We start from the raw sequence: 72,089 nt of genomic DNA on the forward strand, positions 1-72,089 counted from the left end.
TGTAATGTGGATTGCTCCATTCACCGCACTATCTGCACCATCCTCATAATCTGTTCCATTCATGCTTTTGCCTCCAGAAGACCACCAAAATAGAGGTTAACCTTTTCAATTCCTACATAAGTCTACAAAATGATACACATGGATTTGGATCTCGCATAACATTCTGCCAACAATGAATGAATTATTCGATTATCGAGAGCACATCCATATCAACTCTGTGGAAGTCCCAAAGAAGTAGTATACGACCATGATGAAACATATCAAAATTATAAACATGCTTCATACTTGAAAATCACGTATGCATAATAGGACCAAGAAAATTGCCATCCAATTTCATCTCCAATAATGTCATCACTTGAATATCTTTTTGTTTGAGGAGGTGGTGCACGCCCCCATGTTTTAGGGACTTGTGAAAGCCCCTAGTGTTCCATGCGGCTACCTTCATTTGACACGTCCCAATCGGACTGCTCGGACCCGTAGTTGTCATCCATTTTGTAGGGTCGCGGTACTTCCAATCACTTCCTTGTCCTTCCCTCTATTGTTCCTTGTCTTTCTGTGTTCGGTGCCTCTTCATGATGTACATGTTGCTGTTGGTTGCTACTCGGAAAACCTAATGGTTCCACTGTATAAAAATTTTGTACAAAGGTATGAACCTTTTCCTAGCTACCATGTGTTCTTTTAAATTAAACTTGGATCGCCTGCGGAACTTAACACGTTTGATCCAAAGTTTAATCTATTTGTTCTTTTAGGTTCCACTGTACAAAAATTTTGTACAAAAGTCTGAACCTTTTCCTAGCTACCATGTGTTCTTTTAAATTAAATTTTGGATCGCCTGCGGAACTTAACACGTTTGATCCAAAACTTAATCTATTTGTTCTTTTAGGTTTAGACTTGGATCTCCTGCGGAATTTAACACATTTGATCCAAATCACCTAAGTTATTAATTCCATTAAATATTAATTTCCATAATTGGTTCCCAGTACTGACGTTGCGAGGCACATGGCCTTCTTGGATATGGGAACAACCACCACCGACTAAACAAAACCTTTTATGGAAAGCTAATATTTAATTTTCTAAAATAACTTTAGGTCAACCAAAAGGAACAATCAAATCACAAGGAAAAGAAAAACAAAAGAACACTATATCGAAAACAAATTCGAAACACTAGAATCGTATGCCTCTTGTATTTAGTATTATTTCCAAAAATAACTAGTATGATGCGGAAAGAAAAAATTACTAGTTATACCTTTTAGAAAAACCTCTTGATCTTCTACCGTATTCCTCTTCTAACCTCGAACGTTGTGTGAGCAACGATCTTCCGAGATGAGAACCACCAAGCACCTTCTTCTTCCTTGCAAGTTTCGGCCATCAAAACTTCTTCTAGGATGAAGAGGTTCGGCCACCACCACCATGCTCCAAGGGATACTAGAAACGAGGCTTGCTTTCTCTCCTTCTTCTCCTTCCTTGATCCGGCCACAAACAAAAGCTCCACCAAGAGATAAGTTTCGGCCAACAAGAGGAGAGGAGAGTAATAGGGCCGGCCACCAAAACCAAAGAGGAGAGGAAAGAAAAGAATAGAGATCATTAATTATGAAGCCTTCTCTACCCCCTCTTTTATAATCCTTGGTCTTGGCAAATAAGGAAAATTTAATAAAAATTTCCTTAATTCTTTTTCCATTGAAAAGGAAAAATTTTTTAATTAAAAATAATTTTCTTTTTCAAATACAATGGCCGGCCACCTCAAGCCCCAAATCAAGGAAAGTTTTAATTAAAACAAGAATTAGAACTTCCTAATTTGTTTCCGAAAATTTATAAAATTTCACCAATAATTTAATCCCTTCATGATTGGTTTATAAAAATGAAATTTAATAAATTAAAATCTTTCTTTTAAACATGTGGATAAAAATAAAGTTATCTCTTAAAAATTAAAATCTTTTTTAATCTACAAATAAGGAAAGATATCAAATCTTTTCTTAATCTCTTGTAGAAACTTATAAAAGAGAATATTTAATTTTTAAATTTTCTTTTAAATCATGAACATGGTTAAAAAGGAAAGTTTTTCTTAAAATTTAAAATCCTCCTTGAATCAGCAAATAAGGAAAGCTTTCAAATTTTAAACTTTCTTTTAAACATGTAGATGATTTACAAATAAGGAAAGTTTTTACCAAAAATTAAAACCATCCTTTTAAACTACAAATAAGGAAAGAGATTAATCTCTTCTCTTAATCTTTTGTAGAAAGCTATAAAAGGAAATTTTTAATTTTTAAACTCTCTTTTAAAATCATGATATCCACATAAGAAATAATTTTAATAAAAATCTTTTTTAATATTCTAGTGGCCGGCCACCTAAGCTTGGGACCCATGCTTTGGCCGGCCACCTACATGACTCATCCCATTGGTCTTGGCCGGCCCTAGCTTGGGTTCCAAGCTAGCTTGGCCGGCCCCATTGGATGGGTAAGAAGGTGGGTATGTGGTGGGTATAAATCTTTATATACAAGAGGTTACGATAGGGACCGAGAGGAGGAATTGATTTTGGTCTCCCGATAAAATTAAGCATCCCGTGTTCGCCCCGAACACACAACTTAATTTTATCAATAATAATTCATTCCACTAGAGAACTATTATTGAACTACCACACCAATCCCAAATTACATTTTTGAGCTCCTTCTTATTATGAGTGTGTTAGTCTCCCTGTGTTTAAGATGTCGAATGTCCACTAATTAAGTGAGTTACTGACAACTCATTTAATTAATATCTTAGTCCAAGAGTAGTACCACTTAACCTTATCGTCATGTCGGACTAAGTCCACCTACAGGGTTTAACATGACAATCCTTATGAGCTCCTCTTGGGGACATTCTCAACCTAGATTACTAGGACACAGTTTCCTTCTATAATCAACAACACACACTATAAGTGATATCATTTCCCAACTTATCGGACTTATTGATTTATCGAACTAAATCTCACCCATTGATAAATTAAAGAAATAAATATCAAATATATGTGCTTGTTATTATATTAGAATTAAGAGCACACACTTCCATAATAACTGAGGTCTTTGTTCCTTTATAAAGTCAGTATAAAAGAAACGACCTCTAATGGTCCTACTCAATACACTCTAAGTGTACTAGTGTAATTATATAGTTAAGATAAACTAATACCTAATTACACTACGACCTTCCAATGGTTTGTTCCTTTCCATCTTGGTCGTGAGCTACTGTTTATAATTTATAAGGTACTGATAACATGATCTTCTGTGTGTGACACCACACACCATGTTATCTATAATATAAATTAATTGAACAACTACATTTATCATAAATGTAAACATTTGACCAATGTGATTCTTATTTCTAGATAAATGTTTATACCAAAAGCTAGGCTTTTAGTATACACTCTAACACTTAACACGTTCGATCCAAATCACCTAGGTTATTAATTCCATTAAATATTAATTTCTAAAATTGGCTTCCAGTACTGACGTGGCAAGGCACATGGCCTTCTTGGATATGGGAGCAACCACCACCGACTAGACAAAGCCTTTTAAGGAAAGCTAATATTTAATTTCCTAAAATAACTTTAGGTCAACCGAAAAGAACAATCAAATCACAAGGAAAAGAAATAAAATAAAGAACACAATATCGAAAACAAATTCGAAATACTAGAATCGCATGCCTCTTGTATTTGGTATTATTTCCAAAAATAACTAGTATGATGCGGAAAGGAAAAATACTAGTTATACCTTTTAGAAAGACCTCTAGATCTTCTACCGTATTCCTCTTCTAACCTCGGACGTTGTGTGGGCAACGATCTTCCAAGATGAGGACCACCTAGCACCTTCTTCTTCTTCCTTCAAGTTTCGGCCAAGCACCAAAATCCAAGGATGAAGAACTTTTTCCACCAACTAAGCTCCAAGGGATACAAGCTTTCTATCCTTCTTCTTCTTCTTCTCCAAGTAGTATCCGGCCACCACAAAAGCTCCAAGCAAGGAAGAGTTTCCGCCACCACAAAGAGGAAGAGAGGAAGAGATGATGGCCGGCCACAACACCAAGGAAAAGAGGGAGAGAATAATAGAGGTTGTTTCTCATGAAGGCACCCCAACCCCCTCTTTTATATTCCTTAGCTTTGGTAAATAAGGAAATTTAATTACAATAAAATTTCCTTAACTTTCCTTGACATGAATTAATTAAGAAAAATTAAACAAAATTTCTTAAAACTCCATGTCTTGGCCGGCCACATCAACAAGACCAAACAAATCAATTTCAATCAACAATTAAAATTCCTTATTTGTCTTCGGAAATTTAAAAAAATAAAATTTCCTTTTAAAATCCCTTCATGGTTGATAAAAAGACATTTCTATAATTTTAATTATTCTACATGTGAATAATTTATAAAGAAGAAAAATAAAATATCTTTCCAATCTACAAATAAGGAAAGAGATCTAATCTCTTTCTTTAATCTTTTGTAGATCCTTTTAAAAGAGATATTTTAATTTTTAATCTCTCCAATAAATTATATCTTTCACATAATAAATATTTAAAATTAAAATTCCTTTTAATTTAATGGGGGCCGGCCACCTAAGCTTGGGTTCAAGCTAGGGCCGGCCACCCATGAATCAAGGCTTGGCCGGCCCTAGCTTGATCCACAAGCTAGCTTGGCCGACCCCTTTATCATGGGTATGAAGGTGTGTATAGGTGGGTATAGTACTCTATAAATAAGAGGCTACGATAGGGACCGAGAGGAGGAATTGATTTTGGTCTCCCGATAAAATTAAGCACCCCGTGTTCGCCCCGAACACACAACTTAATTTTATCAATAATAATTCATTCCACTAGAAAACTATTATTGAACTACCGCACCAATCCCAAATTATATTTTTGGGCTCCTTCTTATTATGAGTGTGTTAGTCTCCCTGTGTTTAAGATGTCAAATGTCCACTAATTAAGTGAGTTACTGACAACTCATTTAATTAATATCTTAATCCAAGAATAGTACCACTCAACCTTATCGTCATGTTGGACTAAGTCCACCTGCAGGGTTTAACATGACAACCCTTATGAGCTCTTCTTGGGGACATTATCAACCTATATTACTAGGACACAGTTTCCTTCTATAATCAACAACACACACTATAAGTGATATCATTTCCCAACTTATCGGGCTTATTGATTTATCGAACTAAATCTCACCCATTGATAAATTAAAGAAATAAATATCAAATATATGTGTTTGTTATTATATTAGGATTAAGAGCACACACTTCCATAATAACTGAGATCTTTGTTCCTTTATAAAGTCAGTATAAAAGAAAACGACCTCTGATGGTCCTATTCAATACACTCTAAGTGTACTAGTGTAATTATATAGTTAAGATAAACTAATACCTAATTACACTATGACCTTCCAATGGTTTGTTCCTTTCCATCTTGGTCGTGAGCTACTATTTATAATTTATAAGATACTGATAACATCATCTTCTGTATGTGGCACCACATACTATGTTATCTACAATATAAATTAATTGAACAACTACAACTAAATGCAGACAATTTGACCAAATGTGATTCTTTATTCAAAATAAATGTTTACAAAAGCTTAGGCTTTCAGTATACACTCTAACAGTTGCACACCCACCTCTTCATGATCTAGGGGAGGTTCAACTGCCACAATCGTAGGACTATGGATCACCACAATTGCTAATCCATTCTGTGCCATCAGATCCTCCACATTTAATGGTTGTTGATTGGTTTACCTTGCCTGACTTCTATATCTCGATCTCGATCTCGATCTCCTTCTCCCCTAGTGACCCGCTGACTTGGACCTTGACCTTCCTGCGTGAGGCACATTTATATTTGATTGTGATGCACCACCACAATCTTCTTTCTGATTACCAAACTTCTTACAAAATATTTGGGCACCATTTCATAAATAATTTTGAGATCAATCTACACTCCAGTAGGTAATGTGATTGGTACCTCATAAACTCTATCCTTAATGATCTAAACCTCCACTAAAAGACGAGTGGTGTCAACCTTTCTGCATGTCACAAGGCACCCCAAATTGATAAAGATTGAAACTCACATAAACTAAAATAACCCGTGTAGTAAGGAGTCCCAAGTCGTATTTTTCCAAGGTTAACTAGTGAGTTGTGTGAATACTCTAGATTCGATTCAAATTAAATTCTTACATTGAATTATACCTCTAATGCATCATTGATCCAAATGATTTAATCCCTATCTCTTCAATTCATAATACAGTAACCATTACATTCAAAATCTCATCACAATTTCAAGAACCGAGCCTAACATTTTATCACCATCACAATCAAGTTCCAACCTAAACTCAATCACTACATCTTCTATTCTCAATTACAATCAACAATCAATCTCAAAAGCTCAAACACAATAATATTGAACAGAAACAACACTCAATTCAAAATTGCAGTCAACTTAAACAATCAATCTCAAACAACATAATGCTTAATAGAGATAACAATCGAAAACTCAAGTAGGCATTTAAAATTCAAGCGAGATAACAGTCACAAGATTGATTGTATTAAGCAAGGAATTTATAAACCTAAATATCGAACTAACAAGTTAGCAGTAACTAAACTATAAATCCAAAGTGAACATAGATTGCAAACTATTAAGTGTATGCAACAATATTGGGATTGTAAAAACTAAAATGAAATTGAAACTATAAAAGGAAGTATTAGATATGAAGATCTAAGCAAATTCAAGCACAATTCAAAGACAACATCAAAGACAAAATCAAAGAAAACTAAACCTAAATGGCATTCCACAACCAAACCCGAGCTCCAATTGCTCCTCTCTGTCAAAACACAAATCTGCCTCTGGGAACGTCCTTCCGGCAATCACCGGCTAACCACTGAATCCCTAACACATTCAGGAGAAGTCCAAAGCTACAGAGAACGCCCTACTTAGCTCGGATTCACCTGAAATCACCAACCGCCGAAGAACAGAGCACATCTTGCTGAATCCGGAGACGCGAGGTGCAAATGAAGATGGATGGCACTCTGAAGAACCAGGGAACGCCCTCAAATCCTCCAGTGAGCATGGCAGCAGCTCAGATCGGGGAACACCCACAAATCTTAGTCGGGATGAAGCTCGCGGACAGCAAGACAACGATCGGGGAACGCCCACAAATCGCTGCTCTGCCCCTTGATTTGCTGGTGGCCGGATCGTAGATTGCTCCCCGACGACGAGGGAGCTTGAATCTTGGCTCTGGATATGGAATGGGAGACTGCGGCGGACACGAAGAAGAAGGATGAATAGTGTGTTTGTCGCGAGAATCGCCGAGCTCAAAAATGCACTGTAGCTTCTCAAAGCCTTTATACCCTTTTCAAATCTGATCGGGCGGTCAGAGCATTTCTGGGATTGATCAATGGCTGGATGAACTCAGATCTACATCAAAAGTTTCAAACCTTCATCAATGGCTCAGATCTGCTCCTCATTAGGTCGGATGGACTAGATTCTTGTCAGATGACTTATATCTCTTCAATCTTCAATGGACTGTCCGAATCGATCCAAAGCTTGATCGCCTCATTTAGCCCTAGATTTGAGCCCAAATGTGGTCTGATCTGATCGGGTCCATGACCATTTTGATGCCTACAAAATAATAAATAAATATTAGCATCAAATACCATGAAAACAGGCTAATTTGCAATTAGGTTTAAGATCACATGCAATTTATGAAATGTAGAATAAACATGAGTTTAAGCTATGAAAAGACCATTAAAGATATACATTATGAATCAAAATAATGTAGTAAAATTATGGTTATCAATGAGCATACTCCAGCCGCTCCCTTGATCTTGTCAAGTTGTCCGTGTATAAAGGTTTCCCAACCTCCGAACAAATCATACTCAATACTTTCTGTGACCAACAATTTGGTGGTAAAGCATGGATTTGGATCCAAGATGGGACTAGTCGACCATCCTCATGGAAGAGACAATACCTTGGCATAATTTTAAGAAAAAATGGGAACTCCAAAAGCAACATAGGGCCCTCCTTGTAATACTCCATCTCAGTTCTCTTTTGTATCAAAACGATAGACCACCCACCCATTTTTGTACATGAAAAATTTGTAGTGAACCTTCCATTGATTGACTATGGCATAGACTCTATTTCTTCATGGATGTTGGCCCATGAAATAGCCTACAGGACAAAAACCGAAGGTATCTTTGATGTCATCAATATCATCAAAATCAAAAGATAGTCTCTCGCCTTTAGCTTCATATTATTCCAAAGACATGCCTGAAGTTGGCTTCTGGTTGTTCTTGAAGAAGCTTGCCCATGTCTTCTTTTGTGTTGGGTAGGATGGTTAGCAACTCGTGCAGCGTCATTGGCTTCCAATGGATTAGCTTTCTCCCTTTATTGTACTACCTCCAGCACGGTTTCTCCTTCCTTTAGTGGTGCCACTGCCTTCATATGTATCATCAACGTGAGGAGTGACACCATCATCTAGATCCACATCGTCGCACTATTCCCCACCATAGGCTTCATTAAAGTCAATTGCTGCCAATTTTACCGCATCTTGCATTTGGCCAAATTTGTATTCTTCAAATGAATCCTTGGTTTGACTCAAAGATGAATACTTGAGCCCTTTTTTCTTTTCCCCATTAGGTATAGGAGCCCACGTGGTTAAATCAAGGAGTCTTCAATTGAATGCCCACAAAATTAAGAAATGCCGAGCACCAATTCAGAATTGCTGAATGTGAACTTCCAACACAAACGTGTGTGTGGTCCCTTCCAGCCAAGTACCAATTCAAATTTGCCAACTAGCTTTCCAAAAACTGCACCACTTCAATTAATGCTAGAATCCGGTGCAATTACTGACCATTAAAGCCGATTAAATTGTTGATAAATTTCCTTTTCTACAATAGGTTGGCCGGAGATGCAGTTCGTCGAAAAATCTTCAACAGAACACGTTGCAACGGGAATTTGACCAGCCAAGAACCTTCTTTTGAGCACCAAAATAGGGAGAGAAAGGGGAAGACAAAGAAAACCAAGGAGAGGAAACCGAGAAAAACACGAAGAAGAAGGGGAGGGGAGGAACAGGTGTACTAAATAGATGAACGGTATCACCAGTGAGAAGACACCCCTATGCTGAAGAAAAACACTCCGATATAGCTAATGAGATATCTCTGGACACCCTCTGAATCCACCCAAGAATCACCGGAGAGAGACCGTCCACCATGAGCGAACAACAACCGCCAAGAGGAAAATTAAACTAGGGAAGACCCTTCCAAAGTCACCAGAGAAAAAGCCTAGGAGTCACTCACCTCACCATGTGGAAGATGTCTGAAAATCCTAGAGAGAAGTTGGAGCTTCTGACTTTAGAAAATGGACACCCATCGAGAGCTGACTGACTGACTAATACTAGTAATCACTTACATACGTTACATGTGTAATACATATAAATTAGTGTCCCAGACCCATAAATTGGACTTGGTATAGGTGTATAAGACACATGTAGTAATACAACACAAGGGCGACGCTCGAAAACTCCGACAGTAAGTTACTATAATGGATTCTACCTGGTAAAAAAAATTAATTTTTTATATTAGATATTAAACTGATAAGAACAGAAACTACACTTAATCTTAGCCAAAATACCAAGAAATGTATGCATTCTAACGTCGCTGGGGTCAATGTATTTATAAAAGCTTCTCCGCTCGCGGTGTTATAAATTCTAAGATGTGAGACTAAAGAGAACCATGACAATGTATATTTTTTATTAAAAAATAACCAGAAAAATTATTGATAAGTCTTAAAATTATTTTTATAATTGTGAAAAGAAAAAAGGACATTAACATAATTTAATTTTAGATTTCATCAAAATTAATTATTAAAAAGTCCAGATTCTTAATTAAATAGTAAAATATTTAAAATCATATCGCTCCATAATAATGGTATAGTAGCAGAGTTCTTTCTTAGTTTCCTAAGCATCTAAAGATCTTTGATGAATTAATGAATACATTTTTCTTAATGGATAATTGAGATAAGAACGTTGGACTGATGAACCGTCTGGTGTGAGCGCTTCTCGATTTATCTTAGCGATTGGTGAAAAAATTTTATGGGGTCAAATCGGTCATCCCAGAATTAGTTGGATCTTATTTAGAGTTGTCTTGGGCTTCGATCTAATTCATTTTTTATTGCTTATGTACAAATTTTACTTATTTTAGTAATTATTTTATATTGATTTATATATTATTTATGATTGAATAAATGTTGTTTCCTGATAAATTTGGTATCACATGTTATAATTTCTTGTAACCATAGTCATTTTTACTCATTACTTTTAATGATTTGACATTATTATATGTTAGGATGGAGCAAGATCAAAGAGTTTGAGGATGTGGGATAAATAAATACTTCTGGATAAATGAACCATGGTCCATTTAGATATACGGAGTAAGAAGTCGTGGTAATGCAATCTCTAATTCATCCATAATATTATTTGAGAAATCCAAAAACCAACAAGGGGCATTATTAGAAACTCTCAATCAACTATATCAAACACCTTCTGAAAGTCCACCTTAAGCATATACTTCGGTGAGATTCTTTTCCTTGCATATTTTCATAGTAACTCCTGGGTGAGATTAACATTATTCCTAAAATAGTCTACCCTTGAACAAAAGCCACTTGGGCGGGGTCCAATAAATATCCCAACATCAATGATAGACGTCTGGCCAATGCTTTAGCAATCATCTTTTAGAACACGTTACAACAAGAGAAGAGTCTATAATTCGCAACTTCAGGAGCATAATCCATTTTTGGCACTAGGGAGATTAAAGAATAATTCCACTATTTAACCAATCACCCTTCTTGAAAGAACTCTTGGGCAATAGTAATAAAATCTAGACCAATACTATCCCAAGTAAAGATAAAGAACTTCGCCCCAAAACCATTTGAGCTCGACACCTTATCATGCCCTATGTCGTGTAGTGCTCCTTTGAGTTCCTCCACCCCCACTGGCTGGATCAAGTCTCTAACTTAGATACCCATTAGCCTCCATCAGTGAAGTCATTGTTGTCCATAGGGGTACATGCCACCGTTTGTCTAAATAAATCATGAAAATAGTCCACAAACTCATCCGCCACTTCACCCATGCTTGTTGTTTAGTCTTCATTACATTTAGTGAGCATAATGATGACATTCCTCTTGTTATTCCTCTTCATCACTTCATAGAAAAATTTGGTACACTTATTCACACTCCTCGGATAGACATGCTTAGCCCTTTGTTGATAGAATTACTTCTGTGCCTTCGCTAAAAGCGTTGTCTTCTTCCTTATTTCTTTATAATATGAAGGGATGACTCATCCTGCTAGAATACCATGTTGCAATTCTTCTAACTCAAATTTTGTCCTTCTTGCTTTTTCAGAAATGTGACCAAATTGCTCTTTGTTCAACTCTCTCAACCTATCCTTCAAACACCATAATTATCTTCATTAGCATAAATTGAGCATTAGCATTCCCCATAACTGGTGCCACCCAGGACTCCTCCACCACTTTCTTAAAGTCCTTATGCAATGACCACATATTAAGAAACTTGAACGACCGATTGAGTGTATGATCCTTTGGTAGAGTATGCACTATACCACATGAGTGATCTAATAAACTTCTGGGCGCCGTGAACTCCACACAAGTATTAAAATCTATCATCAACCAAAAATAATTCACCATAGCTCTATCCAATTTATAGGACACCGTACCGTTGGACCCACTAACTTTAAACACCGTACCGTATTCCACAATCGTATACTTGGGTAAAAATTTGAAGATCCCTCATTTCATAGTTAGTGTTTGGTGACCCTATGTCTGTCCTGAGTTGATATAATAGAATTGAAATCCCCCATAATTATCCACGGTTCAGAGATAATCCCACCAAGCTCCGTAAGTGCCCCCCATAATGACCTTTGAGCAATAATGGAATTAAGCCTATAAACAAACGTCATCCGACACCAAACACTAGGGATGACAATGGGTAGGATTTGAGTAGGATTTCATATCCTCCGTACCCATCCCCATTTATTATATCTATACCCATACCCATCCTCATACGGATATTTAACTTTCATACCCATCCCCATACCCGTCGGAGTTTCGGGTATCCATATCCTACCCATCATCCTATTATTCCCTACCATTCTTATTTAAAAATAATATTTTAATGTAATTGCCAACTCTTCCTCGTCTCACGCTCCTTCGATTGGGTGAACATTTCTCGTGGAAAAGAAGATGAGATGCGTGTTGATAACAGGATAAAGAGACAAACTAAGTTTTTTTTCTAAGACGAAAAATGGGCTAAAGTTTTTTCTTTCCCAATAAAAAATGAGGCTTATAAATAAATAAATAAATATATCGGGTATCGGGTAGGGTATGGGTAGGATTTTACCACATCCGTCTCCATACCCATACCCGAAATACCCATACTCGAATACCCATTTATTATAATCGGGTATAAAAATTCCCTCCATATCCTCCTCCATTTGGGTCGGATGTCGGATTATCCATCGGATTCGAGTGAAATTGTCATCCCTACCGAACACGACAATAGATGAATTGTTTAGTTGTCATGATAACCTCTATATCAACCCTCTATAAATTCTAAAGGAGCAATATACGACCATGGTTAGACATATTAAAATGATGAACATGCCCCATACCTGAAACCAATCGTTACATAGTTGTGCAAGAGAATTCCCCACTAGCTTCGTCTCCAATAATGTCATCACCTGAATATCCTTTTGCTCGAGGAGGTGTTGCACCCTCCATGTTTTAGGGACTTATGAAAGTCCTAATGTTCCACGTGGCTACCTTCATTTGACACATCCTAGTTGGGTTGTTCAAACCCATAATTGTCTATGACTTTGTAAGGTTGTAGGACCTCCATTCATTTTTATGTCCACCTCTCCATTACTCACATATTCGGTGAAAGAAGAAGAAGAAATAGAGTCTAAGGTTACTGATATGGCTAAAGAAGATGACGTTGAAGACTTGGATGATGCTGATGATGATGTCTAAGCACCTGAGCTATCTATGACCTCCGGAATAGTGGACAACCCCTAATCAATCAGCGCTTCTTTTTGTGGTACTTATTGTGGAGGCGTCTCCGCTGCCCTCTGACTTTCTCCATCACAATCTAGAGGAGGTTCTACCACTACAGAAGTAGGATTGTGCACCACCACAATTGTCATGTCATTCTGCACATCCGTAGCCTCTACATTGTGTGAATGTTGATATTGTTGTCTCGCATGACTTCGATTCTTGTTCTCCTTCTATGACCATCTGCTGATTGAGACCTCAGACTCCTAGGTTGGGGGAGCATTTGGATCAGTTTGGGCACCTCCAGTGCAAGTTTTTTTACGATGACCAATCTTCTTACAAACCTCATAATATTTAGACACCATTTCATAAATAATTTTGACATCAATCTGCACTCCAGTAGGCAACGTGATTGGTACCTCATAAACCCCTATCCCTGATGATCAGAACCTCCACCAAGAGACGAGCATACTCCAGCTGATCCTTTGATCTTGTCAAGTTATCTGTGTATAAAAGTTTTCCTACCTTTAAATCAATCATACTCAGTACTTTCTGTGACCAACAATTCGACGATAAACCATGAATTTGGATCCAAGATGGGACTAGTCAACCATCCTCGTGGAAGAGAGAACATCTTGACATAATCTTTTTTTTAAAAAATAGGATCTCCAAAAGCAAAATAAGGTCCTCCTTGTAAGACTCCATCTCAATCATCTTTCGTATCAAAACGGTAGACCATCCATCCACTTTTGTGCATGAAGAATCTGTAAGGAAGTTTCCATTGATTGGCTATCGTATAGACTTCATTTTTTCCAGGATGTTGGCCCATGAAACAATCAACAAAACAAAAAAAACTCAAAGTGTCTTCAATGTCATCAATATCATCAAAAATCGAAAGATAGTCTCTTGCCTTTAGCTTCGTACTGTTCTAAAGACATGGCTAGTGTTGACTTTCAGTTGTTCCTGAATAAACTTGCCCAAGACTTCTTTTGTATCGGTTGGGTAGGATTGGTATCAACCCCTGCAACGTCATTGGCCTTCAATGGATTAGCTTTCTCCCCCGGTTGCACTACCTCTAACATGGTGTCATCCACATTCAGTGATGAAGTTGCATTAACAGTAGCTACACCTTAGCGAAGAGGCTTAGATGCCTTTGAAGCCAAGTAATGTGCCACCAAACCACTAACCACATCTTCAACCGTAGCAGCAACTTGAAAGGCCATCTCATCAACCGAAACCACTCCATCACACGTGTCCTTCATACATCCTTCATTAAACACATTTACCATCAAGCTAGCCACCACATCTTCTATGTTACCAAATTTGCATTCTCCAAATGATTCCTTTTTTTAACTCAAAGGGGAATATTTTAATCCCTTTCCTTTCCCCCAATTTGATGTCCATGTGGTAATTCAATAATTGGTAATGACAACTCAATTCAAATGAAGAAGCAACGTGCAATTGCCAATTTGAAATCATCGTGTAAACAAAACAAGTGGTTACTGCTAATTATCAAATCAAAAAAGCCACCCGAGACTTCCAATTAAGAAAGAATTAATGCCAATTAATGTTGAATATTATTTCAAAAGTTTCCTTCCAAGCAACGTGTTGGCCGGAAATCACAGGCTTTCTTCTCCGACGTGACCTTCGTCAATGCATGTGGTAGTAGATGTTTGACCTATCAAAATTTCTCCTTTGGGAACCAGGACAGAAGGGAAAGCAGAAGATTAAGAAAAGTCAAGGAGAAAATTGAGGGAAAAAAAAAAAGAAGAAGAAGAGAGGAGAGAAAGAGTTTTCCGAAAAGATGAATGGTATCATCAGTGAGAAGACAACCCTTATGTCGGTGAAGAACACTCCGATAGAGCCACAGTGTCTTTCAACTCCACCCAAGAATCACCAGAGAGAGGTTGCCCAACATGGGAGGGTGACCACCACCAAAAAGGTGCTCCTTGAGATGCTAATAGAGAAGAAAGACTCACCCAAGTCCACCTAAGAAGGAGTCGGGCACCCTTACCAACTTCTGACCATCCTCTCTCTAGAAATTCTAGAGAGAAGGGAGAGTTTCCCTCTCTAGACTGGAAGGGAAAGACATGACTAATTAAGAGCTCTTTCACAATAATACTAGTAATCACATAAATAGGTAAATGTATTATAAAATGTTCAAGCCTTTACAATCTCGAATATACAATCAAAAGCACACATAATATGCTAGAACATAAGCTAGCATCCTCTAGACACGAGGTGTCAAACATTGACAAGTCCATGACTTTTGTTGTCTCACGTACAAACCCAAAAGACAAATGCAATGCCATGCAACATAAATCCATCAAACCAATCTGCATATGCCACCAACGTTAAAAGTTGCCCAAGCCATGCATGTGCCACCAACACATCAAATCAACTCAAGCCTCACTTGTGCCTCGAACGTAAAATCTGCTCAAGCAACAACATGAAATCAACATCAAATTGAACAACAATGCGGACAACTCCATTTGTCGATGAAATCAACGTTAAATGGTATAGGAACGCGGACTGCTCCATTCGCCGCACTATCTGCACCATCCGCACAATTTGTTTCGTCCATGCTTTTGCCTCCAGAAGAATACCCAAACAAAGGTTAATTATTTCAATTTCTACATAAGTCCACAAAATGATATACATGAATTTAGATCTTGCGTAATATTCTGTCAACATTAAGAACCATCCCCTTATAATGACATCTGTTGCGGGCTTCCCACAAGACATATATCATACTAGAAACTCCAAGATGTCAAACCTTCATTCACCAGCTTGTACCTTTGTAGTGTTGTCCAAAAATGTAAAGAAGCTCCACAACTGAGTTAGCTTCATAATTTATCTTTAACCATGTCCTCACCTTATTCCAAAGGGCACATATAATAGAGTACTCAAAGAACAAATGGTTAGTCGACTCATCTTGACATCGCAAAGCATATATTTGTTCTCCATATACGACATTCTATCAGTTGTTTGTAACTTCCCATAGGCAAGTCACCATAGAATGAACCGATGCTTCAACATAATTTTCGGCCTCCAAATCAATGATGCCCACGTCACCTCAGGACCTCTCAGCATGAAGAAATCATATGCATTTGCAGTTCCACTTTTTCCCTTTGCAAACCACTCATCCATCAACAATTTTGCCTCCCCACTTCCTGTTAGAGTGTATACTGAAACCTAAGCTTTTGTAAACATTTATTTTGAATAAAGAATCACATTTGGTCAAATTGTCTACATTTAGTTGTAGTTGTTCAATTAATTTATATTGTAGATAACATAGTATGTGGTGCCACATACAGAAGATGATGTTATCAGTACCTTATAAATTATAAATAGTAGCTCACGACCAAAATGGAAAGGAACAAACCATTGGAAGATCGTAGTGTAATTAGGAATTAGTTTATCTTGACTATATAATTACACTAGTACACTTAGAGTGTATTGAGTAGGACCATTAGAGGTCATTTTTTTTATACTGACTTTATAAAGGAACAAATACCTCAGTTATTATGAAAGTGTGTGCTCTTAATTCTAATATAATAACAAGCACATATATTTGATATATATTTCTTTAATTTATCAATGGGTGAGATTTAGTTCGATAAATCAATAAGCCCGTAAGTTGAGAAATGATATCACTTATAGTGTGTGTTGTTGATTATAGAAGGAAACTGTGTCCTAGTAATCTAGGTTGATAATGTCCCCAAGATGAGCTCATAAAGATTGTCATGTTAAACCCTGCAGGTGGACTTAGTCCGACATGACGATAAGGTTGAGTGGTACTATTCTTGGATTAAGATATTAATTAAATGAGTTGTCAGTAACTCACTTAATTAGTGGACATTCGACATCTTAAACACAGGGAGACTAACACACTCATAATAAGAAGGAGCCCAAAAATGTAATTTGGGATTGGTGCGGTAGTTCAATAATAGTTCTCTAGTGGAATAAATTATTATTGATAAAATTAAGTTGTGTGAACACTGGATGCTTAATTTTATCGGGAGACCAAAACCAATTCCTCCTCTCGGTCCCTATCGTAGCCTCTTATTTATAGAGTACTATACCCACCTATACCCACCTTCATACCCATGATAAGGGGGCCGGCCAAGCTAGCTTGTGGATCAAGCTAGGGCCGGCCAAGCCTTGGGTGGCCCTAGCTTGAACCCAAGCTTAGGTGGCCGGCCCCCATTAAATTTAAAAGAATTTTAATTTTAAATTTTCTTATGTGGAAGATATAATTTATTGGAGAGAATTAAAATTAAAATATCTCTTCTACAAAAGATTAAGAAAAGAGATTAGATCTCTTTCCTTATTTGTAGATAGGAAAGATATTTTATTTTTTTTCTTTGTAAATTATTCACATGTTGAAAAATTAAAATTATAAAAATTTCTTTTTATCAACCATGAAGGGATTTTAAAGGGAAATTTTATTTTTTAAAATTTCCGAAGACAAATAAGGAATTTTTAATTGTTGATTAAAGATTGTCTTGTTTGCTCTCCATGAGGTGGCCGACCTTTACATAATTGATTAGGAAATTTTATTTAATTTTTCTTAATTAATTGATGTCAAGGAAAATTAAGAAAATTTTATTGTAATTAAATTTCTTTATTTACCAAAGCTAAGGAATATAAAAGAGGGGGTTGGGGTGCCTTCATGAGACACAACTCTATTATTCTCTCCGTCTTTTCCTTGGTGTTGTGGCCGACCATCTTCTCTCCCTCTCTTCCTCTTTGTGGTGGCCGAAACTCTTCCTTGCTTGGAGCTTTTGTGGTGGCCGGATACTACTTGGAGAAGAAGAAGAAGAAGGAGAGAAAGCTTGCATCCCTTGGAGCTTAGTTGGTGGAAAAGGTTCTTCATCCTTGGATTTTGGTGCTTGGCCGAAACTTGAAGGAAGAAAAAGAAGGTGCTAGGTGGTCCTCATCTTGGAAGATCGTTGCCCACACAACGTCCGAGGTTAGAAGAGGAATACGGTAGAAGATCAAGAGGTCTTTCTAAAAGGTATAACTAGTATTTTTTCTTTCCGCATCATACTAGTTATTTTTGGAAATAATACCAAATACAAGAGGCATGCGATTCTAGTATTTCGAATTTATTTTCGATGTTGTATTTTTTTTAGTTTTTCTTTTCCTTGTGATTTGATTGTTCTTTTCGGTTGACCTAAAGTTATTTAAGGAAATTAAATATTAGTTTTCCTTAAAAGGCTTTGTCTAGTCGGTGGTAGTTGGTCCCATATCCAAGAAGGCCATGTGCCTCGCCACGTCAGTATTGGAAGCCAATTTTGAAAATTAATATTTAATAGAATTAATAACTTAGGTGATTTGGATCGAAAGTGTTAAGTTCCGCAGGAGATCCAAGTCTAAACCTAAAAGAACAAATAGATTAAACTTTGGATCAAACGTGTTAAATTCCGCAGGCGATCCAAGTTTAATTTTAAAGAACACATGGTAGCTAAGAAAATGTTCAGACCTTTGTACAAAATTTTTGTACAGTGGAACCATTAGGTTTTCCGAGTAGCAACCAACAATTGGTATCAGAGCTAGGGTTTTGCCTTTGTGTATTTGGTATTAGTTTAATTATGCACATGTCATACATAATTTAGGCAGGTTAATAGTAGGATGTGCTAACTTTGTGAATGCAGGATCCAACTATTATGGCTTATAATTTTTTATGTGTGTGATTGGACCCTTGGACATGTCAAGGGCATTTATATGTGTGTGCATGATTGTATTATAAAATACAGCAGGAGCTGTATTTAGTTTTATTAGGATTTTATTTTTGATCTAGTTACATGTACATTCCTTTTATGGAATATAGGATCGATGGATGTAAATTTTTATTTTATGTTCGATCTAGTTTACATGTACATTCCTTCGAGGAATATAGGATCGAAAAATATAAAATTCTATTTGTGTCGCGGATCGAATCTTGCAAGGCGTGGAACCTTTTGAGGACCAGAGGCGCAGCGGAACAAGGAGCAAGATGGATGCGACAGCTAGACCCGGTGGCGGTGGCCAAATATGGCAGCAGCATGGGATGACAACACACGAAGGACAACCATAGATAAAAGCCATAATAGTTGAAAATTAGATTTTCTATTTATTGCTTTTATATTGTGCTGTGTGTGCATGTTAGTATACATGTTTAGTAGGCTAGCATAGTTAAAATTCCTCATTTATAAATAACTAAGTGGGAGAGAGATTTTAAATAAATTCCACGGTCTCCATTACTGGTTTGTAAGTGATGCAAACAAGCTTGCGCATTGGCTCTGAGTGTCTTCCTCCATATCGGATGAGCTTGTTTGTGGATCACTAGAACAAACTTCCATTTGGGATGACTATAGGAAATTAATTAAGAGCGTGTGATCTTCCCCATATCCTCCCCATCGGAGTCACTACTATTATTCGTGTGACCAAAGGATACCAACTATTAATTTTATTTGTCAAAAAGTTAGATTGACAAGATAATAAAATTAATGGGTTTAACCCTCCTTTTTACAAATGTTGAATTTGTATACGTCCACACTATCGTGGCATACAAAATTCACGGTGTTTTGAGGTGTTGATTAATTTAAAATAGTATTGTTTGAGGAATCAATATTATTCTAAATTTAGAGTTCTGACCAAAAATTATTTGTGATTCTTAGGATGACTTTCAACCCATTGTCCATCATACTACAACAGAATATACTTACTGGTCCTAACTACATAGATTGGAAAAGGAACCTTGACATTGTTCTTACTGCTGAAAGCTATAAGTTTGTACTGACTGAGCCTTGTCCTGATGCACCCACTGGTGAATCTACCCAAGAGGAGATTGAATATCATAAGAAATGGGTAAAGACAGATGAGATGGCGCGGTGCTACATTTTGGCTTCAATGTCAAATGTATTGCAACATCAGAATCAAGATTTACCAACAGCTTATGATATTATGAACAATCTCAAGGTGTAACGACCCACCTTCTGGGTACTGGCTGTAAGGCCGGTCGCTACAATTATGCTAAACTATACTGTGTGGAAAACTGGGTTTATTAAAATTTTGCTAATCTAATTGCTGGGAACGCTGAAACTGAATGTTCTACATGTACCTAATAATTGTACACATGCTAGGGGAGGTATTTACCACTGATAATAAACTTTGGATCGATCCACAGATCGATCCAGCTGATACTGGCACGGAGACAGAACCCTGGATCGGTCGGCTGACCGATCCATGAGCTGAGATGCCTCTGTATGCGACTGGATCGGTCTACCGACCGATCCAGGAGCACACTGATCGGTCAGTAGACCGATCAGTGGCTCACTGATCGGTCGACTGACCGATCAGTGAGCTTTGGTGCTCACTGTTTGCATATGGATCGGTCGGCTGACCGATCCTTAAACAGAGCCAACTCTCTGTTCGCGACTGGATCGGTCGGCTGACCGATCCAGTGACACAACTCGACTCTGATCGATCTATGGATCGATCAGAGTTTCTGATTTCGCACTGAAACTCTGATTACAGCAGATTTCGTGCCAAAATCAGTGAAACAACTCTACAAATGCTAATAACTATTCTTTCATGCATTGGGCAACATTCAAGACATAATATAATGCATGTTCACTAGTTCATACCATTAACCATACTAGAATGCGAAGCATACAGGAAAAGAGAACACGACTTTAATAACTAGACTCGCTACAAGTTCTAATGCGTAGTAAAATAAAACTAGATCCCTAGGATCATTCCAGTTCCTGCCACACACATCCTCATCTGCACTGACCTCCAGCCTCCACTGCTAGTCCATTTTCCTTTTACATGTATCTGCAGTATAAGGAAAATAGTATCTGTAAGCTAAAAAGCTTAGTAAGAAACCATCTACCTCACTAAATCATGCATACGATGCAAATATGCTTTTAAATCATGCTGTTTGAAAAACATACTGGATATGCAAGCATGACATGGCATGGTATCATACAAAGCATGGCATAACATAAGCGGAACATAAAATAAAACTGATCATAACATGTCTAGAGCTATATATGAAGCTATCATATTTAACAACTGAAATAAGCTGAGTTGATACAAAAGTGAGCTAAGCTGAAGCTGAGCTAATACTGAATTCCATTATGTTTTAAAACTGATTTGGAAAACTATTATAAATAATAGATAAAAATACTAAACATGCTGTTGTAGGGCCTTGGCAACTGTACTTGCTGTGCGCGCATCCCTAACTAGACCCAGGATTGCAAGTTCCGAATCTAGTAGGGTTTACTAGGTTAGCTGAACCTAGGGACGACTATGGGAGTCCAACCCGGTGGATATCTAATCCAGTACAGTGCCACTGCTGAAAGTAAAATACTGAAATGCTAATTAGCTGAATCTAGGTTATCTGAACCTAGAACTAGGTTGTCTGAACCTAGAGGCGACTGTGGGAGCCCACCCATTGGACATCTAGTCCCATAAAGCTGAAATAAAACTGATATGCTGGTTTAAATGCTTCTATGCATTTAACTATGCTATTAAAACCGTCTAATGTTGCGCTAAACATTTTATCGAACACCTAGTGTGCTCCAACTCTCCTCTCTAATATGGGAACCACCTCTAGGCACCCGACGACGTCTAGAACCTCTATCTGAAGAGGAAAAACGCGTCCGACCCATCCAGAGATACTCAACTAACCCCTAAGTCTGCGAAGAGAATTAAATACACTCTAGATATCGATAAAAATCTACATATAACTAAATTATAAGCGTGCAATCAAACGAGAGCTACTTATACTGCAGGTGAGGGGTTTCTTACCTTGTGTGCTAGATTTCTTACAAATCTAATCGCTAGAAATTCCGGTGGAGACGACTTCTCGACGATTCGCTCGCGTCCACGTGTTCTACTCGCGGAGGGGAACGCCCGTGTGCTGAAATCGTCGCCGGAAAGTAACCTTGGGGCCCTAGGGAGAGAACCCTAGGTCTTCTTGGTGTGGCGCCGAGAGAAGGAGGAGGAGAAGAGAGGTGTTCGGCGTGAGGGTTTGGAGAAAGAAAGTGGCGTGAGGTTTTGTGAGGAGAGGGCTGCCGAACCAAATTAAACCAAACCCAACTTAAGTTCTTAATTTATATTAAGTGGATTATTGAACCCAACTCTAATATAAATATAATTGGTTCCTCTTTCTTTCATCACGGCCCTACTGGGTTCACCGGTTACTAAGGCTAACTAAAGGTTTAGCGGACCCGCGAGGTTCCGGGTTCGATTCCCGCTTAAGCCTTTTTATTCTTCTAATTATTTTTGCTACTTCCGCTACTCGAAAAATTCCGGAAAAATATCTAAAAATTCCAGAAAAATCACAGAATAATTCTAATGCAAGTTTGAGAATTTTCGGGCGTTACAATCCCCCATACCTTAGAACAATTCTGGGTACTTCTGTCTCATGCTGGCTTCTGTCTCCCAAGTTGCCTCTTCTGCTGTGTGACTTTGCCAAATGACTTTGACTAATGGTACTTCCTTGTTCCGCAATTTCTTAACTGCTTGGTCTATTATCTGAATAGGCCGATTATCATAGCTGAGGTCCTCGCGGATCTGTACCAACTGGGGCTCAATCACCTGGGTGGCATCTGGGGTATGCTTCTTCAGCATAGAGACATGAAATACGTTGTGGACAGCTGACATTTCCTGGGGTAGCTCTAGCTCATATGCTACCTTGCCCACTCTTCTACTAATAAGATATGGTCCCACATATCTGGGACTTAGCTTGCCCTTCTTCCCAAAACGCATTACTCCCTTCATGGGAGCTACCCCGAAGAACACTGAATCCCCAACTGAAAACTCTAAGGGTCTGCACCGTGTATCAGCATAGCTTTTCTGGCGGCTCTGAGCTGTCTCTATCCTCTGGCGGATCTGCTGTATAGCTACTATGGTATCTGCTACTAGATCTGTCTGAAGCTCTAGTTCCTTCTGTTCACCACTCTCATACCAGCAGATTGGAGATCTACACCTCCGCCCATAGAGAGCCTCGTAAGGTGTCATGCCGATAGTGGCCTGATAGCTGTTGTTGTATGCAAATTCTGCTAAGCTCAGATATTTGCACCAACTTCCCTTGAAGTCTAGGGCACACGCTCGGAGCATATCTTCGAGTACCTGGTTTACTCGCTCCGTCTGACCATCTGTCTGAGGATGGAATGCTGTGCTGAACTTTAACTTAGTGCCCAACGCTGACTGTACACACTCCCAGAAGTGTGATGTGAATCTGCTGTCTCTGTCTGAAATGATGGTTCGCGGCCCGAAATACCAACTGAGCTAGCTTCTCCATGGAGTAGGATATCTTGATAGCTAAGAAGTGGGCTGATTTAGTCAACCTGTCGACTATTACCCAGATGGCGTCAAAACCATTCGTGGTTCTGGGCAGTCCCACTATGAAATCCATAGAGATATCCTCCCACTTCCATTCTGGAATCTGTATAGGCTGCAGAACTCCTCCTGGTCGCTGATGTTCTGCCTTGACCCTCTGACAGGTGAGGCAGATGCTAACATATCTGGCGATGTCTCGCTTCATCCCGGGCCACCAAAAACGGTTCTTCAGGTCTTGGTACATTTTGGTGGAACCTGGATGCATCGCATAGGAGTCTTGTGAGCCTCATCTAAAATCTGTCTCCGTAGCTCCTCCCGATCCGGAACACATAGTCTTTGCCAAAATACAACACCCCGCTATCGGACACTCTGATCTCTACTTTCGATTCGCTAGCCCTTGCTTGATTTTCGAATTTCAAGGTCCTGCTCCCGGGACATCACCAAGCAAGGTAGACTCTAAGGTCATAGTAGAGAGCTGTCCAACGATGAGTTCGAGACCGAAATCTATGATCTCCTTCTGTATGGGCGGTGACATGGCTGTAAGAGATAACAAGTAGCGCTGGATTTTCTGCTAAGTGCGTCGGCTACCTTATTGGCTTTCCCTGGATGGTAGAGGATGTCTATATCGTAGTCTTTGACCAGCTCAAGCCATCTGCGCTGTCGCATGTTCAGATCCTTCTGAGTGAAGAAGTACTTCAGACTCTGATGATCTGTATACACTCTGCACTGAGCTCCATATAAGTAATGTCTCCAAATTTTGAGAGCGAACACTACTGCTGCAAGCTCAAGGTCATGAGTAGGGTAATTCTTCTCATAATCCTTGAGTTGTCTGGAGGCATAGGCGATCACCTTGCTGTTTTGCATCAATACTGCTCCTAGTCCCAACTTAGAGGCATCACTATAGATGTCAAAGTTGCTGGTGTTGTCTGGTAGGGCCAAAATGGGAGCACTGGTCAATCTTCTTTTTAGCTCGCTGAAGCTGTTCTCACAGTCCTCTGTCCACTGAAATTTCCTGTTCTTTCTGGTAAGAGCTGTCAGTGGGGAGGCTATCCTGGAGAAGTCCTCCACAAACTTTCTGTAATAACCTGCTAATCTCAGAAAGCTTCTGATTTCGCTGGCGTTCTTAGATATCTTCCAGTTACTTACTGCTTCTATCTTGCTGGGATCTACCATAATACCATCCTTGGAGATGATGTGACCCAGGAAGGACACCTGATCTAGCCAAAATTCACATTTCGTGAACTTGGCGTATAGCTGGTTCTGCTGAAGGGTCTGCAATACCAGTTTCAGGTGCTCTGCGTGTTCTTCTTGAGTTCCTGAGTAGATAAGGATGTCATCGATAAACACAATAACAAACTTATCTAAATGCTCCCTGAATACTCTGTTCATGAGATCCATGAATGTAGCTGGAGCATTGGTCACGCCGAAGGGCATGACTACGAACTCGTAGTGTCCGTATCTGGTTCTGAATGCTGTCTTAGGTATATCCCCTTCTTTAACCTTCACCTGATGATAACTTGATCTGAGATCTATCTTAGAGAGCACTGCTGCTCCCTTCAGCTGGTCGAACAGGTCATCGATTATGGGAAGGGGATACCTGTTCTTGATTGTGACTTGGTTCAGTGATCTGTAGTCTATGCACAGTCGCATGCTTCCATCCTTCTTCTTCACGAACAATACAGGCGCTCCCCATGGTGAGTGACACGGGCGTATGAAACCCTTGTCAAGCAGCTCCTGTAATTGCTCCTGAAGTTCCTTCAGTTCTGCTGGAGCCATGCGATATGGCGCTTTGGAAATAGGATTGGTGCCGGGGAAGAGCTCTATCTCAAATTCAATCTCCCTGACTGGTGCTAGGCCTGGTAACTCCTCAGGGAAGACTGCTGGGTAGTCACATACAACTCGGACCTCTGCTAGCTGTTGGTCCTTGTTCTGGCTGGTATTGACTACATGTGCTAGGTACCCCGTACATCCCGAATCCATCAACTTCTGTGCCTTCATAGCTGAGATAAATTTTCTGGCTTTTCTCTTTGGTTCTCCGATGTATTCGAACTGTATTCCGCTCGGGTTGGAATTTGACTTTCTGTTTAAGCACCGTATCTGATCACGAAGTCCATTCCAAGGATGACGTAGTAGTCATTCAGCAGGATCGGATCACAAAAGAGTTCTCTGCCTGAATGGCACGGCTCTGAGCCAGTGCGTGGACGCCATGATCTCTCCGAAGGTAGTGCCATCAAAAACTGACCAGTACCTCGAGGATATTTCTAATTTTTGGAGAACACCGGCTATATATGAATGGGTTGCCCCAGAATCGAATAAGACAGTAGCTATCTGAAAAATGCTAATCGACCTGTGATAACTGTCGAGGCATTGGCACGTCCTCTCTGGTGAGTGAGTAGATCATCGCATTCGCCATAGCTGGAGGGGCTTCTAATCTGGCTGATCAATGGACCTTCTAGAGCGGCCTGCATCTGATGAATCTGCTGTGGTTGAGGAAGACCGGTCTTGTTCGGCATTGCTGGCCATATGCCCTTCTTGCCCACATTCAAAGCATCCTCGTGTGCCCTTGCGACAAACCCCTGGGTGGAATTTTCCACAAGTAGCACACTTTGGATAACTCGGGTGCTTGCTAGATGGTCCTCCTTTTGGGTCACTCCCTGATTTGCGCTTGCTGTTGGAGTTCCCTTTCCAGTTAGAGCTGTGGCCTTGCTGTTTTTGAGTGTGAGAGTTTCCTTGGCCTTTGGACTCTGAGGAGACTTGCTTCTGCTGCTTTATGCTGTTCTGGTAATGCTTTGTGGTCAAGGCACTGCTCACTAACTCCTCTGTGGTTTGTGGCCTATGTATGCCACCAGCCACGTTCACTGCTATCTCTGGCCTCAGCATCTTGAGCATCAACCGGATTCGTTCCTTCTCTGTGCTGACTAGCTCTGGGCATAGACGAGCCAACCTGTTGAATTTCTTCACGGCTTCCTCAACTGAAAGGTTGCCCTGACGAAACTCAGTGAACTCGTCGTAGTGGCGGTTTGTAACCCGTATGTGAAAGAACTCCTCAAAGAATTTTTTCTCGAAGTCAGCCCATGATATCTGGTTCACTGGACGCTTCGTTTTGATTCTTTCCCACCACATGCGTGCGTCTCCTGTCAGGCAGAAGGAGGCACACTCGTGTTCTGGCCAGTCCAGAAGCTCCATCGTGCTCTCCAGTGTTTTGAACCAGGCTTGTGCATCCCATGGTTCACTAGTGCCTGAGAAGTTCTCTGGCTTGACTCGCTGCCACTGGATCAGATAGGCTTCCTTTCTTGGCTCAGCTGCTGGGACTGCTGGTGCTGGTGCTGGTGCTGTAGGCTGAGCTGGTGGAACCTCTAAGACTACCGGAGTCGTCAAATTCGGTTCCGGGGTGACTGTGGGGGTATTCTGCTGATTAGCCTTTAAGGTGACTATTTCCTGTTGCTGTTCAGCAAGTTGCTACTGTAACTGAGCCACTAATGTTGTAAGGTCCGGAGGAGGCACTGAACTGCCTGCCTCTTGCTGGGGCTCAGTAGCTAGTGCCCTTCTAGCTGGGCGTCCTCGTGCCATTTCTAAAGACATAGAGGACATATGTATAACTAATACTATCACAGTTATATAATTAATGATATCATGTTTAAAGACTATCACATACTAACAGGCAGTAGGCATAAAAACATGAACTGTAACTAGAAAGCAAGAACAATAAAGAGAGTAGAGGTATTCTTACTTGGAAGCTGTAGGTTCAATGCTGATGTGTGTGTAGGAAGTATGGAACTTTGCTCTGATACCACTCTGTAACGACCCACCTTCTGGGTACTGGCTGTAAGGCCGGTCGCTACAATTATGCTAAACTATACTGTGTGGAAAACTGGGTTTATTAAAATTTTGCTAATCTAATCGCTGGGAACGCTGAAACTGAATGTTCTACATGTACCTAATAATTGTACACATGCTAGGGGAGGTATTTACCACTGATAATAAACTTCGGATCGATCCACAGATCGATCCAGCTGATACTGGCACGGAGATAGAACCCTGGATCGGTCAGCTGACCGATCCATGAGCTGAGATGCCTCTGTATGCGACTGGATCGGTCTACCGACCGATCCAGGAGCACACTGATCGGTCGGCTGACCGATCAGTGAGCTTCGGTGCTCACTGTTTGCATATGGATCGGTCGGCTGACCGATCCTTAAACAGAGCCAACTCTCTGTTCGCGACTGGATCGGTCGGCTGACCGATCCAGTGACACAACTCGACTCTGATCGATCTATGGATCGATCAGAGTTTCTGATTTCGCACTGAAACTCTGATTACAGCAGATTTCGTGCCAAAATCAGTGAAACAACTCTACAAATGCTAATAACTATTCTTTCATGCATTGGGCAACATTCAAGACATAATATAATGCATGTTCACTAGTTCATACCATTAACCATACTAGAATGCGAAGCATAAAGGAAAAGAGAACACGACTTTAATAACTAGACTCGCTACAAGTTCTAATGTGTAGTAAAATAAAACTAGATCCCTAGGATCTTTATTCCAGTTCCTGCCACACACATCCTCATCTGCACTGACCTCCAGCCTCCACTGCTAGTCCATTTTCCTTTTACCTGTATCTGCAGTATAAGGAAAATACTATCTGTAAGCTAAAAAGCTTAGTAAGAAACCATCTACCTCACTAAATCATGCATACGATGCAAATATACTTTTAAATCATGCTGTTTGAAAAACATACTGGATATGCAAGCATGACATGGCATGGTATCATACAAAGCATGGCATAACATAAGCGGAACATAAAATAAAACTGATCATAACTTGTCTAGAACTGTATATGAAGCTATCATATTTAACAACTGAATAAGCTGAGTTGATACAAAAGTGAGCTAAGCTGAAGCTGAGCTAATACTGAATTCCATTATGTTTTAAAACTGATTTGGAAAACTATTATAAATAATAGATAAAAATACTAAACATGCTGCTGTAGGGCCCTGACAACTGTACTTGCTGTGCGCGCATCCCTAACTAGACCCGGGATTACAAGTTCCGAATCTAGTAGGGTTTACTAGGTTAGCTGAACCTAGGGACGACTATGGGAGTCCAACCCGGTGGATATCTAATCCAGTACAGTGCCGCTGCTGAAAGTAAAATACTGAAATGCTAATTAGCTGAATCTAGGTTATCTAAACCTAGAACTAGGTTGTCTGAACCTAGAGGCGACTGTGGGAGCCCACCCATTGGACATCTAGTCCCATAAAGCTGAAATAAAACTGATATGCTGGTTTAAATGCTTCTATGCATTTAACTATGCTGTTAAAACCATCTAATGTTGCGCTAAACATTTTATCGAACACCTAGTGTGCTCCAACTCTCCTCTCTAATAGGGGAACCACCTCTAGGCACTCGACGACGTCTAGAACCTCTATCTGAAGAGGAAAAACGCGTCCGACCCATCCAGAGATACTCAACTAACCCCTAAGTCTGCGAAGAGAATTAAATACACTCTAGATATCGATAAAAATCTACATATAACTAAATTATAAGCGTGCAATCAAACGAGAGCTACTTATACTGCAGGTGAGGGGTTTCTTACCTTGTGTGCTAGATTTCTTACAAATCTAATCGCTAGAAATTCCGGTGGAGATGACTTCTCGACGATTCGCTCGCGTCTACGTGTTCTACTCGCGGAGGGGAACGTCCGTGTGCTGAAATCGTCGCCGAAAAGTGACCTTGGGGCCCTAGGGAGAGAACCCTAGGTCTTCTTGGTGTGGCGCCAAGAGAAGGAGGAAGAGAAGACAGGTGTTCGGCGTGAGGGTTTGGAGAAAGAAAGTGGCGTGAGGTTTTGTGAGGAGAGGGCTGCCGAACCAAATTAAACCAAACCCAACTTAAGTTCTTAATTTATATTAAGTGGATTTTTGAACCCAACTCTAATATAAATATAATTGGTTCCTCTTTCTTTCAGCACGGCCCTACTGGGTTCACCGGTTACTAAGGCTAACTAAAGGTTTAGCGGACCCGCGAGGTTCCGGGTTCGATTCCCGCTTAAGCCTTTTTATTCTTCTAATTATTTTTGCTACTTCCGCTACTCGGAAAATTCCGGAAAAATATCTAAAAATTCCAGAAAAATCACAGAATAATTCTAATGTAAGTTTGAGAATTTTCGGGCGTTACACAAGGAACTCTTTGGTCATCAGGATCGGGCTTCTAGACAAGAAGCCATGAGAAAGATAATGACAGCCACCATGCAAGAGGGTACTCCTATGAGAGATCATATCCTAAAAATGATGGCTTATCTGAACGAAATATAGATCCTTGGAGGAGGAGAAATTGATGGGGAAACCTAGATCGATATGATCCTCCAAACACTACCTAGAAGTTTTGAGCAATTCCGCCTGAATTACATTATGAACAAAAGGGTATATTCATTGGCAGAACTACTGACAGAACTTCAGGCAGCAGAAGGTTTGTTTCGTCACAATTCTCATATTCACTATGCTGAAAATGGTTCTACTTCTAAACCGAAAGGAAAGAAGAAGAAGAAACAAGTTGGTTCAGCAAAGAAAGTGAATAAATCTCAGAGTACAGGACCTAAAGCTGGAGTGAAGAAGCCGAAGGGCAAGTGCTTCATCTGTAAGCAGTCAGGGCATTGGAAAGCGGACTATCCTCGTAGGAATCAGAACAACAAAGGTATATCTCATGCTCTAGTTGTTGAAACATGTTTAGCGGTGTTATCTACCAGCACCTGGTGTGTAGATACGGGAGCCACTGATCATGTCTGCAATTCCTTGCAGTGGTTCCAGGAAACCCAACGACTAACTGAAGGAGAGATTATCGTCTACATGGGCAATGCTACTAAGGTGGCGGCTGTTGCAGTGGGAGACGTCGACTTATCTTTTAATAGAAATAGAAATTTGATTTTAAGAAATTGTCTTTATGTACCCAGTTTTAGAAAGAATTTAATTTCAGTTTCTAAACTGTTTTTGGATAGATATTCAGTTTCTTTTAGTAATGATGTAATTATTAAGAGAAATAAAGTGATTATCTGTTCTGGTGCATTAGTTGACAATTTGTATACTTAAAATCCAATTTCTCCCACGATGCAAAACAAGGAAATTTATAACTCATCTTCTAACTCTAATAAGAGAAAAGAACCTTCATAAATGAACCAAGCATATTTTTGGCATCTAAGGCTTGGTCATATTAACTTAAGTAGGATTCAGAGGCTTATAGCCGATGGACTTTTGGATTCATTAGAGTTGGAAAATTTTCCAACTTGTGAATCTTGATTGGAAGGTAAAATGACCAAGAGGCCTTTTAAGGCCAAGGGGTATAGAGCCAAAGAAGTATTAGAATTGGTTCATTCTGATTTATGTGATCCTATGTCTGTCCAGGCAAGAGGAGGTTTTGAATATTTTGTCTCTTTTATAGACGATTATTCAAGATACGGATACATTTACCTAATGCGCCGCAAGTCCTAGTGCTTTGATAAGTTCAAAGAATACAAGGCTGATGTGGAGAAACGACTAGGTAAAAGTATCAAGACACTACGGTCTGATCGTGGTGGCGAATACCTCTTAGGAGAGTTTAGGAATTACTTATCAGAGGCCGGGATTCAATCCCAACTGTCCGCACCTGGTACACCCAAAATGGTGTGACAGAACGAAGGAATAGGACTCTTATGGAGATGGTTAGATCGATGATGAGTTATTCGAATTACCAAATTTTTGGGATACGCTCTGGAAACAGAAGTGTACATTCCGAACTTAGTACCTTCTAAATCGGTTTCTTCTACTCCCACAGAATTGTGGAATGGGCGAAAGCCAGTCTAAGACATATTCGGATTGGGGTAGTCCAACACATGTCTTAAACCAGATCGATAAATTAGAATCTCGCATGGTTCGCGTGTTTATGCAGATCCTAGAGGAACGAAAGGTGGTTTATTTTATAGTCCTAAAGACCAGAAGGTCATTGTTAGCACCAATGCCCAGTTTTTAGAAGAAGACTATATAATGGATCACAAGCCCAGTAGCAAAGTTGTTTTAGAAAAACTTAGAGAGGACACGTCTACCTTAGTACCAACAGTACAAGATGAAGTACCACAAGAGACTGCAACACGTGTCACACATGATACACAACCACAGACTGTGCCTCGTCATAGTGGGAGGGTTGTTAGGCAGCCTAATAGATTCATGTTTTTGGGAGAGTCTTCAGACTTGATCCCGGGTAAACATGAACCTGATCCCCGAACATATGACGAAGCACTCCAAGATATAGATGCAGCATCTTGGCAAAAGGCAATGAATTCTGAAATAGAGTCTATGTACTCTAATAAGGTCTGGGAGCTCGTAGAACCACCTGATGGTGTAAAAGTCATTGGATGCAAGTGGATCTACAAAAGGAAAAGAGGGACAGACGGGAAGGTAGATGTTGGGGTTGCAAGGTTGTAAACATAGTCCCATATTGGAAACACATGAGAAAGATCATGGGTTTATAAGAGAAAAGATATCTCCATTGGCATGAGGCCTTTTGGGGAGAGCCCAAGAGCAAAGCCATGAGGGTCTAGGCCCAAAGTGGACAATATCATGCTATTGTGGAGATATCTAAATTCTTTTCGATCCTACAATTGGTATCAGAGCCCGGACTGCCAGAAGGTTTAACCACCGACTGTGCACAAGAGCTATGGTCTGATTGAACCATGTGAGTACAATATTGACCTCGAACAAAGAAAGTGGGGGCTCCTATGTTCGGATCAAGAGGACCAGACATCGGGCAGGAAGTCCTAGTTGCGGCTAGGCAAGGAAGTCCTAGTAGGTCGGGTAGACCGAGGGGCAGGAAGTCCTAGTAGGTCGGGTAGACCGAGGGGCAGGAAGACCTGGTGGGTCGAGGGTCGGACGTGGGAAGCCTATGGTCCTTTGTTTGAGGGGGGGATTGTTGGGGTTGCAAGGTTGCAAACATAGTCCCATATTGGAAACACATGAGAAAGATCATGGGTTTATAAGAGAAAAGATATCTCCATTGGCATGAGGCCTTTTGGGGAGAGCCCAAGAGCAAAGCCATGAGGGTCTAGGCCCAAAGTGGACAATATCATGCTATTGTGGAGATATCTAAATTCTTTTCGATCCTACAGTAGAAACCTTCAAAGCTAGGCTTGTTGCGAAAGGGTACACTCAGAAAGAGGGAATCAATTATGAGGAAACCTTTTCACCGGTAGCCATGCTTAAGTCTATCCGGATACTCTTATCCATTGCTGCTAATATGGATTATGAGATTTGGCAAATGGATGTCAAGACAGCTTTCCTTAATGAAAGTCTTGAAGAGAACATCCATATGAAGCAACCAGAAGGGTTCATTGAAAAAGGCAAAGAGCATCTAGTGTGCAAGCTCAATCGGTCCATTTATGGACTGAAGCATGCTTCAAGGTCTTGGAACATCCGGTTTAATGAAGTAATCCAGTCATATGGATTTATTCAGTGTCCGAATGAGTCTTGTGTATACAAGAAGTGTAACGGAAACATGGTGGTATTTCTTGTACTATACGTAGATGATATTTTGTTAATTGGCAACAATGTCAAGGTATTATCGGATGTAAGGGTATGGTTGTCCAAACAATTTGATATGAATGACTTAGGAGATTGTGTACACATTCTTGGGATCAAAGTTATAAGGGATCGCAAGAAAAGAATGTTGTGTCTGTCCCAAGCTTCATATATAGATACAATCCTTGCTCGTTTTAGCATGCAAGATTCCAAGAAAGGTTTCTTACCTTTTAGGCATGGAGTAGCTCTATCTAAAGAGATGTCTCCGAAGACATCAAAGGAGATAGAGAACATGAAAGCAGTTCCTTATGCTTCGGCTGTAGGAAACCTAATGTATGCAATGCTATGTAATAGACCTGATATCTGTTTTGCCGTGGGCATGGTTAGAAGATATCAGAGTAACCCTGGACAAGGACATTGGACTGCGGTAAAGCATATATTAAAGTACCTGAGAAGGACTAGAGATTATATGCTAGTTTACCAAGCAGACGATTTGCTCCTGTGAGGTTACACTTCGATTTCCAATCGATAGGGACAACAGAAGTCTACATCAGGCTATGTGTTCACTTTAGAGGTGGAGCCATTGCATGGAGGAGTGTTAAGCGGAAATGCGTTTCGGATTCAACCATGGAAGCAGAGTATGTACACCTCCGAGGCGGCTAAAGAAGCAGATGGCTCAGAACTTAATGGACTTAGATGTGATTCCTGGTTTTCCCAAAATCATCACAATTTATTGTGATAATAGCGGTGCAGTTGCAAACTCGAAGGAACCACGAGCCCATAAGGCAAGTAAACATATAGAGCGCAAGTACCACCTGATATGAGATATCGTGAAGCGAGGAGAAGTTGTCATCGCCAAGATTACATCAGCAGATAACCTGGCAGATCCTTTCACTAAGGCCCTTCCGGCAAAATCTTTCGATCGGCATGTGGAGGGAATGAGAATCAGATGTATGGCAGAAGATATAGCAGCTTAGTCATTAGTATAAGTGAGAGATTGTTAGAGTGTATACTGAAAGCCTAAGCTTTTGTAAACATTTATTATGAATAAAGAATCACATTTGGTCAAATTGTCTACATTTAGTTGTAGTTGTTCAATTAATTTATATTGTAGATAACATAGTATGTTGTGCCACATACAGAAGATGATGTTATCAGTACCTTATAAATTATAAACAGTAGCTCACGACCAAAATGGAAAGGAACAAACCATTGGAAGGTCGTAGTGTAATTAGGAATTAGTTTATCTTGACTATATAATTACACTAGTACACTTAGAGTGTATTGAGTAGGACCATTAGAGGTCGTTTCTTTTATACTGACTTTATAAAGGAACAAATACCTCAGTTATTATGGAAGTGTGTGCTCTTAATCCTAATATAATAACAAGCACATATATTTGATATTTATTTCTTTAATTTTTCAATGGGTGAGATTTAGTTCGATAAATCAATAAGCCCGATAAGTTGAGAAATGATATCACTTATAGTGTGTGTTGCTGATTATAGAAGGAAACTGTGTCCTAGTAATCTAGGTTGATAATGTCCCCAAGATGAGCTCATAAAGATTGTCATGTTAAACCCTGCAGGTGGACTTAGTCCGACATGACGATAAGGTTGAGTGGTACTATCTTGGATTAAGATATTAATTAAATGAGTTGTCAGTAACTCACTTAATTAGTGGGCATTCGACATCTTAAACACAGAGAGACTAACACACTCATAATAAGAAGGAGCCCAAAAATATAATTTGAGATTGGTGCGGTAGTTCAATAATAGTTCTCTAGTGGAATGAATTATTATTGATAAAATTAAGTTGTGTGTTCGGGATGCTTAATTTTATCGGAGACCAAAACCAATTCCTCCTCTCGGTCCCTATCATAGCCTCTTATTTATAGAGTACTATACCCACCTATACCCACCTTCATACCCATGATAAGGGGGCCGACCAAGCTAGCTTGTGGATCAAGCTAGGGCCGGCCAAGCCTTGATTCATGGGTGGCCGGCCCTAGCTTGAACTCAAGCTTAGGTGGCCGGTCCCCATTAAATTTAAAAGAATTTTAATTTTAAATTTTCTTATGTGGAAGATAAAATTTATTGGAGAGAATTAAAATTAAAATATCTCTTCTACAAAAGATTAAGAAAAGAGATTAGATCTCTTTCCTTATTTGTAGATAGGAAAGATATTTTATTTTTTCTATTTGTAAATTATTCACATGTTGAAAAATTAAAATTATAGAAATTTCTTTTTATTTAAAGAGAAATTTTATTTTTTAAAATTTCCGAAGACAAATAAGGAATTTTTAATTGTTGATTAAAAATTATCTTGTTTGCTCTCCATGAGGTGGCCGACCATTACATAATTGATTAGGAAATTTTATTTAATTTTTCTTAATTAATTGATGTCAAGGAAAATTAAGGAAATTTTATTGTAATTAAATTTCCTTATTTACCAAAGCTAAGGAATATAAAAGAGAGGGTTGGGGTGCCTTCATGAGACACAACTCTATTATTCTCTCCCTCTTTCCCTTTGGTGGCCGGGCATCTTCCTTTCTCTCTTCTCCTTTTGTTTTCCTTGCTTGTGAGCGGTGGCATGAAGACTACTAGGAGCTTTTCATCCTTGGATTTTGGTGGTCGAAACTTGAAGGAAGAAGAAGAAGGTGCTAGGTGGTCCTCATCTTGGAAGATCGTTGCCCACACAACGTCCGAGGTTAGAAGAGGAATACGGTAGAAGATCAAGAGGTCTTTCTAAAAGGTATAACTAGTATTTTTCCTTTCCACATCATACTAGTTATTTTTGGAAATAATACCAAATACAAGAGGCATGTGATTCTAGTATTTCGAATTTTTTTTCGATGTTGTGTTTTTTTTAGTTTTTCTTTTCCTTGTGATTTGATTGTTCTTTTCGGTTGACCTAAAGTTATTTAAGGAAATTAAATATTAGTTTTCCTTAAAAGGCTTTGTCTAGTCGGTGGTGGTTGTTCCCATATCCAAGAAGGTCATGTGCCTCGCCACGTTTGTACTGGAAATTAATTTTAGAAATTAATATTTAATAGAATTAATAACTTAGGTGATTTGGATCGAAAGTGTTAAGTTCCGCAGGAGATCCAAGTCTAAACCTAAAAGAACAAATAGATTAAACTTTGGATCAAACGTGTTAAGTTCCGCAGGAGATCCAAGTTTAATTTAAAAGAACACATGGTAGCTAGGAAAAGGTTCAAACCTTTGTACAAAATTTTTGTACAGTGGAACCATTAGGTTTTCCGAGTAGCAACCAACACTTCATACAAAATGATGTTGTGCTTATCTCAAGCTTCATACATAGATACAATCCCTTGCTCGTTTTAGCATGCAAAACTCCAAGAAAGGTTTCTTACCTTTTAGGCATGGAGTAGCTTTATCTAAAGAGATGTCTCCAAAGACATCAAAGAAGATAGAGGACATGAAGGCAGTTCCTTATGCTTCGACTGTGGGAAGCCTAATGTATGCAATGCTGTGTACGAGACCGGATATTTGCTTTGCCGTGGAATGATTAGCAGATATCAAAGTAACCCTGTGTTGGAGTGTATACTGAAAGCCTAAGCTTTTATAAAACATTTGTTTTGAATAAAGAATCACATTTGGTCAAATTATCTACATTTGTTTGTAGTTGTTCAATTAATTTATATTGTAGATAACATAGCATGTGGTGTCGCATGCAGAAGATGATGTTATCAGTACCTTATAAATTATAAACAGTAGCTCACGACCAAAATGGAAAGGAACAAATCATTAGAAGGTCGTAGTGTAATTATGTATTAGTTTATCTTGACTGTATAATTACACTAGTACACTTAGAGTGTATTGAGTAGGACCATTTGAGGTCGTTTCTTTTATACTGACTTTATAAAGGAACAAAGACCTCAGTTATTATGGAAGTGTGTGCTCTTAATTCTAATATAATAACAAGCACATATATTTTATATTTATTTCTTTAATTTATCAGTGGGTGAGATTTAGTTCGATGAATCAATAAGCCCGATAAATTGGGAAATGGTATCACTTATAGTGTGTGTTGTTGATTATAGAAGGAAACTGTGTCCTAGAGATACTAGGTTGATAATGTCCTCAAGAGGAGCTCATAAGGATTGTCATGTTAAACCCTGCAGGTGGACTTAGTCCGACATGATGATAAGGTTGAGTGGTACTACTCTTGGACTAAGATATTAATTAAATGGGTTGTCAGTAACTCACTTAATTAGTGGACATTCGATATCTTAAACACAGGGAGACTAACACACTCATAATAAGAAGGAGCCCAAAAATGTAATTTGAGATGCGGTAGTTCAATAATAGTTCTCTAGTGGAATGAATTATTATTGATAAAATTAAGTTGTGTGTTCGGGCGAACACGGATGCTTAATTTTATCGGAGACCAAAATCAATTCCTCCTCTCGGTCCCTATCGTCTTATTTATAGAGTACTATACCCACCTATACCCACTTTCTATACCCATCTAAAGGCCAAGCTAGCTTGGGAACCAAGCTAGGCCGGCCTAAGCATGCCGGCCCTAGCTTGAACCCAAGCTAGAGGGGCCGACCATATTTAATTAAAAAGAATTTTAATTTTAATTTTTATTATGTGGAAGATATAATTTATTAAAGAGAATTAAAATTAAAATATCTCTCTTGTAAAAGATCTACAAAAGATTAAAGAAAGATATTAGATCTCTTTCCTTATTTGTAGATTGGTGAGATATTTTATTTTCTCTTTAAAAATTATTCACATGTTGTAAAATTAAAATTATGGAAATTTCTTTTTATCAACCATGAAGAGATTTTAAAAGGAAATTTTATTTTTTAAAATTTCCAAAGACAAATAAAGAAGTTTTAATTGTTGATTAAAATTATCCAATTTGCTCTACATGTGGTGGCCGGTTACATACAATTAATTAGGAAAATTTATTTATTTTTTCTTAATTAATTATTGTCAAGGAAAATTAAGGAAATTTTATTATAAATAAATTTCCTAATTTGCCAAGGCTAAGGAATATAAAAGAAGGGGTGAGGGTGCCTTCATGAGACAACCTCTATTAATTTCTCTCCCTCTTTTGTTCCTCGTGGCCGTCATCATCCTCCTCTCTTCCTCTTGTGGTGGCCGAACCTCTCTCTCCCCTTGGAGCTCTTGTGGTGGCGGATACTACTTGGAGAAGAAGAAGAAGAGAAAGCTAGCATCTCGAGCTTGGTGTTTAATTCTTCATCCTTGGTTGCTTCTTTTGTGGCCGAACCTCTAAGAGGAGAAGAAGGTGGTTGGTGGTTTCCTCATCTTGGAAGATCGTTGCCCACAACAAGAGTAGAAGAGGAATACGGTAGAAGATCAAGAGGTCTTTCTAAAAGGTATAACTAGTAATTTTTCTTTCCACATCATACTAGTTTTTTGAAATAATACTAAATACAAGAGGCATACGATTCTAGAATTTCAATATTTTCGATGTTGTGTTCTTTGTTTTTCTTTTCCTTGTGATTTGATTGTTCTTTTCGGTTGACCTAAAGTTATTTAAGGAAATTAAATATTAGTTTTCCTTAAAAGGCTTTGTCTAGTCGGTGGTGGTTGTTCCCATATCCAAGAAGGTCATGTGCCTCGCCACGTTTGTACTGGAAATTAATTTTAGAAATTAATATTTAATAGAATTAATAACTTAGGTGATTTGGATCGAAAGTGTTAAGTTCCGCAGGAGATCCAAGTCTAAACCTAAAAGAACAAATAGATTAAACTTTGGATCAAACGTGTTAAGTTCCGCAGGAGATCCAAGTTTAATTTAAAAGAACACATGGTAGCTAGGAAAAGGTTCAAACCTTTGTACAAAATTTTTGTACAGTGGAACCATTAGGTTTTCCGAGTAGCAACCAACACTTCATACAAAATGATGTTGTGCTTATCTCAAGCTTCATACATAGATACAATCCCTTGCTCGTTTTAGCATGCAAAACTCCAAGAAAGGTTTCTTACCTTTTAGGCATGGAGTAGCTTTATCTAAAGAGATGTCTCCAAAGACATCAAAGAAGATAGAGGACATGAAGGCAGTTCCTTATGCTTCGACTGTGGGAAGCCTAATGTATGCAATGCTGTGTACGAGACCGGATATTTGCTTTGCCGTGGAATGATTAGCAGATATCAAAGTAACCCTGTGTTGGAGTGTATACTGAAAGCCTAAGCTTTTATAAAACATTTGTTTTGAATAAAGAATCACATTTGGTCAAATTATCTACATTTGTTTGTAGTTGTTCAATTAATTTATATTGTAGATAACATAGCATGTGGTGTCGCATGCAGAAGATGATGTTATTAGTACCTTATAAATTACAAACAGTAGCTCACGACCAAAATGGAAAGGAACAAATCATTAGAAGGTCGTAGTGTAATTAGGTATCAGTTTATCTTGACTGTATAATTACACTAGTACACTTAGAGTGTATTGAGTAGGACCATTTGAGGTCGTTTCTTTTATACTGACTTTATAAAGGAACAAAGACCTCAGTTATTATGGAAGTGTGTGCTCTTAATTCTAATATAATAACAAGCACATATATTTTATATTTATTTCTTTAATTTATCAGTGGGTGAGATTTAGTTCGATGAATCAATAAGCCCGATAAATTGGGAAATGATATCACTTATAGTGTGTGTTGTTGATTATAGAAGGAAACTGTGTCCTAGAGATACTAGGTTGATAATGTCCTCAAGAGGAGCTCATAAGGATTGTCATGTTAAACCCTGCAGGTGGACTTAGTCCGACATGATGATAAGGTTGAGTGGTACTACTCTTGAACTAAGATATTAATTAAATGGGTTGTCAGTAACTCACTTAATTAGTGGACATTCGATATCTTAAACACAGGGAGACTAACACACTCATAATAAGAAGGAGCCCAAAAATGTAATTTGGGATTGGTGCGGTAGTTCAATAATAGTTCTCTAGTGGAATGAATTATTATTGATAAAATTAAGTTGTGTGTTCGGGGCGAACACGGGATGCTTAATTTTATCGGGAGACCAAAATCAATTCCTCCTCTCGGTCCCTATCGTAGCCTCTTATTTATAGAGTACTATACCCACCTATACCCACTTTCTATACCCACCTAAAGGGGGCCGGCCAAGCTAGCTTGGGAACCAAGCTAGGGCCGGCCTAAGCATGAATTGGGGTGGCCGACCCTAGCTTGAACCCAAGCTAGAGGGGCCGACCATATTTAATTAAAAAGAATTTTAATTTTAATTTTTATTATGTGGAAGATATAATTTATTAAAGAGAATTAAAATTAAAATATCTCTCTTGTAAAAGATCTACAAAAGATTAAAGAAAGATATTAGATCTCTTTCCTTATTTGTAGATTGGTGAGATATTTTATTTTCTCTTTAAAAATTATTCACATGTTGTAAAATTAAAATTATGGAAATTTCTTTTTATCAACCATGAAGAGATTTTAAAAGGAAATTTTATTTTTTAAAATTTCCAAAGACAAATAAAGAAGTTTTAATTGTTGATTAAAATTATCCAATTTGCTCTACATGTGGTGGCCGGTCACATACAATTAATTAGGAAAATTTATTTATTTTTTCTTAATTAATTATTGTCAAGGAAAATTAAGGAAATTTTATTATAAATAAATTTCCTAATTTGCCAAGGCTAAGGAATATAAAAGAAGGGGTGAGGGTGCCTTCATGAGACAACCTCTATTAATTTCTCTCCCTCTTTTGTTCCTTGGTGTGGCCGGCCATCATCATCCTCTCCCTCTCTTCCTCTTGTGGTGGCCGAACCTCTCTCTCCCCTTGGAGCTCTTGTGGTGGCCGGATACTACTTGGAGAAGAAGAAGAAGAAGGAGAAAAAGCTAGCATCTCTTGGAGCTTGGTTGGTGTTTAATTCTTCATCCTTGGTTAAGCTTCTTTTGTGGCCGAACCTAGCTAGGAGGAGAAGAAGGTGGTTGGTGGTTTCTCATCTCGGAAGATCGTTGCCCACACAACGTTCGAGGTTAGAAGAGGAATACGGTAGAAGATCAAGAGGTCTTTCTAAAAGGTATAACTAGTAATTTTTCTTTCCGCATCATACTAGTTATTTTTGGAAATAATACTAAATACAAGAGGCATACGATTCTAGAATTTTGAATATGTTTTTCGATGTTGTGTTCTTTTGTTTTTTCTTTTCCTTGTGATTTGATTGTTCTTTTCGGTTAACCTAAAGTTATTTTAGGAAATTAAATATTAGATTTCTATAAAAGGTTTTGTTTAGTCGGTGGTGGTTGCTCCCATATCCAAGAAGGTCATGTGCCTCGCCACGTCAGTACTGGGAACCGATTATGGAAATTAATATTTAATGGAATTAATAACTTAAGGTGATTTGGGTCGAACGTGTTAAGTTCCGCAGGAGATCTAAGTCAAAACCTAAAAGAACAAATAGATTAAGTTTTGGATCAAACGTGTGAAGTTCCGCAAGCGATCCAAAATTTAATTTAAAAGAACACATGGTAGCTAGGAAAAGGTTCAGACCTTTGTACAAAATTTTTGTACAGTGGAACCTCTAGGCTTTTCGAGTAGCAACCAACACCCTGGACAAGGACATTGGACTCTGTGTATTTGGTATTAGGTTAATTATGCACATGTCATACATAATTTAGGCAGGTTAATAGTAGGATGTGCTAACTTTGTGGATGTAGGATCCAACTATTATGGCTTTTAGTTATTATGTGTGTGATTGGACCCTTGGACATGTCAAGGGCATTTATCTGTGTGTGCATGATTGTATTAAAATACAGCAGGAGCTGTATTTAGTTTTATTAGGATTTTATTTTTGATCTAGATACATGTACATTCCTTTTATGGAATATAGGATCAAAAATGTAAAATTCTATTTATGTCGCGGATCGAATCTTGCAAAGCGTGGAACCTTCTAAGGACCAGAGGCGAGCGGAACTAGTAGCAAGATGGATGCGACATTTAGACCTTGGCGGTGGCCAAATATGGCAACACTGGGATGACAACACAGGAGATAACTAGAGATAAAAGCCATAATAGTTGAAAATTAGATTTTCTATTTATTGCTTTTATATTGTCTGTGTGCATGTTAGTTTACAAGTTTAGTATGCTAGCATAATTAAAATTCCTCATTTATAAATAACTAAGTGGGAGAGGGATTTTAAGTAAATCCCATGGTCTCCATTATGGTTTGTAAGTGATGCAAACAAGCTCGTTGGCCGAGTGTCTTCCTCCATAACGATGAGCTTGTTTGTGGATCACTAGAAAGACTTTCATTTTGGATGACTATAGGAAGTTAATTAAGAGCTGTGATCTTCCCCAACGGAATGGGCATAATCTTATTAATGGACTTAGTGTCAAGTAATGGTATACACTTAGACACATCTAATAGTATCCTCCCATCGGAGTCATCGCTATTATTTGTGTGACCAATGATACCAACTATTAATTTTATTTGTCAAAAGTTAGGTTGACAAGATAATAAAATTAATGGGTTAAACCCTCCTTTTATAAATGTTGAATTTGTATACGTCCACACTAACGTGGCATACAAAATTCACGGTGTTATGAGGTGTTGGTTAATTTAAAATAGTATTGTTTGAGGAATCAATATTATTCTAAATTTAGAGTTCTGACCAAAAGTTATTTGTGATTCTTAGGATGACTTTCAACCCACTGTCCATCATACTTCAACAGAATAGACTTACTGGACCTAATTACATAGATTGGAAAAGAAACCTAGACATTGTTCTTACTGCTGAAAGCTATAAATTTGTACTGACTGAGCAGTGCCCTGAAGCACCTACTGGTGAATCTACCCAAGAGGAGATTGAATATCATAGGAAATGGGTAAAAGCAGATGAGATGGCGCGGTGTTACATTTTGGCTTCAATGTCAAATGTATTGCAACATCAGCATCAAGATTTACCAACAGCCTATGATATTATGAACAATCTCAAGGAACTCTTTGGTCATCAGGATAGAGCTTCTAGGCAAGAAGCCATGAGAAAGAGGGTACTCCTGTAAGGGATCATATCCAAAAGACGATAGCTTATCTGAACGAGATACAGATCCTTGGAGGAGAAATTGATGGGGAAACCCAGATCGATATGATTCTCCAAACGCTACCTAGAAGTTTTGAGCAGTTCCGCCTGAACTATAATATGAATAAAAGGATTTATTCATTAGGGGAACTACTGACAGAACTTCAAGCAGCAGAAGGATTATTTCGTCACAATTCTCAAATTCACTATGCTGAAAATGGTTCTACTTCTAAACCGAGAGGAAAGAAGAAGAAGAAACAAGCTGGCTCAACAAAGAAAGTGAATAAATCTCAGAGTACGGGATTTAAAGCTGGAGTGAAGAAGCCCAAGGGAAAGTGCTTCATCTGTAAGCAAGCAGGACATTGGAAGGCGGACTGTCCTCGTAGGAACCAAAACAAAGGTATATCTCATGCTCTAGTTGTTGAAACATGTTTAGCGGTGTTATCTACCAGCACCTGGTGTGTAGATACGGGAGCCACTGATCATGTCTGCAATTCCTTGCAGGGGTTCCAGGAAACCCGACGACTATCTGAAGGAGAGATTACCGTCTACATGGGCAATGCTATTAAGGTGGCAGCTGTTGCAGTGGGAGACGTCTACTTATCTTTTAGTAGAAATAGAAATTTGGTTTTAAGAAATTGTCTTTATGTACCCAGTTTTAGAAAGAATTTAATTTCAGTTTCTAAACTGTTTTTAGATGGATATTCAGTTTCTTTCAGTAACGATGTAGTTATTAAAAGAAATAAAGTGATTATCTGTTCTGGTGCATTAGTTGGCAATTTGTATACTTTAAATCTAATTTCTTCCACAAAGCAAAACATGGAAATTTATAACTCATCTTCTAACTCTAATAAGAGAAAAGAACCTTCGGAAATGAACCAAGCATATCTTTGGCATCTAAGGCTTGGTCATATTAACTTAAGTAGGATTCAGAGGCTTATAGCCGATGGACTTTTGAGTTCATTAGAGTTGGAAAATTTTCCAACTTGTGAATCTTGCTTATAAGGTAAAATGACCAAGAGACCGTTCAAGGCCAAGGGGTATAGAGCCAAAGAAGTGTTAGAATTGGTTCATTCTGATTTGTGTGGTCCTATGTCTGTCCAGGCAAGAGGTGGTTTTGAATATTTCGTCTCTTTTATAGATGATTATTCAAGATATGGATACATTTACCTAATGCGCCGTAAGTCTGAGTGCTTTGATAAGTTCAAAGAATACAAGGCTGATGTGGAGAAACGATTAGGTAAAAGTATCAAGACACTACGATCTGATCGTTGTGGCGAATACCTTTTAGGAGAGTTTAGGAATTACTTATCAGAGGTCGGGATTCAATCCCAATTGTCTGCACCTGGAACACCCCAACAGAATGGTGTGGCAGAACGAAGGAATAGGACTCTTATGGAGATGGTTATATCGATGATGAGTTATTCAGATTACTAAATTGGGGATATGCTGGAAACAATAGTATACGTTCTGAACTTAGTACCTTCTAAATCGGTTTCTTCTACTCCCACAGAATTGTGGAATGAGCGAAAACCCAGCCTAAGACATATTCGGATTGGGGTAGTCCAACACATGTCAAAAGACGATAAGTTAGAATCTCGTACTGAAGTTCGCGTGATTGTAGGATATCCCAAAGGAACGAAGGAGGTTTATTTTATAGTCCTAAAGACTAGAAGGTCATTGTTAGCACCAATGCCCGCTTTTAGAAGAAGACTATATAATGGATCACAAGCCCCGGAGTAAAGTTGTTTTAGAAGAACTAAGAGAGGCACGTCTACTATAGTACCAACAAGACAAGATGAAGTACCACAAGAGACCCAACACGTGTCACACATGATACACAACCACGGAGTGCCTCGTCAGAGTGGGAGGGTTGTGAGGCAACCCGAGAGATTCATGTTTTGGGAGAGTCTTCGACTTGATCCCGGGTAAACACCCGATCCTGACATATGATGAAGCACTCCAAGATATAGATGCAGATCTTGGCAAAAGATAATGAATTCAAATAGAGTCTATGTACTCTAATAAGGTCTGGAGCTTGTAGAACCACCGATGGTGTAAAAGCTGGATGCAAATGGATCTACAAAAGGAAAAGAGGGATGGGAAGATAGAAACCTTCAAAGTAAGGCTTGTTGCGAAAGGGTACAATCAGAAAGAGGGAATCGATTATGAGGAGACTTTTTCGCCGGTAGCCATGCTTAAGTCTATTCGAATACTCTTATCCATTGCCGCTCATATGAATTATGAGATTTGGCAAATGGATGTCAAGACAGCTTTCCTTAATGGAAGTCTTGAAGAAAACATCCATATGAAGCAACTACAAGGGTTCATTGAAAAAGGCAAAGAGCATTTAGTGTGCAAGCTTAATCGGTCCATTTATGGACTGAAGCAAGCTTCAAGATCTTGGAACATCCGGTTTAACGAAGTAATCCAGTTATATGAATTTATTCTGTGTCCGGATGAGTCTTGTGTATACAAAAAGTGTAACGGAAACGTGGTGGTATTTCTTGTACTATACGTAGATGATATTTTGTTAATTGGCAACAATGTCAAGGTATTATCGGACGTAAGGGTATGGTTATCCAAACAATTTGGTATGAAGGACTTAGGAGAATGTGCACACATTCTTGGGATCAAAGTTATAAGGGATCGTAAGAAAAGAATGTTGTGTCTGTCCCAAGCTTCATATATAGATACAATCCTTGCTCGCTTTAGTATGCAGGATTCCAAGAAAGATTTCTTACCTTTAGGCATGGAATAGCTCTATCTAAAGAGATGTCACCAAGACATCAAAAGAGATAGAGGACATGAAAGCAGTTCATTTTCGGCTGTAGGAAGCCTAATGTATGCAATGCTATGTATGAGACCGATATATGTTGTCGTGGGCATGATTAGCAAATATCGGAGTAACCACAAGGACATTGGACTATGGTAAAGCATATATTAAAGTACCGAGAATGACTAGAGATTATATGCTAGTTTATCAAGCGATGATTTGCTCCTCGGGTTACATGATTCATATTTTCAATCGATAGGGACAACAAGAAGTCTACATCGCTATGGGTTTACTTTAGGAGGTGGAGCCATTTCATGGAGGAGCAGAAATGCATTTCGGACTCAACCATGGAAGTTGAGTATGTAGCACCTCTGAGGCGCTAAAGAAGCGTATGGCTCAGAACTTTCTAATGGACTTAGATGTGATTCTGGTTTGTCCAAAATCATCACAATTTATTGTGATAATAGCGCTGCAAACTCGAAGGAACCACGAGCTCATAAGGCAAGTAAACATATAGAGTGCAAGTACCACCGATACGAGATATCGTGAAGCGAGGAGAAGTTGTCATCGCCAAGATTACATCAGCCAGATAACCCGCGTATCCTTTCACAAAAGGCCCTTCCACAAAGCTTCGATCATGTGGAGGGAATGGAATCAGATGTATGGTAGAAGATATGGCAGCTTAGTCATTAGTATAAGTGGGAGATTGTTGGAGTGTATACTGAAAGCCTAAGCTTTTGTAAAACATTTGTTTTGAATAAAGAATCACATTTGGTCAAATTATCTACATTTGTTTGTAGTTGTTCAATTAATTTATATTGTAGATAACATAGCATGTGGTGTCGCATGCAGAAGATGATGTTATCAGTACCTTATAAATTATAAACAGTAGCTCACGACCAAAATGGAAAGGAACAAATCATTAGAAGGTCGTAGTGTAATTATGTATTAGTTTATCTTGACTGTATAATTACACTAGTACACTTAGAGTGTATTGAGTAGGACTATTTAAGGTCGTTTCTTTTATACTGACTTTATAAAGGAACAAAGACCTCAGTTATTATGGAAGTGTGTGCTCTTAATTCTAATATAATAACAAGCACATATATTTTATATTTATTTCTTTAATTTATCAGTGGGTGAGATTTAGTTCGATGAATCAATAAGCCCGATAAATTGGGAAATGATATCACTTATAGTGTGTGTTGTTGATTATAGAAGGAAACTGTGTCCTAGAGATACTAGGTTGATAATGTCCTCAAGAGGAGCTCATAAGGATTGTCATGTTAAACCCTGCAGGTGGACTTAGTCCGACATGACGATAAGGTTGAGTGGTACTACTCTTGGACTAAGATATTAATTAAATGAGTTGTCAGTAACTCACTTAATTAGTGGACATTCGATATCTTAAACACAGGGAGACTAACACACTCATAATAAGAAGGAGCCCAAAATGTAATTTGGGATTGGTGCGGTAGTTCAATAATAGTTCTCTAGTGGAATGAATTATTATTGATAAAATTAAGTTGTGTGTTCGGGGCGAACACGGGATGCTTAATTTTATCGGGAGACCAAAATCAATTCCTCCTCTCGGTCCCTATCGTAGCCTCTTATTTATAGAGTACTATACCCACCTATACCCACTTTCTATACCCACCTAAAGGGGGCCGGCCAAGCTAGCTTGGGAACCAAGCTAGAGGGGCCGGCCCTAGCTTGAACCCAAGCTAGAGGGGCCGGCCATATTTAATTAAAAAGAATTTTAATTTTAATTTTTATTATGTGGAAGATATAATTTATTAAAGAGAATTAAAATTAAAATATCTCTCTTGTAAAAGATCTACAAAAGATTAAAGAAAAAGATTAGATCTCTTTCATTTTTTGTAGATTGGTGAGATATTTTATTTTCTCTTTAAAAATTATTCACATGTTGTAAAATTAAAATTATGAAAATTTCTTTTTATCAACCATGAAGAGATTTTAAAAGGAAATTTTATTTTTTAAAATTTCCAAAGACAAATAAAGAAGTTTTAATTGTTGATTAAAATTATCCTATTTGCTCTACATGTGGTGGCCGGTCACATACAATTAATTAGGAAAATTTATTTAATTTTTATTAATTAATTATTGTCAAGGAAAATTAAGGAAATTTTATTATAAATAAATTTCCTAATTTGCCAAGGCTAAGGAATATAAAAGAAGGGGTGAGGGTGCCTTCATGAGACAACCTTTATTAATTTCTCTCCCTCTTTTGTTCCTTGGTGTGGCCGGCCATCATCATCCTCTCCCTCTCTTCCTCTTGTGGTGGCCGAACCTCTCTCTCCCCTTGGAGCTCTTGTGGTGGCCGGATACTACTTGGAGAAGAAGAAGAAGAAGGAGAAAAAGCTAGCATCTCTTGGAGCTTGGTTGATGTTTAATTCTTCATCCTTGGTTAAGCTTCTTTTGTGGCCGAACCTAGCTAGGAGGAGAAGAAGGTGGTTGGTGGTTTCTCATCTCGGAAGATCGTTGCCCACACAACGTTCGAGGTTAGAAGAGGAATACGGTAGAAGATCAAGAGGTCTTTCTAAAAGGTATAACTAGTAATTTTTCTTTCCGCATCATACTAGTTATTTTTGGAAATAATACTAAATACAAGAGGCATACGATTCTAGAATTTTGAATATGTTTTTCGATGTTGTGTTCTTTTGTTTTTTCTTTTCCTTGTGATTTGATTGTTCTTTTCGGTTAACCTAAAGTTATTTTAGGAAATTAAATATTAGATTTCTATAAAAGGTTTTGTTTAGTCGGTGGTGGTTGCTCCCATATCCAAGAAGGTCATGTGCCTCGCCACGTCAGTACTAGGAACCGATTATGGAAATTAATATTTAATGGAATTAATAACTTAAGGTGATTTGGGTCGAACGTGTTAAGTTCCGCAGGAGATCTAAGTCAAAACCTAAAAGAACAAATAGATTAAGTTTTGGATCAAACGTGTGAAGTTCCGCAAGCGATCCAAAATTTAATTTAAAAGAACACATGGTAGCTAGGAAAAGGTTCAGACCTTTGTACAAAATTTTTGTACAGTGGAACCTCTAGGCTTTCCGAGTAGCAACCAACACCCTGGACAAGGACATTGGACTGCTGTAAAGTATATATTGAAGTACCTAAAAAGGACTAGAGATTATATGCTAGTTTATCAAGCAAATGATTTGCTCTCTGTGGGTTACACGGATTCAGTTTTCCAATTAGATAGGGACAATAGTAAGTCTACATCAGGCTATGTGTTTACTCTAGGAGGTGGAGCCATTGCATGGAGGAGTGTCAAGCAGAAATGCGTTTCAGACTCAACCATAGAAGCTGAGTATGTGGCAGTCTCTGAGGCAGCCAAAGAAGTTGTATGACTCAGGAACTTCCTAATGGACTTAGATGTGATTCCTGATTTGCTCAAAAGCATCACAATTTATTGTGATAATAGCAGTGCAGTTGCAAACTCGAAGGAACCACGAGCCCATAAGGCGAGTAAACATATAGAGCGCAAGTACCACCTGATACGAGACATCGTGAAGCGAGGAGAAGTTGGCGTCGCCAAGATTACATCAGCGGATAACCTAGCAGATCCTTTCACTAAGGCCCTTCCGGCGAAAGATTTTGATCGGCATGTGGAGGGGACGAGAATCAGATGTATGGCAACAGATATGGCAGTTTAATCTTTTAGTATAAGTGGAAGATTGTTAGAGTGTATAATAAAAGCCTAGCTTTTGTAAACATTTATTTTTGAAATAAAAGAATCACATTGATCAAATGTCCACATTTATTTGTTAAATGTAGTTGTTCAATTAATTTATATTGTAGATAACATGGTGTGTGATGTCACACACAGAAGTTCATGTTATCAGTTCTTTATAAATTATAAACAGTTGCTCTCGACTAAGATGGAAAGGAACAAATCATTGGAATAGTCATAGTGTAATTAGATATTAGTTTATCTTGACTAATAAATTATACTAGTACACTCTTAGTGTATTGAGTAGGATCATTTAAGGTAAGTTCTTTTTATACTGACTTAATAAAAGAACAAGACCTTAGTTATTATGGAAGTGTGTGCTCTTAATCCTAATATAATAACAAACATATATGTTTAGTATTTATTTCTTTGACTTATCAAAGGGTGAAATTTAACTCGATAAATCAATAGGCTCGATAAGTTGGGAAATGATATTACTTATAGTGTGTGTTATTGATTATAGAAGGAAACTATATCCTAGTAATCTAGGTTGAGAATGTCCTCAAGAGGAGCTCATAAGGATTGTCATGTTAAACCCTGCAGGTGGACTTAATCCGACATGACAATGAGGTTGAGTGGTACTACTCTTGAACTATGACATTAATTAAAATGAGTTGTCAGTAACTCAATTAATTAGTGGACATTCGATATCTTAAACACAGGGAGACTAACACACTCATGATAAGAAGGAGCCCATAATGTAATTTGGGATCGGTGCGGTAGTGCAATAATAACTCTCTAGTGGAATGAGTTATTATGGATGAACTTGAGTTGTGTGTTCGGGGCGAACACGGGATACTCAAGCTCGTCAGAAGGCCAAAACCAATTTCTCCTCTAGGTCCGTGTCATAACCTCATTAATGCCTCATATCCACCCATGAAAGACCCATCTTGGTGTCCAAGAGGGGGCCGACCCAAGGCTTGGTGACCAAGCCAAGGGCCGGCCACTATTCTTCCTAAGGGGGCCGGCCACAATTAGTTTTGAGGGGCCGGCCACCATATTTCAAATTAGAAGGGATGTTTTGAATTTCTAAAATCTTCTCTTTGTAGATAACTACAAGTTTAAAAGAAGGATTTTAAATTTACAAAACTTTCCTTATTTGAATTAGACCACATGGTTTAAAAGAAAGTTTAAAAGTTTTAAAACTTTCCTTTTTTAACCATCCTCATGGTTGTTGGAAAAAAGGAAGGGAGTTTTAAATTTGAAACTTTCTATTTTTGTAACCATGTTAAAAAAGGAAATTTTAGAAGAGAATTTTTAAATTTTAAAACTTGGTTTTAATTTTTAAAACTTTCCTTTTTTAACATCCATATTAGGAAATTAAAAGAGAGCTTGTAAAATTTTATAAGAGTTTTCCTTCTTTGCTTATAAAATTTTTTACAAGATTATTTCCTTCCTTTAAAGGGTCGGCCACCCTTGTTTAGTGCCCAAGCAAGGGGCCGGCCAATCATCCAATCAATGATTCAATCAATGATTGAATCAATCAAGGGAAACAAAAGGAAAAATAAAAGGGGAAAAGGAAAAACAAGAGGAAGATTTTTATTTTTTGTAAAAATCTTTCCTTATTTGTCTTGGACAAGTAATATAAAAGAAGGGGAGGGGAGGCCTCATGAGAAATTAATTCTTATTCTCTTGCTTGTACTCCCTCTTGTGGTCGACCCTCTCTCCCTCTCTTTTCCCCTTGCTCTCTTATTTCTTTGTGGTGGTGGCGGCCGGATTTTAGAGAAGGAAGAAGAAGACTTTGGGTGGTGTTCATCTTGGAGGATCGTCGCCCACACGACGTCCAAGAGGAGGCGAGGAATACGGTAGAAGATCTCGAGGTTATTAGCATACAAAGAAGAGGTATAACTAGTAATTATTTTCCGTATCATACTAGTTCTTCTTTGTACGAATTCCAAACACAAGAGGCATATGATTCTAGAGTTTCGGATTTGTTTCGAAGTTGTGTTTCTTTTGTTTTGTTTTTCGGATTTGTGATTCGATTGTTCTTTTCGGTTAAACTTAATGTTATTTTAGGAAATTAAATATTAAATTTCTATTAAAGGCTTTGTCGAGGCAGTGGTGGATGATCCCATACCCAAAAAGGCCTAGTGCCTTGCCATGTTTGACCTGGGAGCCGATTTTAGAAATAAATATTTAATCAACTTTATAACATAGGTGGATTTGGAACAATAGTGTTAAGTTCCGCTTGCGATCCAAATCTAAACCATTAAGAATAGATAAGTTAAATTTGGAATCAATAATGTTAAGTTCCGTTTGTGATTCCTAATTTAATTTCTAAAGAACACAATAGGTTGTTTAGGAAATGTTCGACACTTGTACAAAATTTTTGTATAGTGGAACCGATACGATCTTCCTAGGACCAACCAACAAACACTTCTATGCATAGACAAAAAAGTAGGGGAGATAGGGGGTTACCTTGCCTTAGTATGCAACGCCACTAAAGAATCCATAGATACTACCGTTTAGAGAAATATAATAGGAGGTCATTGTCACATACTCTCGAATTTATCCACAATATTGTTGGGGAAAAATAAAACCAATTAGGGCCACTATGAGGAAGTCTCAATCTACTGTATCAAATGTCTTTTGTAAATCTACCTTGATCATACACCTCGGGGAGATTCTTTTGCGTGCATACTTCCGTAGCAACTCTTGAGTGAGATTAATATTATCACCAATAGATTGTCCTTGCACAAAAGCCGCTTGCGCTGGATCCAACAAGTCTCTTAAAACCCCTGCTAACTGGCTAGCCAGTACCTTTGCAATGACCTTGTAGAGGGCATTGCAATAGGAGATAAGCCGGTAATCTAAAACTCTCGGGGCATGATCCGCCTTTGGCACCAAAGATATCAATGAATGGTTTTATTGTTTGAGTAGCTCACCACTCTAAAAAATTTCTTGAACTGATGCGATAAAATCTGGCCCAACAATATCCCAAGATGAGATGAAAATCTTCACTCCATAACCATCCTGACCCGACGCCTTATCACTCCCAATGTGTCATATAGGGATGCTTTAATTTCCTCCACCTCCACCTCCACCGACCTGATTAAGTCTACAGGTTGGTTATGAGTTAGCCTCCTTCCGGGAAGACCATCGCTGTCCATAAGATCGCATGCCACCTTTTGCCCAAGTAGTGTTGGATGCTACTTGGAATTCCGTTTTGTTTCCCTTGTTCAAAAAATTGTACAAGAAAAGAACTTTTCCTAGCAACCCATGTGCTCTACAAAAGTTAAACTTGGATTGCAAATGAAACTTAACATTATTAATCCAAGTTGTTCTTCAGAAGTTAAACTTGGATTAGAAACGGAACTTAATATTTTTACTCCAAGTTCAACTCATGTGTTCTTCAGAAGTAAAACCATATTACAGAAGTTGATTAAATATCTATTTCAAAGATTGGCTTCCAGGTTAAACATGGCGAGACACTTGACCTTCTTGGGTATGAGATCATCCACCACTTCCTAGACAAAGTCTTTCAAAGAAATTGAATATTTAAACTTCTTACAGTAACCTTAGGTTTAACTATAGAGACCATAATAGAAACACAAAATCAAAAATATAAAATCGCTAACCTCTTGTATTGGTATTTCATGATCCATACAAAGAACACAAATTAATTATACAGCGGAAACAAATAATTAGTTATACCTTTCTTTGTATCTTAAAGACCTCTTGATCTTCTGCTGTATTCCTCTCCTCCTCTTGGACGTCGTGTGAGCGATGATCTACCAAGATGAAATCCACTCGAGCCTTTCTTCTTTGCCTACAAGTTTCGGCCACCCAAGGAATACCAAAATAGAAAACTTCCTTCTCTTCTTCTTTCCCTCCAAGCAAACCGACCATAAGAAGATAGAACTTGATGTGCCACCGGCCTTAAGAGAAGAAAACAAAGGGAGAAGAGAAAGAGAAGGGCCGACCACCAAGGAATAGAGAAGAGGGAGCTTTAGGTTGTGTTGTTGTTTTAAGGCACCATCTATCTCTCTTTTATAATCCTTGGTGAATGCAAAAAGGGAAAGTTTTAAACATAATTAAAACTTCCTTTTAATTCCAATCATGACAAAAAAGGAAATTTTAATAATAATTAAAATATCTCTCTTTTAAATTTCCTATTGTGATGGCTACAAAAGGAAAGTTTAAAATTAAACTTCTCTTTTAAATCATGGTAAAAAAAGGAAAATTTTATCAAAATTAATATCTTTCTTTTTAAATCAATATAGATGGCAAAAAAAAAAAGAAAAAATTTTAAAATTTAAAACTCTCTTTTAAAACCATGTGGATGGCTTCAAAAAAGGAAAGATTTTAAAATTAAAATCTCTCTTTTAATCCTTTGTAGATTGCTATAAAAGGAAAGGTTTTTACAAAAATTAAAATATCTCTTTTATTACTTTAGTGGTCGGCCCCTTGCTTAGTCACCAAGCAAGGCTTGGCCGACCACATCTTGGACACCAAGATGGGTTTGGCCGGCCCCTTGCTTGGGCACCAAGCAAGGATGTGGCCGGCCCTTGGCTTGGGTAAGAAGTTGGGCTTCGAGTGGATAAAAAGGTTTTTAATAAGAGGCTACAACAGGGACCTAGAGGAGGAATTGGTTTTGGCCTCCTGATGGACTTGAGCTTCCTGTGTTCGACCCGAACACCCAACTCAAGTTCATCAATAATAACTCATACCACTAAAGAGTCAATATTGAACTATCGCACCAATCCCATATTACATTATGACTCCTTCTTATCATGAGTGCATTAGTCTCCCTGTGTTTAAGATATCGAATGCTCATTAATTAAATGAGTTATTGACAACTCACTTAATTAATATCTAGCTCCAAGAGTAATACCACTCAACTTCATTGTCATGTCGGAACTAAGTTCACTTGTAGGGTTTATATGGCAATCCTTATGAGCTTCTCAAGGGAACATCATCAACCTAAATAACTAGGACACAATTTCCTTCTATAATTAATAACACACCATATAAATAATATTATTTCCCAACTTATCGGGCATATTGATTTAACGAATAAATCTCACCCATTGATAAATTAAAGAAATAAATACTAAGTATATGTGCTTGTTATTATATCGGGATTAAGAGTACGCACATCCATAATAATAGAGGTTATGTTCTTTTATGCAGTCAGTACAAAAGGAACAACCTCAAATAGTCCTGCTCAATATACACATAGTATATTAGTATAATTTTATAGTCAAGATAAACGAGTACCAAATTACACACGATTTTCAATACAGGGTACTTATTGTTAATATACATAAAAAAACAAAGATGAACGTAATAATTATTCCTATTACTAGTCTCTTATGTTTACATTTGTTTTTTTTATAATTTGTAAAACTATTTAGTATTTTTATAATTGTCAAATATTTTTAATTAAAAATATCTAATAATAACAATTAAATCTCTCTCTATATACATATATCCATCTTCTATTATATCATATATCGAGAATCAAGATGTCTCCCGGGCATAGCACAGTTGAGGGTGCATGATCTTATGGTCGAGAGGTCTAGGGTTCGATTCTCAGAATGTCACGCCCTGGAGTTAATGTCTCTGCCATGCACTTTCAATTATGTGATAGGACCTTTGCGTTTGGCTAGAGGGGGGGTGAATAGCCTTTCTTCGATTTTTCACCTACAACTTGTTAGCGGAAGCAAATAGAAAGAAATGAAAAGCAAGAAAACAAGAGAGCAATGCTAACTCCTTGGTTTACTTGGTCTCCACCTCCTTGAGGTGACTAATCCAAGGCACACACCCACACGATCAAGCTCCAATATGAACTTCTCATTCTCGTTATCACAAACGAAGGTGGAGAAACCTTTACAAGGGTTGCCTCTTCCTCTTACAAGATGAGATCTAGGTTTAGGAGGAAGAGACTCAAATCTTTTCTTTAAAATCACTTGGAGAGCTCTCTTTTTGCTTAGCACAATGAGTATGCAAGAGTTGTATTGCTACAGTACTTCTTCCCCTTTTTATTCGTCCTCAAAACTAGCCGTTTCTCACGAGATCGTCACCTTTGATTGATTGAGGACATCTCCAATCGATTCAAATCTAGCCGTTGAGCACCGTCCTGATTGATTGAATCAACACTGGATCGATTCAGCTATATATTTCATGGGCACAGAAGTCAATTCAATCGATCGGGCGATCGATTCACATGCTTTGCGCAAGAGCACAGTGCGAACCTGGATCAATCAGCTGATCGATTGGAGATACCAATCGATCGGCTGATCGATCCAAGTTCACTCTGTGCTCTCGCGCAGAGTCTATCAATCGATCGACCGATCGATTGGTTTACTCCAATCGATCGGTTGATCGATTCATCAGTATTCTGTTCCAGTTATGCGCCTCAATCGATTTACCAATTGATTGCTTGCTAGTTTTCCAAATAATACCTCGTGCCAGATGAGCATATCTCTGGACTTTCTTGCCAAGACTTCGGTCCTCGACCTCCTTGGACTTCTTTTGCCTTACATCCGGTCTTCTGACTTGCAAGGACTTTCTCCTACCAAGACTCCGGTACTCAACCTTCTTGGACTTCTTCCTGCAAAACTTGCAGCACACGTTAGATTCAAACGTATTAACCTAAACTTAAATAGTTGTCAACACATTGAAAACACTCAAGGCATGATTGCACCAACAATCTCCCCCTTTTTTGTTGTTTGACAATCTATTTGAGTTTAGACTAATTTCCAACACATCATAATAATAAGACGATAAACAGTAAATAGCAACAAGCATGAGCTAACAGTAAATACAATATTGTTATTAACTAGGCATAAAAGTCATCTTACTTGATCATAAGCAATAATAGCAAATCATATATGACTAAGCATGAATTTCCTTCTTAATTGAGCATAAACTTCAATTTACATCTCCCCCTTTGTCAAAGATCAAAACGAAATATAATATAGAAAAGCAGTATATCAAACACCCAAAATAAAATGAAGTTCACATAGGTGTTGGTTGCTACTCGAAAAACCTAATAGTTCCACTGTACAAAAATTTTGTACAAAGGTCTGAACCTTTTCCTAGCTACCACGTGTTCTTTTAAATTAAACTCGGATCGCCTGCGGAACTTAACACGTTTGATCCAAAGTTTAATCTATTTGTTCTTTTAGGTTTTGACTTGGATCACCTGCGGAACTTAACACGTTTGATCCAAATCACCTAGGTTATTAATTTCATTAAATATTAGTTTCCAAAATTGGCTCCCAGTACTGACGTGGCGAGGCACATGACCTTCTTGGATATGGGAACAACCACCATTGACTAGATAAAACCTTTTAAGGAAAGTTAATATTTAATTTCCTTAAATAATTTTAGGTCAACCGAAAAGAATAATCAAATCACAAGGAAAAAAAAATAAAAAGAACACAACATCGAAAATAAATTCGAAATACTAGAATCGTATGCCTCTTGTATTTAGTATTATTTCCTAAAATAACTAGTATGATGCGGAAAGGAAAAATACTAGTTATACCTTTTAGAAAGACCTCTTGATCTTCTACCGTATTCCTCTTCTAACCTCGGACGTTGTGTGAGCAACGATCTTCTGAGATGAGAAACCACCAAAGCACCTTCTTCTCCTTTCTTCAAGTTTCGGCCAAGCACAATGCTTCCAAAAGATGAAGATCTTTTTCCACCAACCAAGCTCCAAGGGATGTAAGCTTTCTCTCCTTCTTCTCCAAGCTAAAATCCGGCCACCACTTGATCTCCAAGGAGGAAGAGAGGTTCGGCCACAAGGATGGAGAGAAGAGAAGGGGAAGGGTCGGCCACACCAAGGAAGAAAAGAGGGAGAAAAATAATAGAGTCGTTCACCCATGAAGGTACCTCTACCCTCTCTTTTATAATCCTTGGTCTTGGCAAATAAGAAAATTTAAATAAAAACTTCCTTAATTCTTTTGCCATGAAAAGGAAATATTTATTTAATTAAAAATAATTTTTCTCTTCTCAATTTACAATGGCCGGCCATATACAAATCTCCAGCAAATAAAATTTTAAACACAAATTAAAACTTCCTTATTTGCTTCCGAAAATTTATAAAATTTTTCAATAATTTTTATCCCTTCATGATTGGTTAATAAAAAGGAAATTTTATAAATTGAAATCTTTCTTTTAAACATGTGGATAAAAAGAAAGTTATCTCTAAAAATTAAAATCTCTTTCAATCTACAAATAAGGAAAGATATTAAATCTTTTCTTAATCTTTTGTAGAAACTTATAAAAGAGACTATTTAATTTATAAACTCTCTTTTAAATCATGAACATGTTTAAAAAGGAAAGTTTTTTTAAAATTTAAAATCCACCTTTTAATCAACAAATAAGGAAAGATTTCAAATTTTTAAACTCTCTTTTAAACATGTGGATGATTTACAAATAAGGAAAGTTTTTACTAAAAATTAAAACTATCCTTTTAATCTACAAATAAGGAAAGAGATTAATCTCTTCTCTTAATCTTTTGTAGAAAGTTATAAAAGAAATTTAAATTTTAAAACTCTCTTTTAAATCATGATATCCACATAAGAAATAATTTTAATAAAAAACCCTTTTAATATTCTAGTGGCCGACCACCTAAGCTTGGGACCCAAGCTTTGGCTGGCCACCAACTTGGCTCACCCATTTGGTCTTGGCCGCCCCAGCTGGGTTCCAAGCTAGCTTGGTGACCCATTGGATGGGTAAGAAGGTGGGTATGTGGTGGATATAAATCTCTATACAGAGGCTACGATAGGGACCGAGAGGATGAATTGGTTTTGGTCTCCGATGAGCATGTTTGCCTCGAACACACAACTTAATTTCATCAATAATAATTCATTCCACTAAAGAACTATTATTGAACTACTGCATCAATCCCAAATTACATTTTAGGCTCCTTCTTATTATGAGTGTGTTAGTCTCCCTGTGTTTAAGATAACAAATGTCCACTAATTAAGTAAGTTACTGACAACTCACTTAATTAATATCTAGCTCCAAGAGTAGTACCACTCAACTTCATCGTCATGTCGAACTAAGTCCACCTGCAGGGTTTAACATGACAATCCTTAAGAGCTCCTCTTGGGGACATTTTCAACCTAGATTAGTAGGACACAGTTTCCTTCTATAATCAACAGCACACACTATAAGTGATATCATTTCTCAACTTATCGGGCTTATTGATTTATCGAACTAAATCTCACCCATTGATAAATTAAAGAAATAAATATCAAATATATGTGCTTGTTATTATATTAGGATTAAGAGCACACACTTCCATAATAACTGAGGTCTTTGTTCCTTTATAAAGTCAGTATAAAAGAAACGACCTCAAATGGTCCTACTCAATACACTCTAAATGTACTAGTGTAATTATATAGTTAAGATAAACTAATACCTAGTACACTCTGAGTGTATTGAGTAGGACTATTTTAGGTAAGTTCTTTTTATACTGACTTGATAAAAGAAATAGACCTTAGTTATTATGGAAGTGTGTGCTCTTAATCCTAATATAATAACAAGCACATATATTTGATATTTATTTCTTTAATTTATCAATGGGTGAGATTTAGTTCGATAAATCAATAAGCCCGATAAGTTGAGAAATGATATCACTTATAGTGTGTGTTGTTGATTATAGAAGGAATCTGTGTCCTAGTAATCTAGGTTGAGAATGACCTCAAGAGGAGCTCATAAGGATTGTCATGTTAAACCCTGCAGGTGGACTTAGTCCGACATGACGATAAGGTTGAGTGGTACTACTCTTGGACTAATATATTAATTAAGTGAGATGTCAGTAACTCATTTAATTAGTGGACATTCATTATCTTAAACACAGTGAGACTAACACATTCATAATAAGAAGGAGCCCAAAATGTAATTTGGGATTGGTGCGGTAGTTCAATAATAGTTCTTTAGTGGAATGAATTATTATTGATGAAATTAAGTTATGTGTTCGGGGCGAACACGGGATGCTTAATTTCATCGGGAGACTAAAACCAATTCCTCCTCTCGGTCCCTATCGTAGCCTCTTGTATATAAAGATTTATACTCACCACATACCCACCTTCTTACCCAACCAATAGGGGCCGGCCAAGCCAAGCTTGAAGCTCAAGCTTAGGGCCGGCCAAGCCTAAAGGTTGAGCCTTAAGGTGGTCGACCAATAGCTTGGAGCCCAAGCTTAGGTGGCCGGTCACATCATATTAAAAAAGGATTTTTGTTAAAATTATTTCTTATGTGGACATCATGGTTTTAAAAGAGAGTTTAAAATTTAAATATTTCCTTTTATAGATTTCTACAAAAGATTAAGAAAAGATTTGAAATCTTTCCTTATTTGTAGATTGAAAGGTAGATTTTAATTTGAGAAAACTTTCCTTTTGAACCATGTTCATGATTTAAAAGAGAGTTTAAAAATTAAATATTCTCTTTTATAAGTTTCTACAAAAGATTAAGAAAAGATTTGATATCTTTCCTTATTTGTAGATTAAAAGAGATTTTAATTTTTAGAGATAACTTTCTTTTTATCCACATGTTTAAAAGAAAGATTTTAATTTATAAAATTTTCTTTTTACAAACCACCATGAAGGGAAAAATTATTGGAGAAATTTTTTATAAATTTCCAGAGACAAATTAGGAAGTTTTAATTAATTAAAACTCTCCTTGTTTTGTTTTTTAAGTGGCCGACCATTGTAAATTGAGAAGAGAAAATTATTTTTAATTAAATAAATTTTCCTTTTCATGGCAAAAGCATTAAGGAAGTTTTTATTTAAATTTCCTTATTTGCCAAGACCAAGGATTATAAAAGAGGAGGTAGAGGTGCCGTCATGGGTGAATGACTCTATTATTCTTCTTCTCTCTTTTCCTCCTTGGTGGCCGACCCTAGCTTCTCTGTCTTCTCTTCTTCTTGTGGTCGGCGGCAACCCCTCTTGGAGCTCTTGATGGTGGCCGGTTCTAGCTAGGAGAAGAAGGAGAGAAAGGAGATTTTGTTTCTTGCATCCCTTGGAGCTTGGTGGTGGTGGCTGGACCTCTACTTCTCTTGAAGAATTGTGGTGGCCGAAACCTAGAAGGAAGAAGAAGGTGCTTGGTGGTTCTCGTCTTGGAAGATCGTTGCCCACACAACGTCCGAGGTTAGAAGAGGAATACGGTAGAAGATCAAGAGGTTATTTTTGCTTACAAAGAAAGGTATAACTAGTAATTGTTTTCCGCATCATACTAGTTTTTCTTTGTATAGTTATTTTTGGAAATACCAAACACAAGAGGCATATGATTCTAGAGTTTTCGGATTTGTTTCGAGTTTGTATTTCTTTTGTTTTATTTTTCGAATTTGTGATTCGATTGTTCTTTTTGGTTAAACCTAGAGTTATTTATGGAAATTAAATATTAGCTTTCCTTAAAAGGCTTTGTCTAGGCGGTGGTGGTTGCTCCCATATCCAAGAAGGTCATGTGCCTCGCCATGCAGTCCTGGAAGCCAATTTTGGAAATTAATATTTAATGAAATTAATAACATAGGTGGATTTGAATCAATAGTGTTAAGTTCCGCTTGCGATTCAAATCTAAACCATTAAGAACAGATAAGTTAAATTTGGAATCAATGATGTTAAGTTCCATCTGCGATTCCTAATTTAACTTCTAAAGAACACAATAGGTTATTTAAGGAAAGGTTTGACACTTGTACAAAATTTTTGTACAGTGGAACCGGTACGATTTTCCTAGGACTAACCAACAACTGTATCGTCTCCCGAAGGAGTAGGAACAAGAACATCGAGAGGAGTAGAAGGATGGGCAGAGGTAGTAGCAGGAGCATCAGCAGACGCAACAACATCCTCAGGAACATCTGCAGCAGGAGGAATGGACTGTGACGGGTGACTCGGCACCCAAGAGCGCACCAAACCTACCAGAGTATCCAGAGTCGCCTGCATCGTGTCAACCTTGGTGGTCGGGGCAGTCGTCCCCATATGTAGCTCCTCAAGACGAGTATCCACAGACTCCTCAAATGTCAAGGAAGCAGGCTCCGCAATATCCTCCTCGGCATCAGGTGCCACAGGAACTAGTGCATGCGCGGCCTCCCGTTGGCGAGCCCTAGGGCCCTCACCAAGAGCACGCCCATCTCGCCATCGCACTCCCCCTAGACCAGCCGTTAAGCCCGTCTTCATGAAAGAGCGGGAAGAAATCTGAGAGTAGGCAACCGTCATGGTTTCCAGCCGTCCCCAAGAGACACCTATCTTCATGAACTCCAGCCAGTCAGTGATGAGGTGACCGAAAGGCATGTGAACTGTCTGCTGCACTGGTTGAGTAAAATGAATGATGCAATGAAATATGTTCAGAGCAATGTTGATGTCAAGGGAATGCCGAATGGCATATAGGGCAAACATGTGAGGGGGTCAAAGAGTGGCTAAGGCACGTGAGACAATGGGAAAGAGACAGTTAATGATCACCTTAAACAGGGCGACGTTCTCAGCCGATAACTCAAGAGAAGAAAAAGTAGTGATCTGTGCATTCGGCCCGTTCGGACGAGGACGACCAAAAAGGGACTGATGCATAGATGTAATGTTGAGATGCTCAAATGGTGGAGGCAACTCATCAGGAAGTGTGGGATAAAATACAAAATCATTTTCGAATGGTAGACACCCTAGAAATGACTGAAGGATCTCATAGGAAAAGTCCAAACTCCGCTTCGCAACGCAAGTGCGATAGTTGACACCATCAGAAGTATGCAAATTATTATAGAATTCAGAGACAAGACTCACATTGATACTCCTCTCACAAGATAGCATCGACTCAAGTTTATAGTGCCTGAAACGGGAATAGACATCAAAGCAAGAGTCCCTGTAGAATTGAAGATCAATAGACCTATGGGTTATTAGTTTGAAGGTATGCTTGCTAAAGGCCTGCTGCATAGCAGCATTAGGGAATCTTTGATCAGTGGGGGGAAGAGGGTGAGAGGGTGGCTGAGATGAACCCTCACCCGACTCGTGGACCTACTGTTTCTTCCTAAGGGTAACCAATGGAAAGGAACAAGCAATGACAAGACAATTGGCAGTGCAACAGAAAATGCAAGGAAGAAGATGAAAGAAAGATGCAATATCGAAGCAGAGAATGCAATGCAAGAGAGAAATGCAATGCGCCACACACAAAACACACAAGACACGTGGAGATTAGCAATCCAAGTATAGGAGCAAGAGCCAAAGAGAAAATGAGAAAAGAGGGAAGAAATTACCTAGGGTTTAGAGTCCTCATTGTGCGATGCAGAAATGAGGAAGAAGAGCCAACCCCGTGCGTCGAGAGAGGAAGAAGGAAAGCGGGAGAGAGATGGAAGAGCGTTCTTCGCCGGAGAGAACCGTCGGAGAGGACGGCCGATGCAAGCGGGAGAGTCGCCGGGAGAATCGCCTGTTGGTTAGTCCTAAGAAGATCGTACCGGTTCCACTGTACAAAATTTTTGTACAAGTGTCGAACCTTTCCTAAATAACCTATTGTGTTATTTAGAAGTTAAATTAGGAATCGCAGACGGAACTTAACATCATTGATTCCAAATTTAACTTATTTGTTCTTAATAGTTTAGATTTGAATCGCAAGCGGAACTTAACACTATTGATTCAAATCCACCTACGTTGTAAATTCCATTAAATATTAATTTCCAAAATTGGCTTCCAGGTTAAACATGGCAAGGCACAAGGCCTTCTTGGATATGGGAGCAACCACCACTTCCTAGACAAAGCCTTTTAAGGAAAGCTAATATTTAATTTCCTTATATAACTCTAGGTTTAACCAAAAGGAACAATCGAATCACAAATTCGAAAAATAAAGAAAAACACAAACACGAATTACTAATTCGAAAAACTAGATCTAATGCCTCTTGTGTTTGGAATTATAACAAAGAAAAATAACTAGCATGATGCGGAATAAAATTACTAGTTATACCTTTTCTTTGTAAGCTAATGACCTCAAGATCTTCTGCCGTATTCCTCGCCTCGCCTTGGACGTCGTGTGGGCGACGATCCTCCAAGATGAACACCACCCAAAAGAGCTTCTCCTCCTTCTAGTATTCGGCCACCACCACCAAGGAGCAAAAGAGAGCAAAGGGAGAAGAGAAGGAGAGAGGGCTGACCACCAAAGAGATCACCAACAAGAGAATAAGAATTATCTCTCATGAGGCATCCTCACCCCTTCTTTTATATTACTTGCCCAAGGCAAATAAGGGAAGAATTTTTACAAAAATTAAAATCTTCCTCTAGTTTTTCCTTTTCCCTTTTTATTTTTCCTTTTCTTTCCTCTTGATTGAATCAATCACCAAATCAATGATTGGCTTGATTTAATCTTGGCCAACCCCTTGCTTGGGCACCAAGCAAGGGTGGCCGACCACTTATAGGAAGGAATAATAATTTTTTTAATAAAATTTTACAAGAATAAATCCTCTTATAAAATTTTACAAGCTCTCTTTCCTAAAGTGGATGTTAAAAAGGAAAATTTTAAAAATTAAAACTATGTTTTAAAATTTTAAACATCTCTTCAAAAATTTCCTTTTTTAACATGAATAGAAAATTTTAATTTTAAAACTTCTCTTCCTTTTTTTCTAAAACCATGAGGATGGTTAAAAAGGGAAAGTTTTAAAACTTTTAAAACTCTCTATTAAACCATGTTGCCTAATTCAAATAAGGAAAGTTTTTAAAATTAAAATCTCTCTTTTAAAACTTATAGTTTTCTACAAAGAGAAGATTCTAAAAATTCAAAACACCCCTCCTATTTGAATTTATTATGGCCGGCCCCTACTTGCTTGGTCACCAAGCAAGAGGGTCGGCCCTCTTAAGGAGATGGTGGCCGACCATTGCTTGGTCAACAAGCAATGGGTCGGCCTCCTTTCTTGGACACCAAGAAGGGCTTTTATTTGGATGAACTTGAGACTTTAATGAGTCTACGACAGGAACCTAGAGGAGAAATTGGTTTTGGCCTTCCGATGAGCTTGAGTATCCCGTGTTCGCCATGAACACACAACTCAAGTTCATCAACAATAACTCATTCCACTAGAGAGTTATTGTTGCACTATCGCACCAATCCCAAATTACATTTATAGGCTCCTTCTTATCATGAGTGTGTTAGTCTCCCTGTGTTTAAGATAACAAATGTCCACTAATTAAGTAAGTTACTGACAACTCACTTAATTAATATCTAGCTCCAAGAGTAGTACCACTCAACTTCATTGTCATGTCAGACTAAGTCCACCTGCAGGGTTTAACATGACAATCCTTATAAGCTCCTCTTGAGGACATTCTCAACCTAGATAACTAGGACACAGTTTTCTTTTATAATCAACAACACACACTATAAGTAATATCATTTCCCAACTTATCGGGCCTATTGATTTATCAAACTAAATCTCACCCTTTGATAAGTTAAAGAAATAGATACTAAATATATATGTTTGTTATTATATTAGGATTAAGAGTACACACTTCCATAATAACTAAGGTCTAGTTCTTTTATTAAGTCAGTGTAAAAAGAACTTATCTAAAATGGTCCTACTCAATACACTTAGAGTGTACTAGTGTAATTTATTAGTCAAGATAAACTAATACTTAATTACACTACGACTATACCAATGGTTTGTTCCTTTCCATCTTAGTCGTGAGCAACTGTTTATAATTTATAAAGAGCTGATAACATGATCTTCTGTATGTGACACCACACACCATGTTATCTACTTTATAAATTAATTGAACAACTATATTTAACAAATAAATATAGACATTTGACCAATGTGATTCTTTTATTTCAAAAATAAATGTTTACAAAAGCTAGACTTTTAATATACACTCCAACAATCTCTCACTTATACTAAAAGACTAAGCTGCCATATCTGTTGCCATACATCTGATTCTCATCCCTCCCACATGCCGATCAAAAGCTTTCACCGGAAGGGCCTTAGTGAAAGGATCTGTCAGGTTATCTGCTGATGCAATCTTGGCGACGACAACTTCTCCTCGCTTGACGATGTCTCGTATCAGGTGATACTTGCGCTCTATATGTTTACTTGCCTTATGGACTCATAGTTCTTTCGAGTTTGTAACTGCACCGCTATTATCACAATAAATTGTGATGATTTTGGGCAAACCAGGAATCACATCTAAGTCCATTAGGAAATTCCTGAGTCATACTGCTTCTTTGGCTGTCTCAAAGGCTGTCACATACTATGCTTTCATGGTTGAGTCTGAAACGCATTTCTGCTTAACACTCCTCCATGCAATGACTCCACCTCCTAAAGTAAGCACATAGCCTGATGTAAACTTACTGTTGTCCTAGCTAATTGAAAATCCGAATCCGTGTAACCCACAGGGAGAAAATCGTCTGCTTGGTAAACTAACATATAATCTCTAATCCTTCTCAGGTACTTCAATATATGCTTTACAGCCGTCCAATGTCCTTGTCCAGGGTTACTCTAATATATGCTAACCATGCCCATGACAAAACAGATATCAGGTCTCGTACACAGCATTGCATACATTAGGCTTCCCACAGCCGAAGTATAAGGAACTGCCTTCATGTCCTCTATCTCCTTTGATGTCTTCGGAGACATCTCTTTAGATAAGGATACTCCATGCCTAAAAGGTAAGAAACCTTTCTTGGAGTTCTGCATGCTAAAACGAGCAAGGATTGTATCTATATATGAAACTTGAGATAGGCACGACATTCTTTTCTTGCGATCTCTTATAACTTTGATCCCAATAATGTGTGCGCATTCTCCTAGGTCCTTCATATCAAATTATTTGGATAACCATTCCCTTATGTCCGATAATACTTTGACATTATTGCCAATTAACAAAATATCATCTACGTATAGTGTTGGGACCAAAAAGTAGCTAGAGGGGGGGTGAATAGCTCGTCACGTGCTCGTGGTCGGCGTTGCTTCTTTCTTCAAAGATGTGCAGCGGAAATATACAAGAAACAACACACACAATGCTAACAAGTAGATTTACTTGGTATCCACCTCCAAAGGAGGTGACTAGTCCAAGGATCCACACACTCACGCACCCTCCACTATGAAACACACTCCTCTACGGTAACTACCTAAGGTGGAGAAGCCTTTACAAACTCTCAATACAAGAAGAAAGGAAAGGATATGAAATACAAGCAAAAGCTTACAATAAACCCTAACCCTAACTTCTCTTCTTGCTTTTGATCCACCTCTTGACTTGGAAGAACCTCCAAGAATCTTCAAGAACTGGCGATCTGAACTTGAGAGAGAGCTATGGAGTCGCTGGTGAAGGTCAGAGATGAATCGTGTAAGCCCTGCTGAAGGAAACACTCACCTGCAGCTAAATACGACGCCAACGGTCGGATCCCGATCGATTGGATTGCTCCCAATCGATCGGGGAGGCTTTGGATCGATCAACCGATCGATCCAGAGTGCCTCTGTGCTCTCTGGAATAGCCTGGATTGATCGGCTGATCGATCCAGGGCTTATCGCGCACAAACAGCAGCTCCCAATCGATCCACTGATCGATTGGGACCTCTGGATCAATCCACGGATCGATTCAAAGGGGTTCTGTTCGTGGGGACTCACCCGATCGATCGGCTGATCGATCCAGATCTGCTGGATCAATCAGCTGATCAATCCAGATCTGCTGGATCAATCGGCTGATCAATTCAGATCTTGGTTTTTGCCCAAAAGTAAGTCCAAAGCCCCCTAAACCAACATCCAGTCAACCATGACTTGTTGGTACATAAAACCTAGCATCCGGTCACCCTTGACCAGCTAGGACTCTCTCACCAAGCGTCTGGTCAATCCCTTTGACCCACTTGGACTTTTCTCCTCTTGTCAAGTATCCGGTCAATCCCTTTGACCTACTTGGACTTTCACCAGATGTTTGGTCAACCTTGACCCATCTGAATTTCCCCATGCCTGGCTTCACTCACCAAGACTTCCCTTTCACCTAGCTTCACTTACTAGGATTTCCTTCTGCCTGGCTTCACTCACCAGGACTTTCACCTAGCTTCACTCACTAGGATTTCCTTCTGCATGGCTTCATTCACCAGGATTTCCTTCTGTCTGGCTTCACTCACCAGGATTTCCTTCTGCCTGGTTTCACTCACCAGGACTTTCACCTAGCTTTACTCACTAGGATTTTCAGTCAAGTATCCAGTCAACCTTGACCTACTTGACTCTCCTTCACAATCTCCCCACATGAACAATTGCACCTGCAATGTTCATGTGTTGTCTACAAGTATTGGCAAACATCGAAACCAAATCATCAAGACTCGAGCTTGACTCACTTCAAGCCCAGTCAAACAGGTCAACCTTGACCTAGGGAATATTGCACCAACAATCTCTCCCTTTTTGATGTTTGACAATACCACATGTTAAGTTAGGAAATTAGGCTAATCCCATAGCCTCAACTCCCTTCATGCCAATATCGAAATGATGGTTACCTCCATTCTTCTCCTTTTCTAGAGGGCAAACTCCCCCTTTAGGTACTGAAGGCCTAACTTAACCATGCATTCTCCCCCTATTGGCACACATCATAAACATGCCCCCATCTTTGGGCACACATCAACCACAACCTCTCCCCCTGAAGAGTTGCTTATTCGTTGTTCACAACTTCACTCGTTGTGATTAACACGATAATAAAGATCTCATACCCTTCATTATCATCAATGCTCACCCTTGAGCATTAACCACTTGAATAACCCAAAATGAAGGTCCCATACCCTTCATTTTTATCAAATGCTCATCCATGAGCAAACTCCACTTAAACAATGAGGATATCTACTCCCCATTAATTTCAATGTCCAACCTTGAGCATTTTCTCTAAAAGAAGGTTAACCACCTCCCAAGGTGTATGAAAAATAATTTTCATGTCCTTAAAGAGTAACTCCCCCTAAAGACATGGTCGTACCTTCTGTCATTGCACCAACAATGACTTGGAATCCCTAAACCTTTAGGAAACCCAAATTTAGAAGTTTTGAGGTTCAAACATTCAATATTGAAACCAAACCTCAACCTAAACTTCAATTTAGTCTTCCTCAACCAATCCATCCTTGTTTTCAACATGAAAAAACCCTTTTTATGTATACAAATGTATTTTTAGGGGTTTGGAATGGTTTTCGAGACTAAACATGGTTCAAAAATGCTGAAATCAGGCTTTACCAGCCAAAATCAGCAACTTCGATCGATAGGTGTTGGGTCCCAATCAATCGGATCATGCTGAATCGATCCACTGATCGATTCAGGAGGGCTGGATCGATCGGTGGATCGATCTAGACGGCTTCTGTTCGTGAGAAGCCTGTTCTCAATCGATCGCCCGATTGATTGAGACCCTTCAATCGATCGGGTGATCGATTGAGGTCTGATAGTTGCTGAAATTTCATTTCAGTCAACTTCAGAAACCCCTAGAAAATTCTACAAAATTTCAAAAATCGTGAAAATTTGTGTAGACATTATTTAGGGTATATATTTTCAAGGAAAAATAGTTTTCTAAGAAAATACATCATATTTTCAAATATTGACACAAACTTGAAAACTTGCAAAAACTTTAGTATTTTCTTCAAGTTTGTGTCTAACTATTCAATAGTGATTACTATCAAAAGATAGCATTCACCAAGATTTTCCAAAAGCATTTTAAAATGATTTTTAAAACTAATATCCCATCATGTTCCTTGGGCTTAATGCACATGACTTGTACATTAGCTTTCCCAATGATGGGAAAACACATAACTATGTGTTTTGATGAAATTAAAACTCAAGGAAATGCACTAAATCAACATGTTGAGTTTTGTTCATCATCCTAACATCTCACTTGTATCTAATATATACTAAAACACATACAAGTCATCTTACAGGTTTTTGTGAGATGTAGATTTTGGTTTTACCCTAATCTAGGGATCATGCGTATCTATCTAGGCATTTTATGAAATATAGACATCCACCAAGGATGTCACTTGTTAATAAATGTCATTTGTCCATAATTTCAAGGAATTTAACATTAACGCATGATATGTTATGGCATACATCAAAAAGAAATAATTTTCAAAAGAAAATTTCCTATAACTACATGATGTATGTATGTCATGACATGGTATTTTTGTTTTTTTTTTTATAATAAGTCATGAATGCAAAATACAAAACTAAATATGATGTCATGGCATATAGGGAGAAAACAAAGCATGGCAAATTAGCATAAATAAAATACCTAGATTACCTATCTAAGTATCCTTAAACCTTAGTTAAGTTAAAAATTAAACTTAGATTGTCCTCTAAACGCTCCAAGAAAATGCCAAAACCTAAATTGACATTTCTAATTCTCTTGATTAATTTATGCCAATTGAAATTAAACATATTCCTCAAGTGTTGGCATATTTCATTTTTCCACAAGAGTAACACTCTAAATTAAGGCTTAGATTTGCCTTAAGTTACTTAAGAAAATACCAAAAATCCAACTTGGTATTTCTTATGTTTTCCCAAATTGTGCCAATTTAAAATAAAATCAATACTTCTCAAATTTTGACACATTTTACTCTTCCAAAGAGTAAATGATAAATCTATTTCATTTTCAAAGGTTAATAATAACCTTGAAAATGCTCTTTGAGTGTCAATTTCTTCAAAGTTGGGTTAACTACCCTTCTTCTTAGAGTTGACACTCTCTAACCCATCTATGGGGTAGAGAAAATTCTCCTAGGAACCCAAAATCTATTGTTGCTCCTTGGATGCTCTAGGTATTCACTAGGGATAACTTCCCTAGATACCTTCCTAGTGACCTTGTTTGGTTTCTTAGAAGTCTTGGTCACATTTTCTAGGTCAACTCTAGGGATTTCTTCCCTAGTAACCTTTTTTGTGACTTTCTTTGACTTCTTGGAAGTCTTAGTCACATTTGTTGCAAAAATACTCTTAGGGATGACCTCCCTAGTATTTTTGGCTTGCCCTCTAGACTTAGGGTTTGTTCCATAACTATATGGAACCCTATGATAAGTAGGGGCATCCTTTTTGATTTTGGGGTTGTATCCCAAACCCCTATGACCGTTGGATGAACCTTGTTGTCCTAAACCTAGATTTTGACTCTTGGACCCTTGTGTCATATTTGTGATTTTTCTAAGGGTCTTCTCTAATTTATCAAGTCTTGACCTCAAGACTTGATTTTCCTTCCATAATTCTTCAACCTTAGGTTTTACACTAAAACCTTGATTTTTCTTCTTCTTAGGCAAATACCTAGAATCCTTAGGGTTCTTGCCTAAATTCCTATCTACCTTTCTAAACCTAGGTTGAGAGGTTTTAGCATGATGAGCTACATGATTTTCTTTAATTTTATCATGCCTCCTATTTTCATGGTAAATAGAATTAAAATGATATAAGTTAGCACTATCATGCTTTTTACCATAATTTAAAGGAGTAGACTCAATAAAAGATACCTTCTTTTTTACCTTGGAGGCTCCCCTTGAGTTGAGCTTCCTCCTTGAGCCTTGAGCACCTTCTTCCCTTTAGGGCATTGACTTCGGTAATGCCCCTTTTGATTGCAAGAGAAGCACACAATGTGCTCCTTGCTCTTCTTTGTATTTGAGATGGTCTCCTTGGGCTTCTCCTTGCCTTTTTGTGCCACTTGGCCCTTCTTCTTGGCCAATTTAGGGCATTTACTTTTGTAATGCCCTTTTTCCCTACATTCAAAACATAGAATATGATTTTTATTATTAATTGAACTATTTATACCTTCTTGTGTAGGGGTGGCACTTCTCCTTTGGATCCGGAGGTAGAAGCTTCCTCTTGATCCGATAATGATGCTCCTCCAATAGATTTGGCTTGACTTGTGGAGGTGGAAGCCTCTTCCTCCTCTTCTTCTCTTGACCCGGATGTAGAAGCTTCTTCTTCTTCTTGATCCGGCGTCACCAAGGATTGCTCCCCCTCAATCCTAGAGGTGGAGGCTTCTTCATCTTCATCTTGTTCATGGAACAAGGAGTATGCTCCCTCCTTGTTCCCTTCATTGCATTCCCTCGAAGATGAAGCTTCTTCTTGGACTTCTTCTTCGGAAGTTGAGCATCTCTCAACCTCGGAATTCTCCTCCTCTTGGTCTTGCTCCAATGAGTCGCCCTCTTTGGATTCCTCTTGATTCGGTACAGTGGAGGGTTCTTCATGGAGCTTAGCCAACTTGCTCCAAAGCTCTTTGGCATCTTCATATTGTCCAATTTTGCATAGAATTGTGCTAGGCAATAAATTAACCAATAATTTGGTTACCTTGTCATTTGCTTCGCACCTTTGGACTTGCTCCGGGCTCCATTTGCTCCTCTTGAGAACTTTGCATTGTTGGTGCAATATTCCCTAGGTCAAGGTTGACCTATTTGACTGGGCTTGAAGTGAGTCAAGCTCGAGTCTTGATGATTTGGTTTCGATGTTTGACAATACTTGTAGACAACACATGAACATTGCAGGTGCAATTATTCATGTGGGGAGATTGTGAAGGAGAGTCAAGTAGGTCAAGGTTGACTGGATACTTGACTGAAAATCCTAGTGAGTAAAGCTAGGTGAAAGTCCTGGTGAGTGAAGCCAGGCAGAAGGAAATTCTGGTGAGTGAAGCCAGACAGAAGGAAATC

General features: G+C 38.3%; 1 pseudogene; it reads right to left on the reverse strand.

Annotated features, from left to right (window-relative positions):
- Positions 1–9,475: 9,475 nt before the first annotated feature.
- Positions 9,476–9,651, reverse strand: LOC122028385 (annotated as a pseudogene).
- Positions 9,652–72,089: the final 62,438 nt, after the last annotated feature.

The sequence above is a fragment of the Zingiber officinale genome, chromosome 10A (genome assembly GCF_018446385.1).
Source record: "Zingiber officinale cultivar Zhangliang chromosome 10A, Zo_v1.1, whole genome shotgun sequence".
NCBI lineage: Eukaryota > Viridiplantae > Streptophyta > Magnoliopsida > Zingiberales > Zingiberaceae > Zingiber > Zingiber officinale.